This window comes from Pongo abelii, chromosome 16, assembly GCF_028885655.2.
Source record: "Pongo abelii isolate AG06213 chromosome 16, NHGRI_mPonAbe1-v2.0_pri, whole genome shotgun sequence".
NCBI lineage: Eukaryota > Metazoa > Chordata > Mammalia > Primates > Hominidae > Pongo > Pongo abelii.
In genome coordinates this window covers 100,691,646-100,763,734 of record NC_072001.2, presented here as the reverse complement: position 1 = coordinate 100,763,734, position 72,089 = coordinate 100,691,646, and the positions used below count along the sequence as shown (strand labels likewise).

At 37.1% G+C, this 72,089-nt stretch overlaps 1 long non-coding RNA gene across 1 annotated transcript; it reads right to left on the bottom strand.

Annotated features, from left to right (window-relative positions):
- Positions 1–15,779: 15,779 nt before the first annotated feature.
- LOC134760227 (uncharacterized) lies at positions 15,780–51,189 on the bottom strand. The gene is made up of 3 exons (XR_010137272.1): positions 42,853–51,189; positions 41,916–41,978; positions 15,780–15,952 (listed from the first exon to the last, which is right to left on the bottom strand). It is a non-coding gene; the product is annotated as an uncharacterized LOC134760227 (long non-coding RNA).
- Between the last annotated feature and the right edge of the window lie 20,900 nt (positions 51,190–72,089).

Genomic DNA, 72,089 nt, shown 5'->3' with positions numbered 1-72,089 from the left:
ATCTTGTATAATCATACAACAACATCGAGGAACCTTGAGGAAGGAAGTAAAATAAGCCGATCACAAAAGGACAAATACTGCATGATACCAGTTATTCAAAGTATATAACACAGTCAAACACATAGAAGTAGAGTGGAATGGTGGTCTTCAGGGGCTAGAGGGACGAGTGGGGAGTTGTATAGTCTCTTTTGATCTGTATATTTCCACTCTATGTATTTTTCCCTTGTAATTTACTTTTTGACAAACCTCATATATTTGTTTTTCTGTAAAATTTCTCACTTTCTGAATTTTGCTAATTTCGTCTTTGTTCTGTCATGCCTGTATTTCTTCCTAACAGGCTGTTGGATCAGAGGTGGATCAGATTCAGGTTCAATCATTTGGCGAAAATATCTCATAAGTGGTGCTATGTTTTTCCATCAGGAAACACTATCTAGCTGTGTGTTTGTGTGTGTGTGTGTTTGTGTGTGTGTGAGAGAGAGAGAGAGAGATGTTTGAGTTTACCCAGTTATTTAAAATTCCCTATCAGCTCTCACCTAGAGGCAAAATTACCTTCTTGGAGAATAAGAGCCTTTCAAATCTCATAGTTGATCTTTGTGTGGCCTTTTGCAACAAATTAAGTGCTTGGGCCAAATGGAGTCATCTCTTGTAAAACTAATCATGAAATTTCCCAGTCATGGGGAAAATAACCATGCCAGTGTATCAGCAGCCACTCTGAGTACTTTTTTGCTATTAATTGAAAATTATAAGTAAAAAAATAACAAACCAATAATAATGTGAAAAGGTACCATTTATTGAGCACTCAATATATTCTAGTGATTGTTCTAAGTTCTTTATATGTATTTACATTTATTTCCCTTAAAATTCTGATAAAGTTTTCCAGTAAGGGTTTCCTCGTCTTTTTACCAAAACTTAATGAGCAGCTACCATCAATGAGGCACTGAGCATGAGCTTGGCTCATAGAGGTTACACCACTCAAGATCAAATTTAGACCCTAAGGCATTGATTGAATAGCCTAAAGGTATACCCACACAGTGGAATATTGTGTAGCTATAACAAAAAATGGGAAATATCTTCATGTTTTATGTGGTTGATCTTCAGCATGCTTTTTTTTTTTTTTTTTTTTGAGATGGAGTCTCACTCTGTTGCCTAGGCTGGAGTGCAGTGGTGCAATCTCGGCTCACTGCAACCTCTGCTTCCCTTGTTCAAGTGATTCTCCTGCCTCAGCCTCTTGAATAGCTGGGATTACAGGCACACACCACCACGCTCGGCTAATTTTTGTATATTTAGTAGAGTTTCACCATGTTGGTCAGTTTGGTCTAGAACTCCTGACCTCGTGATCCGCCCGCCTCGGCCTCCCAAAGTGCTGGAATTACAAGCATGAGCCACTGCGCCTGGCCAGCACACTTTTTTAAATGAAAAAAAAGCAAATTGGAGAAAGTGTTTATGGTAGTTATATGGTATTTATGTCATAGACATTGTAGTATCTAAGGATTGTGCATGCGTGTGTGTGTATGTGTACACAAAGGAAGGATTAATTAAAACCAAAGAAAGGGAAAACATTTGTTAAAGCTGGAGGAGGGATGGAGTGAGGTGAAGGGAATAAGAAAGGTAGTTAGCCTTCTTTGATCACATTCCTTGTTTTCCAGATTTGTAAAAGAAGGAAATTACCTCTAGGGGCATTATCATGGAACAGAAGGAAAGGGAAGAAACTATGAAAAACCAGAGCTAATTATACAAATAGGACTCTCAGAAAATATAAACAATTATTATCACTTAGAAGAATATACATATTATCAATTATATCAATTTTATTTATATTAATTAATTTCATTTACATAGGTATATAAATAATTGTCAGTATTATCAGAAAGATATGAAATATGGTAAATCCACAGAAACACAGTCATCAATATGCCTTAGAAATTTAATATTTGATTATTGAGGTAAAATAAAACACTGAGTAAATAGGGCAAATGGCAAAAGGGCATAGCTGAATGGAAATTAGTGAGATCAAAGGTCATTCTGACGAATATCTACTAGAAGACAATGCAAAAGAACAAAGAGATACAAAAATGGTAGAGGAAAATGTAAGCGACATGGTAAACATACCAAGAAATCTCCATTTCCTTTAATAAGGAGCTCAAAAGGAATAGAGATGCAATTGGGTAGAGAAAGGTTGTACTTGAAACAATGAGAGAATATTCCAAGAAAAGATGGCCTTACACAGAAAGAGCTTCCCCAACTCCAGAAAGAAAGAACAAGAGGTAGAAGACACCCACCCAAATACCCCATAATGAAACTTCGAAACTTCAAATTTTATGATAGCATTAGCTGAGGAGGAACACAAACATATGCACACACACATACATACATATATACCTCTAATCACACATTCTCTCATACACAACAAATAATGCACAAAAGAAAATGAATGCATTATTTGTGTTTGCCTTTTCTTAATCACACATTCTCTAATCACACATTCTCTCATACACAACAAATAATGCACAAAAGAAAATGAATCCATTATTTGTGTTTGCCTTTTCTTACAAGACAAATAGAGAGCAAGTCTTGGTCACTGGTGTCTTACCACAGGGCTCAGCATATAACCTGTCATTCAGCAGGGGAGAAATCAATGTTTGTTGCAGGAAATAGGCATATAAACAGGAGGTTGAAGGTCTGAAGAGAGCTGCCATGATTTACAGTGAAGAGGGAAGATACTACACTTAGGATCAGAAAGCCTGAGTGTTGGGCTCAGTCTTCCCATCAAATAGCTGTGTGACTTTAGGCAAATTTCTAAAGCTTGTTAAGTTCCCCCATACACACACTTTTTTTTGCCTATCAAGATAAGAGTTAACTTTAGTGATCTCCAAAGCCTATTCTAGCTTTATTTTTCCATCTCCAATGACGCTCATCCACTCCAACTAATTTTTGACAATTTTACCCACTATTGAAGTTGCTTCGTATGGCTGGCATCATGCTTTCTTTTAATTTCAAGGAATTTTCCACTTCTTACTTTATGAGACAATCTATGTTGTTCCGGCTGACTCTTGTTAGATAAGTTTCAAGCTTTTTCCTCAAAATTCTGTGTTAACAAAATGTCTTTATCTCATGTAACATGAGGATTTCTCCATGGACAGAGAAAGGAGATTTCTGTAAACTGGATGCGGCTTCTGGTATCTGATGATTTCCGGGTGCTGGCCACAAGGCCTGGATTGTCATGGAGCAAGACCATTGCTTCAAATGCACTAACCTGTGCATTAGGGACCCCCACACCCAACTTTGGATGCATTTCCATCTAGTTATGATTCCAGGTTTAGCAGTCTAATGGCACACTATCTCCTAAGGGCCGTATTTCATGCTGATATGATACTGTAGGAATAGAGAAAATTATTGAATGATTGCTTACTGAGCACCTTCTATGTGCCAGACGCTTTCATTACGAACCCCCTCAGCAGCTCCGGGAGGTGTTATTTCTTCTTTACAGGTGCTGAAATTAAAGGTCAGAATACTAGTCATTTGGCCAACCAAAATTTCTACTCTATCCTGCCTCCTCAGAGTTACAGAATTGCAGCGTGTTCTCGTAATAATAATTCCCGGTAGTGGAGCCTTGGTTTTGCTCCAAAAATTAGGAGTAATGCATTTTGGAAAAAGCAAAGCTCTGAACTTTAATAAAACAACTTCCTCTTGTATGATTTCTTACATAGACTATAGCATATTTTGTTTTTTTTAAGACTTTTTTGACCAATATCAAGATGGCATTTAACATAACAAGATATAATTATGTATTGCTTTTTACAATCAAATCAGGCTAGCAACAAATTTCTCCCTAACATGTAGTCATGGAGGCAAGACTACAAGGGGTCCCTATAGAAAGACGTTGGCATAACTATGCCCTTATCTGTAGTTTTTACTTTCTGAATGATAGCTTAATTTTGGGACCCAACCTTCATTTACAAAAAAATATTTTAGGAGCTATTGAAATGTGTGCTCATAGACTTCTGCTTCAAATTTCTTAACCGTGGATCATGTTTCATTAACATGGTGGATTCTTAGTGCTTTTGTTTTAAAACTGAACATCTTGTCTTGACACTTTGATGAGCGGCACTATTTTGTGGCTGATTAATGTGTCCCAGGCATTTCTGCAGGCCGGAAGCAGGTTAGAGTTAGCGCTCAACATCCTCCAAGAAGGTGATCTTAAATTTTTGTCGATGTTGGTGAAATAGAAGTGCAAACAGGTCAGGTTAAATTTCTTAGCTGCAGAAAGACATTAAAAGAGGTTTTCAAAGTTACCTCACCTTTAATAAAATGAAGTCATCTTATATATTAATATATTAATATTACAGCTGGGTTTAAACTCTTGTAGACCAAGCTTTACTTAATAGTTAAATCAAATCGAATCTCAGATTTTATGAGTGATAAAATGACAATAAAATAGGTCTGGTCAGTAAAGATAATAACTTGATTCGGTACTTTGGATGTAAGTGTTTAAGGTTTCCATGATAAAACTGTAATTTTATACCCCAAAGCGTGTTAATAACATTAAGTGAGGTAATAGGCAAAGTGCATTGACAATGCAATACCCGCAGGACCACAGTGATAGAAATAATTTATAATGTATCAGCAATAAAATCTTTAATGTTATCTCAATTCAGGCCAGGCACCATATCTGGGGTTTCAGATGACACATGCCTCCTTTCCTCCCCCTGCTATGGGCACAAGTGTTAACCTAAAATAATTAAGAAAATGGTTTTCAGAGTGCAGAAACCTCTCACAATTATGGACGTAATGACTATCCTATTAACTATTTCCACCCTGATCCATTTATGTTTGATTGATAGAACTTATTCCAAAGTTAATAAGCATTTCTAAAAATAATCCTGAGAGACATTTTAATTCACTCTTGGTTTTCTGTATTTCAAACAGAACCAGTTCCTAATTTTTAAAATATGCCAAGGAATGTTTTTCAGACAAGAGCCAGTCATTTGTATGGCTGTCCAAGTCCTTTACTTTGTAAAATCTTTGTTCAATGGTTTTATAGTTCAGAAATGAATTCCACAAGTTTTATCTTTTTTGAATCATCCTAAAAGAATGCTTTCCTAATGATATAAAATTAAACAATTTTATTGGGTGACTTTACTTACTGTCACCGAAATCATCTATTGGCCTAGGTGCATTTCAGCTGATAACAAGTTGAATTGTAGCACACAGGAAGAAGGCCACATTTAAAGAGCTAATCCATAAAGCACCACCATTTCATAGGACAACAGTTTTCTAAATGGTTTAAAAATACACATATAAATATATGGAGGTGCTTGAGCTTCAGCTCCCGCAGTTTCATCCTGGTTTTTAAAGCCTGTTCCAAATATTCTTTCATTGACTCTAAAATTCATGGAAAAAGACAGATATTTTATACTTGGGCATTCAAACTAATTATAATAATGATAATAATCATCATAGCCTACATTTACTGAGTTTACTATGATTCCAGTGTTAAATTACATTTAAAATTAGTTTAATTTCATAACAACTCAATCATCTCATTTAGTATGAGAGGAAACTAAGAGAAGGAGAAACTTAAATTACTGCACCAACATCCCTGGGTGGTAGTTAGAAGAGGGCTACTAGTGGAATGAGACTGTCCAACTCTAGAGTTAATGTTCCTGAGCTACCCATCACACTACAAGGCTGTATCTAACAAAAGTTGTCCATAAGTTCTTTCTGTAGTTTTTTTTTCATATAAGGTTGTTATGCCTAGAGGTAAAAATAGCTTTCAAATATCCTATTTCTAGCAAGTAATTCATAGTATCTCTGAATATTACTTTGCCTGATGATTATCCACAAGGGATGTAAAATGCACAGAAATGATGTGGAAGGCCAGGGGAAGATCTCAAGAAACAAATTCTGTCATCCTGCTTGATTCCTTGTTCCTATAAAATCTTTTACTTCCAAAGGCCTTCAAGTCCACCCAAGTGTGGGCTTTGAACATGTCTTGGGTTGGTGGGGGCTCAGAAATACAAAGTCCATTGCTCAGATAGTTCAGCAGTAAGTTCAACCTTCTTAGCAATCGTCCTCTGACTTTAGCAGGTCCCACTCTCACCTCACCCCGTTGCCTACTTACCGGAGAGACTTCTACTCATATATCCACAGATGCTGAGTTTCTGCCTGGAGAGCTTTCCTGGAACTCCTTTTATACATGATAGCACTTACTCACTGTCATACAATTCCCTCTTCTCCAAAGAACTAAAGTTCAGCTTCTGGATCTGGGGGCCAATAACTTACTGCCTGTTGCAAGTGTCTCCAACTGTTGCTTGCATAGATATTTTTGCATGTTATCTAGAGAGGTGCTAATGATAATAATAACTTCTATTTCTGATTTGATTATATTCCTCATATTTTATCTGGATGAAGTTTTCTCTTTAGTCTATAGCTGGGCGTTTTTCTGGAAGGTGAAGGAATGAGAGAGGCCTGATGGACTCCAGTTCTATTAATGAGAGTTAGCTCAGTGGAGTCAAATGAACTTGGTTTTGGTGAGATGCATGGGCTCAATCTTTGATCCGCTGCTTACTTACTAAGGGACCTTGACAAACTCTGGATCTTAGTTATTGCATCCTTAAAACAGGGATAATACTACTTAGCTTTGAAGGCTGCTTTGATGTTGACATGTTTGGGTACTGACTATGGGTGAATTATAGCCATTGTGGAGATTCTGGTCCTTTTCCTACAGTTTTCCTGTTTCTCCTGGGCTGACCCTATCCATTGGCAATTGAGTTCCTAGGCACTGTTGTAGAATAAAACCCCTTCACCACAGAGATGGTGATTTTGAGCGCACCCTAGAATACCCCTGGGATTTGGAATCTAGAACAATAAGATGTAAAAGCTCATGTCATACAACTTTTTCATAAGCCTCATCTTAATGAAACTCTCAACATGAAAAACTACAATGAAGAAAACAAATAATTCAGTGCTATCCCCTCTTTTTAAAATGTTGTGGCCTGAACTGAAGCTCAAAGTGTTGGTTTGCAAAAACCCTGTGTTGACTATGCAGCGGCCATCCTGCATTGATTCAGGCTTCTAGGAAACTCGTAGGCAGGTTTAGAGAGGATGCTGTGTGGCTTCGGAACTGAAAAACCTCTTACCACACGTCAATTGGATCTGGTTGTTGTCAGTCTCTGTCTAATTTATCATGCCTGCAGATGTGTCTACTGAGAAAACTTCACCCATCAGCCTGGGAGTATTTGCTCCAGCGTCTGAGCCATCTGGAGAGAAGCAGGAAGTTTATCAGCAAACTCAGCATCACCATATTGTGGGTTTTAGAATAAAAACTGGTGAATGTTTTGCTAGGGTGGAGCTGAAACATCCCCTCTACAGGGTGTTTCTGTTCTACTCCATAGGCTTCATTCAGATTTTCTCAATTGGGCTTCATTTCAGATTTTCTCAATTGATAGGCTATGTGAATTCTCTGAAGAAAGCCCAGAGAACAGTGGATAAAAAGGGACAGATTTTTGCTTTTATGTTCTTGGGGAGCTGCTAAGTAAAACTGTGCAGATAGATTGTCACTGAACAACATGAATGTGTGTCCTTCACATAGACTCTATTGTGACTTGCCCTCTATGGAGCTGGGCAGTACACAATCTGCCCAAGCTTACATGATAATCCAATTAGCTCTAACCCAGCGTCTGGTACCTAACAGAGGTAGATGTGTTCAAAGAAATTTTGAGCGACACCTCACTTTCTAATTAGGGCTCACATACTGACTCCCTGATACCAATAGTTGCTTAAATTCTATTTGAATATTTCGAGTCCTCTGGAGATTTTTCATGTGCCAGCTCTGTTTTCTTATGCTCATATCTGTCCCATTTGGGTGGCTTCCTGCTTCTTCCAGGCCCACCTTACTGAAATCCCAGCCTTCCTTATTGTTGAGCCTGCTCCTAAAAAATCCCTTCATTTATCTAGTGGATCTCACAATGTGTGTTGCCAATAAACAAATTGTTTTATGTCAACATAAAGACAATAAATGTATGACTCAAGTAGCTATATGTTCAAGGAGAATATCTAGAATTTCTTGGATCTGAGAACACATTTCTAAACTGCAACAACCTGGGAGGCAACATGATTTAAGAGGGAGCGTGTTGCAGAATATAACCCTTTATTCAACTCTGACACCACCATGGCTGCTTGCAAGAATAGAATAATTTTCAGTTGAGGCTTTCTTTTATCTTTTAAAAAGACTTTAGTCTTTGTTCTAACTTGTATACCACAAATTCTGATCTGTTAAATTATGTCCTACATATTTAGAAACAGAATCTCTTGCAGTCCCTATCTATCCCACGTGCCTTCCAATTCCATAGGTGCATTTCATATTCTTACTGCTCCAGCAGTCTAAACTGACAGACGACACAACTCTTGATCTGTCTCTTCAGGTAGTTCAGACTAGCTAAGCAAAAATAATAATCTTATCTTCTCAAAGCTCCTAAATGCAAAAATAGTCTGGCTGTTTATTGCATCAGGCTTTTAGACCCAGGTATATCAGCGGAGTGGAGAAAGTGGATTATCACTTCCTTGGCTGGATATGGCAGCTTCAAAGGAAACAAAGAGTCATAGATTAAAGGGAATATGGCCATACCCAGCCTTTCCCAGGAAGGTTTAAAGCTTCCACACTTAGGGCCTTATCAGTCTGGAAGGGGGATCCAGAAGATAAACATTAAAAATAAATGTCCGAAAACTCCCGATTATCTTTTCTGCCTCCTTCTCCATGTCTTGTCAGCAATGTGTTAAGTGAATTGAAACTAGATCGTAGGGAGACAGTCACAACCTGGTTATCAGTGGCAGTAAATGGAAGATAATAGCCCCACTAGAGACTTATGAAATGGCTTGTCTTTGAGCTGCCAAAGTGTTTAGTCTCTCTTTTATTATATTCACAGCAGTAATCCGATATGTCCTGACTTCTGTCATCTGTATGTAATGCTTATCAACTCTCTGTCAGTGATTCACCCTCTTGTCAGGGACAATTATTCCTCAAAGTGCCGAGGTTATGACTGAAGTAATATTATGACTGGAAAGAAAATATGAAAGGTGTAGCACATCACAGCAAGCAGTCTGGGAGCTGACGTCAAAGTAAAGGAAAACATTGCCGATAAAAGGAGAACAGAAGCCGAAGTTTTGTTCTCTGTGCTTGGGGCATGGCTGGCATGGCTGAGGCCAAACGGGCAGAAGACCCCCGTTGCGAAGATGCTTTACTAGTTCTTGATGGTGGTACTGTGTACCTCTGCCCTCGCCGCTGTGTCACCATTCCCATTTCTGCGTACCTCTGCCCTCGCCGCTGTGTCACCATTCCCATTTCTGCGTACCTCTGCCCTCGCCGCTGTGTCACCATTCCCATTTCTGCGTACCTCTGCCCTCGTCGCTGTGTCACCATTCCCATTTCTGCGTACCTCTGCCCTCGTCGCTGTGTCACCATTCCCATTTCGCATCCCCATTTGTAAGGGCTTTGAACGAGGTTGCTAAAGTGCATGCTTGGTGAAGAAAGTTGAATGGAAATAGGGTAGCAGAGAAGCTCTGTTTTATAACAAAGGATGGAAGCCTGCTGCTCTGTGTAACACCCTTTGTGCTCGAAGATCTTTACTTACACTTGGGACATGTTTTTAAGGATCTCACATCATCCTTGAGAAGGCAGTGACGGTGCCCCAGGGAGAGCTGGCGATTAGAAGGAGCCAGATTAAGCCAGATGGTAGGGAGGGAGGATAGTGGAATGATCAGGAGAATTAGATGTTAAAATATTGAAGAATTAAAAGTTGTAAAGTCAGACAGGATTGGTTTTGAATGCCTTGGAAGCTTCTGATGCTTCATAGTTGTCTGATCATGAACAAGCTACCTCACGGCTCTGAGCCTAACACCGTCTTATAGAGGATAAAATAGCTCTCGATAATACCTGTCTCACAGTGTGGTTGGAGAATCAAGAGATAGTGTATATAAAGTGGTTGGGTTAATGCCCAACAGAATCCTTATGATAAATAGTAGCATGTGACTAGATATAAGATATTGTTTAATCTCCTGGAGGCTCATTTCCTCACGTGTAAATATTTCATGGTTCCCCTGACATAAGCCAGAGCACCTTGATGGGGGTGTGGTAATGAAGACCTACACTTTGGTTCATGCTCCATGTGGTGCCATAAGAAGCAGCTCCCCGATCATTTCCATGTATGGAGAGCAGTAATGCCATTGAGGACCCTGTTGATCGTATTACCAGAATTCCGTGTGTGAGGAGTCCTGGTTGGGACCAAGATGGTCACAATAATTTTTTTTTTTTAATTGGGGATACAGTTTCTGCTGAGCAATTGGTTTGTATTTTATTTAAAAATCTGGAGGATTGCCTATGTCATGCAATTGGATTACTGCTGAGGATTTCACAGGCAAATATGAGGCAAGTGCATAGAGGAGGTTGATGTTCAAAAGATTTAGAAACCAGCAACACGTGGGCCTACCTACTATTTAGAGTGTGCCCTGGCTTTAGAGTTGGAGCAGTCTCTTAGCCTTGCTGCTTAACTGGCCATGAATCCTAAATTGCCGATGAAGGTTGGTTGCCTAGAAAAGGAGCTCAGCAGCTTGAGTACTGAGTACTGACTGGAGCCACTTGAAGATTTAGGAAGCAAGCAATTTCTTTAATACAGAAATATTTCACTCTCTTAACAACTGTCTGGCTGTACTGGTGGATACCTGACAACTGCCAGCCGTACCTATAGGAAAAGCATAAACTCCATGGCACACATTTTTATATTGGTCTCTATGTTGTGTTCTTAACCTCATTTTTCTTTCCTTTAAAATTTATTCTCAGGTTTGTCAAAGATCAGATAGTTGTAGATATGCGGCGTTATTTCTGTGGGCTCTGTTCTGTTCCATTGATCTATGTCTCTGTTTTGGTACCAGTACCATGCTGTTTTGGTTACTGTAGCCTTGTAGTATAGTTTGAAGTCAGGTAACGTGATGCCTCCAGCTTTGTTCTTTTGGCTTAGGATTGACTTGGCGATGCGGGCTCTTTTTAAAAATTTATTTATAAATTATTATTGAAAGGTACATATGGCAACATGCAAATATTTAGAAAGTAGAGACCATCTAAAGAAAAAAGTAAAATAAATGATCTTTTAAAAATCTCTAGGCCGGGCATGGTGGCTCATGCCTTTTAATCCAGCACTTTGGGAGGCCAAGGTGGGCGGATCACCTGAGGTCGGGAGGTCGAGACCAGCCTGGCCAACATGGAGAAACCCTGTCTCTACTAAAAATACAAAAATTAGCCGGGTGTGGTGGCGCATGCCTGTAATCCCAGCTACTCGGGAGGCTGAGGCAGGAGAATCGCTTGAACCCAGGAGGCGGAGGTTGTGGTGAGCCGAGATTACACCATTGCACTCCAGCATGGGCAACAAGAGCAAAACTCCGTCTCAAAAAAAAAAAAAAAAAAAAAATTCTCCCTACCCTGACATCACCACCACCAACTTCTTTGGGCCTACATCCATGTGTATAAATCTTGACATGTCATTGATTTTAAGGAGAACACACTTTGAATTTTACCATTAGGCATGAAAATTGTGGTTTATTTCAGAGAGAAATTCTGTAGGATATTTTGGAGTATAAGTACTTAACATCAGTTCTTAATGTCAGTAATTAATTTAATAGTTTTTCTTTTATAAATTAGGAAAGAATGTGAAATGTCTCAAAATCACTTTTTGGCAAATATTAAGATTAGCACATAGGATTTCTTTTTTGAACTTATGGATTATTTAACTTGGATCCCTAATTTTAAACCATCATATTTATTTAATAATCCCCAATTAATCCTGGTGTAATAATTAAAATGACTAACCTATTTTAGAAGTTGTATATAGGGAGCTTCTGCTGTCTTTGATGACAGGGTTGTCTTAGCTCTGGAAAAAGACATGGAAGGCTTCCTTTTCTTATAGTTTGGACAAGTTCATGGGACATGAACATGATCTAATATCTAAGTACCTGAATATTTGAAGGTGCTAAAAACAAAATCCAAAGCTGAGCTTTACAGAAGTAGCTGTGACTTTTTCAATGTATTTTTATAGCTACCGGATTATTCGTTTTTTTTTTCTTTTTAGTAAAATTTTGGCATTTATTTTTTTCCACAAAGCTTTATATTATGTCCACATTTCCATATTTTTAAGGATAGAATTGCACATGAGTGGCTCTTACGATAAAATGTCCTCAGTAACTGGTATTGTTTTCCATTTCTTTCTCTGATTACTTTAAGTCCTCTCCCTTTTCCTACATTTTCTAGGCCAAAATATATCTTTTGGTTGATATTTTTAAAGAGGAAACAAACTATTTTTTTGTTTGTCATTTAAATATTTTGTTACAATTCATTATTTTTAAAATTATTGTATATTTTTTCTTGCTTTCCTTGAACATCTAGTTGCTCTTATTAAAGTGTTTTAAATCAAATGCTCTGTTTCTTTATTTTTTGTGCAACAATAAAAGCATTATTTATTATGTAAAATTTATTCTAAATATAGGTGGAGCTGCATATCTTTAAAAATCGGATTATTACCATTTATCACTATTTTCTGTTCTTATGATTTCCACTACGACCCAGAAATTATTTTTATTAAGGAATACCTTCTAATTTCTAAGTGGATGGGGCTTTCACTGAAACTTTTGATACCAGGTTCTAGTAATTTTATTGTGTCCAGTGAATGTGACTAGTGCACATTTTACTTTGGAAAATTTTTAAGATTTTGTTTTTGAACTGTAAGTGGCTTTTGTAACTAACCCCTTTGCTTCTGGGAAAGCAACAATAGAATTAACCGCAATAGCAGTAGAAATCCAAGCCATGCTTCCTATCACCTTTCTTATTGATGTTATTTTGGTCTATGTTGTGTTGGCTTTTAAATGGGGAAACCAGTTAACTTATCGTCCTAATGGGAACACTTTTGAGAGTGAAAGGGACTGTTAATAATTATTTCTGGACAACAAGCTACACTGGGTTATCCTGGATGAAATGGGAGATACATTCACCTGCCTCATAATATGCCTTAAATTATTTCTGAAATCATGCGGGACATTAACTCAATAACAAACCTTGCACATATTATTTGTTGTAAGATTTAAACATTGGGATAATATTTGTGGCCTAACATATGATCACTTGTAAAAAATCCATGAGTGATGGAAAAAATGTCCTTACTTTCCAATTGGGCCATTTGGGCACATTTTATATGTCACTGAAAACAATTTGAAATCCTTCAAATTGGAAAACATCCAATATTAATTAAATAATTAAGAACTTCCATAGCTTTTATAATGTTTGACTAGTCAAATGTGCAAAATGCCCAGTTCCATGTCTGGTCCATAATAGATACTGATGTTACTCTACATGAGACTTTGGTAATATATAGGGGTATGTGAGTGTATGTGTATGTATACACATTTATACTTTTTAATATATTTCCTACAGCAAAAATATACACCTAATGTACAACATAAAATATATCTAGTTATGGCCATTTTGTGTTGATATGATTTAGAATTTTAGGAGTGGCTGAGTCGTGCTTTTAAGATTATGGGATCTCCTTTCATTCTTTACATGGTCTTAAATTCCAATAAAATATGCTTTTGGAACTAATTAAAAGAAGATTTATATTTCAGCTGTAGCAAACCTGCATTCATTTCCTCAGAAAGTATTTAAGTGAGGTTTACAAGGTATAATTTTAAAATAGTATTGAGCTATTAAATATAAAATGTTGGCCTTTAAAAATATGAAATGAAAAGTAGCTGAACAAACATGGAGGATGAAATGGATAGCAGGAAACACGGCCTCCATGCTCCTTTTCCTTTTTAACAGCACTAACAATATATCTTGAGATTCAGACCTACTCCAAAACAAATTCTAGAAATTAGTAAAGTTTTTTTTCTTAGACCAGTACCTCTCTACCAACTGTTTATTGTTTGTAAATAAATATTAATTTCACTGAGGACTCAGAAAATTTTTTCCTTGAATTTTCCAGGTCGAATTGGAAAAATATTTTTAGGGGATTCAAATATTATAAAGACATATTAAAATCTTCCTGATCATCAAATAATTAAACATGAATATACGTGGACATATATTATATTGATTTATATACTTTATATATATTGAGGCCTACACACACATATGACACACATATGACGCAATGTGCCATCATTGCCTTTATAGCTGCGATACTGTAATTACTTAAAAGCACAGGTAGAAATACATTTTTCTTTATGGGATGTGGGGATCAATTTGGATAATCACTTGTGAAAAGTAAAGAATGGAAAAACTGACTGACTCTAATCATTAATAAAATATCTCAAGTGAGATTTCTTAGAATGCCTTTCAGGTCTGATTAGAACTTTGAAATATTGCTGTGCATATCTATGGGCATGATAATTCTTTCATTTTATTCTTTTATTTTATTTTACTTTAAGTTCTGGGATACATTTGCTGAACGTGGAGGTTTGTTACACAGGTATACATGTGCCATGGTGGTTTGCTGCACCTATCAGCCCATCATCTAAGTTTTAAGCCCCACATGTATTAGGTATTTGTCCTAATGCTCTCTTTCCCCTTTCCCCCATCCCGTGACAGGCCCTGGTGTGGGTGTGTGATGTTCCCCTCCCTGTGTCCATGTGTTCTCATTCATTGTTCACCTCCCACTTATGAATGAGAACATATGGGCATGAGAATTCTTGAGGAGACATAAACACTAAGGAGGGTGTCAGAAGAACAGCTCGAAGAGGGCAGGCAGTGCTGGCGGGTACCCAGCCACTATTTTATCCTGTCCCTTGGTACTCTCTGAACGCCAGAAAAAATGCAAGACTGATAACAACAATGGTGTCATAATCCCTTTCTCCCTGATGACCTCACTCCACAGGGCCCCATTTGTCAGTTTTCCTAGCTCTGAAGCTCTGCGTCAACAGCAACGCTAACCATGCAGACTCCCTTCTTCCTGCCTGTTGTCATAGCCAGAATTGGGGGACCCGCAGCTGCAGGTTGTTGGGGTTTCTATGGCAACTGACTAATCCACAAGTAAGAGACGATGGGGCACTTCAGAGACCAGAATTCCATTTTGAAAGATGTTTGTCACTCTTCTGTTCCGTGACGTGAATTAAATGTGCAATATCACTCACAATGGGTGAGAAATCATTACAGCCTGGTATAGTCTTGTACCCTTAGCAAGTGCGTGCATGTGGTGCTTTTGGATATCGACTACTATATATCCATCAGAGTTCTACCAAAGAAACAGAACCTGTGTGTGTGTGTGTGTGTGTGTCTGCACCCTTGTTTAGAAATTTTAGTGCAATGAATTGGTATATGCCATGTGATAGTGGGGGTAGACTAGGCACATCTGAAATCTGCAGGGCAGGCCAGGAGGCAGGCAGGAGCTGATGGCGCAGTCCGCAGACCACATTTCTTCTTCCTCAGGGCAACTCCAATTTTGCTTTTCAGTCTTTTGATTGATTGGATGAAGCCCACCCAGATTATTGTGGATGATTTCTTCTCAATCATCCAACCAATCTGTGACCAATCTGTGATTTAGTCAACAGACTGAGGTGTTAATCATAGCTACAAAATACCCACAAAGCAACAGCTATTTTAGTGTTTGATTGAATAATTGGATATTATTGCCTAGCCAAGATGACGTAAAACTAACCACAACACCAGCCATAAAATATTCTGAGGTTCATTTATTAGGATGTTTTTGGATTATTATCAACATGCACGACCATCATCAGCTCTGGATGATTATATATTAGGGACAGGAAGACTTGACTTTTTTTTTTTTTCTGAGTCATATTGCTTCTGAAGATGGACTGAAGGGTTACGCTGCTTCTCTGATGAGACCGCAGAAGTCTATGCATTCCAACCAGTCACCTTTGATTTTGGACAAGAATTGCTGCACCACCTTCCAGCCTGAAGAATGGGAAGCAAAAATGCTCTTTAAACTTTGTCACATCCAACAGCCCTGCACCCCAAGTACAGCAAGAACCGTGGTTGTCTGCGGTCACGTGGGACCTGGGTCACATGAACTTATATCAATATGCAAAAGGGAGTGAAAGTAGTTACTGGAGAGGCAGAAAATGTCCATTAGCTGCTGAACTAAAGTTGTTTGTGAGGAATGGATGAACAAAAAGCAGGAAGGGTTCATGGTACTTTACTTTTTGCTTTTCCTGTAACTGATTAAAGCTACCCTTCATGTACTTCATGGCTAACCCCAGGACTCTGGTGTCAGACAGCCTGAGTTAGCACACTGACACCTCCACTTAACCTGTGTCAGCATAGTGATCTGAAACATGGAAAGCATGAAAGCACAAACTGCAAGGGTAATTGTGAAACAGGCATGAGAAAATACGTGCAAAACTCTTCAAACAGTGTGAGACACATGACAGGTAAGTGCATACCCGATGCTAGCTGGTAAGGCACCGCGCACACGTGGCATGTGTTATGTCTTCAGAATACTCTTACAGGATTTTTGTAGTTGAAGGAACTGAGTATCAGAGAGGTTATTAGCTTCCACAAGGTCACAGAGGTGGTAAGTGGAAGCATTTAAATAGCAAATAATTTCAAAGCTGAAGATCTAAATCACTAGGCTATGCTATTTTCCTAACAGAAGAATTGAAATATCAGGAATAAACTGAAAATCAACAGAAATAAACAGGAAAACTCTCTAGTATACTAATTTTGAGCCCCTATTTTTCAGTCTTTGTTCATTATTATTATATACAATCTCTGTCTGTCTGTAACTGTGTGCACTAATAGACACAGGGTCACTCTCTGGGGAAAGAATCTGTGCCATTCATTATTGCATCCCCAGAGCTATCTATGTATCTGGCTCATATTAAAGGCTTATTTAAAAGATGATTGAATATGATATATATGGCATATGCTTTTTTTGTAGTAAACCAGAATATTAATAAAGATATCATAAATATACTCTTTATTAGATAGTCCATAGCTTGTTTTCATCCTGTTAACAGGGAGCCCTGTGAAGTCAGCTATCATGTGAAGAAGGGAAGATGGTGCCACATTTGTAATAGGAGAGAAACTGGGAGCAAACGCTCTGACAAGTGCAGATTTTCAAGCACACTTCTTAAAAAATGGAGTGATGAGATAAAAACTTGGGAGTGACAGCAGTTGACCGATGAATACCTAGATAGCTGAAATTCCACATAAACTCAGGAATGAAAGTGTAGGTTAAGAAAAACCAAACGTTCAGTCTCCTCAGCTATTTTGCTCTATTCAGGCTAGGCAATGGGGCTGCTGTTTACACTGTGACATCCTCAGTGGATGCAAGGCACATGTCAACTTTCATTTTACATCTGCGCTCTCTCTGAAAAGCATTAGAGTAAACTTGTGTTGAATGAGTGAAAATTCAGGAGAACCATCTCACACAGTGGGAACAACAAGTAGAATGTCCCCAGAAAGATGAAATGAAGAAGCTGTAGTAATGTGAAAGACTTTGAGCAAGGTTGACATGGTCTGGTGGTCCCTGGTCTTTGAAGGATGGGGGAACAGGAAACAGGTGGGATGGCAAAAGGAGGAAGAGAAGGGCACAAAGGAGAGACTAGGAAAACTGATATGGACTCAGAGCCAGATTCTGGAGATAACAGTTTCAGAGTCAACACAGATTATAGAGGAGGCACAGTCTCATAAGGCCTTCTTTTTGTTTTATCTTACTTTCTGCAGAGCCACTGTGGCAGCCACAATTACAGATGGGTGTCAGTGAGTATATACAAGGCTTCTCCTAAGACATCTGTGAACAAAGAGAGGCATAGGTGCAGATGTTGAAGTGAGGAGATTGAATTATTGTATCACAGGCTGCTGGATGGTAAATTGAGGTCCAAACTGAAATGTGATTTCTAGCTGTATGTTACAGGGATATCTGTTTAATGTTGTAGGGAATTATTGAAAAAAAATGGAGAAATCAAAACAACAGAGTTCACAAAACTTGAAAAATTAGAAAACATTTCAAAATAGATCCAGGGCCTTAAAAGTTCATGATCAACTAATCAGTGGGCTGAATGAAAAGTTAGGCAAAATTTAATGGGAATCAGTGTAATAACGAAAATTTGGGCCCAAAAAGTCAACAGCACAAACCCAAGAAGGAGATGCGGTGATTTTATGATACCCTATATAGCTGACCCTAAATTCATGCATAAGAAAGCAAAATAGTAATCTGGATGCAAAATTCCTGACTTGGACTTCAGCTCTTTTAAAGAAGTATAAAGTCTATCATAAGTAGTGAGAAAGCCACTTAGGCCTATGGACTGTGTTGATCATCTCTGGAATTTGGAATTAATTTCTGTACCAATAGCTTTTAGTCATGAAACACATTAATAGACTCTGGAGTCCAATATACAAGAACTTGAGTACTGACTCTTTATTTATTATGATTTTTCTTTCTCTTTGTTTCCTTCTCTGTAAAATAGGAATAAGACAACATCGCTCATGCTATCTTTGTGAATATTATAAATATGTTAAATCACCTAACACACAGTAAACCGCCAATTAATGTTAGCAAGGATGTGACTCAAGAGTAATATTGTTTTTTCAAATATTTACACATTGACATAAGATGAGAGCTTAGATTCGGGCTCCCAAAGAGGGATCCTAGTCTGCCTTGAGGTCAATGTTAACTCATTGGCTGTGATCACACTCCATGTGATTCCCTCTTCCTCATAATCACACTCTTACCCAAAGTTGTAGGAAGGAAGAGATAAAAAACAAAAACAAAAACCAGAAACCAGTCAGTTGATCTAGTTGATCTAGAATAGAAGTCAGCTATTCAATAGCATGTCACCAGATGTATGCCACTGAAACCAGAATCTCATGGCTAGAATCAATCATGACACTGGAACTGAAAGTGACTAGTGTCTATTGAGGGAAAGGGTGAAGATTAGGGACTTGGGTCCCTGGGATGGGATCCTGATTTGGATTCACCAGCTTTTGCCTCAGTCTTTTCTTGAGCTCTTGCTTTTTCTCTTCATGCATTGTGCTTGCATCTCTAGGGGCACAAGAGGTTATCTAAGCTCTAAAACTTTCATGGAAAATTTCTTTGGATCACTAAAAGGAAGAGCTGCTCAAGCATAAAATGAGCCACCTCATAAAGTAGTGAGTTCTCTGTTTCTAAATGTGTGTGAATAGAGGCTGGATAATTACTTCACTCAGGCATCAGAAAGGAATATGTATGGGCAATAATGGTTAAAGAATTTCCCAGGATGGAATTCTATGATTCTAGTACATCAGTGAGCATTATGCTTATCTACACTGATTCATGGCATTAGCACTTTAAAATCTGAATTGACAGAATATTATTTAAAATATATTTAATATTGACATATAATCTTTCTATATTTTAAAAATAGCCATAGAATTGTTTTCACTAGCTAAGCTATTGTATACTTTAACACATATTTTTATACCACCTCCGAGTAGACAAATCACTAGTAATCACAACTTTTATTTAAAGCCATTGTTTAATTTCTTGGTCTACCTTAATAAAATTTTAAAGCAAATCACAGACATCATGTCACTTCACCCCATCTATATCCATATGCCTCTGTTTAAAGAAAAAAATGTTGTTTTTCATGTAATCGTAATGCCATACTTATATCTTACAAAATGATCAATAATTCATAGATGTAACCTTGTACCCAGTCTATATTTAAATAACCTAGGTTTTCTTAAAATATAATTTGAGTTGATAATATATTAATGTACTGTAGTTTATTCAAACATTGCCCTATTGAAAGATATTTGGATTGTTTTCAATTTCTTGCTTTTAAAAATAATGCCACAGAGAATATTCTTGTGCCTAAGCAATTTTTTTGGCCAGGTAAAATTGGGATAGATTTCTAAGATTTGTGCTATTCAGTCAAAAAATTTGTTTGTCATTTTGCCAGATATGATCATTTTTTTCCAATGTGTCTACCATTTTGCATTGCCACCATCAACCCATGAGAGCACAGGTTGGCCCACTGCTCTTCCAACTGAGTCTTGTGTCAAAACTTTCACGAGATGTCCATTTAAATTTGTATTTTTCTTATTAAAATTGAGGTTGAGCAGTTTATCCACAACCTTGCTAAAATTGTTATCTTTTATTTATTTTTAAAATAATAGTCCTCCTAACAGGTGTGAAATAGCTCATTGTGGTTTTGAGTTGCATTTCCCTGATGATTAGTGATGTTGAGCACCTTTTCGTAGACCTGTTGGCCATTTGTCTGTCTTTTGTGGAGAAATATCTATTCAAGTCTTTTCTCAATTTTTAATTGAGTTGTAGGAGTTCCCTATATATTTTGGTTATTAACTTTTTATTGAATATGTGATTTGTGAATAATTTCTCACATTGCGTAGGTTGCCTTTTCACTGTAGAGCGTTTTCTTTGCATGTAGATGTGTTTTAACTTAATATAAGCCCCATTTGTCTATTGTTGCTTTTGTTTCTGGTGCCTCTGGTGTCATACCCATGAAATCATTGACAAGACCAATGTCATGAAGCTTTGCTCCTGTGTTTTCTTTGAGGAAATTTACAACTTCAGTTCTTACATTTAAATTTTAATCCATTTTGAGATCATTTTGGGGTATGGTGTAAGATAGGGGCACAACAGTTTGCTAGTTAGCGGATAGGAGCATAGCAACCAGTTAACATTCTTTGGCATGTGGATGTCCAGTTATCCCAACATTATTTGTTGAAGATACTCTTATTTCCCCATTGTGTATTCTCGACACCCTTGTTGAAGATGAGTTGACTATACATGTGTGGGTTTCTTTCTAGTTCATGCACTCTTGTATCCCCAAGCCTTCTTGTGTGATATTCCTTTTTGTTGTAATACCACAAGCACTTTCTGACAGGCTTTTGTCCGTTAGGAAGATTTCCACTCATTCTGCAGCATCCATTCAGATATTACTTCCTCCCAGAAGACTTCCTGACCCCCAATTTTAAGGAGACTGTTCTACGATAACATCTACTTCATATACTATGGCATTATGCTTTGTTCAAACTGCTTATTTAATTTCCATAAATACCATGGGGATAGTGATTATACCTGCATTGTTTGTTCTAGTGCCCAGAACATTATTCTATGCAGGATAAATGTTCCACCAACATGGGCAGAATGAAGATTTTCCATTACAATGCTATTTACAATAGTAAAAGATTGAAATTCATGTATATTTTCAAAGATAAGAACATGGTTATACATATTATGGCACATGGATATGATGAAGTCCTATGCAATAATTGAAAAAGCATGTTTTGACGCAGTTTAATGACAAGAGATTTTATGAAAAACATAGGTTAAAAGCAATTTGCAATATGTTCTCATTTTTATAAAGAAGATAGCTAATATTTTAGAGATTACATTTGCAAACATTTTGCTAAATCCTTTAATTATTCTGTTTAGTTATGCTAGGTATTCTAGGTAAGTGAAATGCATACTATTATTATCCTTATTATAGAGTTGGGGGTAACCCAGGTAGAGAGTGAAAAGTCAAAGTAGTTTTATACCTTTATTTTTTCTTCAACATGTATTTTAAGTTCTGGGGTACATGTGCAGGATGTGAAGGTTTGTTCCATAGCTAAACGTGTGCCATGGTGGTTTGCTGCACAGATCAACCCACTAACTACGTATTAAGCTCAGCATTCATTAGCCATTCTTCCTGAAGCTCTCTATCTCTTCGCCCACCCCGATGGGCCCCAGTGTGTGTTGTTTCCCCTTATGTGTCCACTTTTAAGTGGGAGCTGTATGTTATCATCATTCTAGTTAGCTGCTCCTTTAACCTTTGATCAAGGTTATCTATAATGATTTATATATCTTTCCTTACTGGTGGATTAAAAACCAGGTTTTTTCTGACTTTAAAATGCATACTTTAAAACTCTAGGAAGACACAGATAGATAGAACTATGAGTGTAGTGGGTGGGGCCAAGATGGCCGACTAGAAGCAGCAGTGGTAGGAGGTTCCTGTTGAAAAGAATCATAATAGCGTATGAATCCTGCACGGGTAACTGAGGTATCCAGGTTCTCTCATCAGAACTGAGTAGGTGGCTGGCATGACCCACAGAGAGGAAGGAAGAGCAATGTGGTGCGGGGGCTCATCTAACAGCCACATGGGACAGAGGAGCCCCCACCCCCACAACCAAAGGAGGTGGTGAGTGAGCATGCTACCCAGCTGGGAAACTGCTTTTCCCATGGAACTGTGCAACCTATGGATTCTAAGATCCCACTGGTGAACCCACCCCACCAGGACCTATGTTCCCAACCCTGGAGCCATGCAGATTCTCAACAGCCTCTCAGCTAGAACCTGGTTAATCCTCTGAGCTCCGGGAGGGAGAGGCAACCAACACCACAGCTGCAACTGCCTGCTGCCTAAGCCATTTGAGCTCCTTGTGGTAGGGGCAGCCACCAGCACTGGGGCTGATAGCTGCCTGACACGCTAAGTTCCCTGGGCATAGGAATGGTGGTGGCAGCCATCTTCATAGCTCCAGGCTGTGCTTTTTCCCTGCTGGTGCCAGGGAGGCTAGACACTTGGTCCCAAGAGGTGTCCCCCGCAGCCCAACACACCTGCTGTGGCAGACTGTGACTAGAGCACTTCTTTAGGCCTGACCCTGACCCATTCCTCCTCACTGTGTGGGGCCTCCCTGCAGGAACTCCAACAACTCCAGCCAGGGGCTCAGGGACAGAAGTCTAATCTCCCTGGGCCTGAGCTTCTAGGGGAAGGGGTGGCCATAGTCTCTGTGGACCAGCTGACTTAGCCTTTCCTCCTGCTAGTTCTTAGGAATCCAGCAGCCCAGATGAGTAGGTTTCCTCCCAGCTAAGCACACCCTCTCCACCAAGGGGCAGTCAAAGTGCTTCATTAAATGGTACTGTTCCCCATGCCACTCAGCTTGTTAAGACCCTCCAACAGGGATTGTCAGGCACTCTATATAGAAGCCATCCTATTGACATCAGATTGGTGCTCCTCAAGGTCAGAGATCCCAGAGGAATGAGCAGGCACCCATCTTTGCTGTTCTCTAGCCTCCTTAAGTGACATCTCCAGGTGCAGGAGTGAACCAGATGAGTAGGGCCTGACGTGAACCCCCAGCAAACTGCAGTAGCCCTACAGAAGAGGGACCTGACTATTTAAAGAAACACAAACAGAAAGCAACAACAACAGCATCAAAAACAATAAAAAGTACCCACAAAAACCCCATCCACAGTTCAGCAGCCTCAAAGATTGAAATTAGACAAACTCATGAAGATGAGAAAGAATTAACAAAAAGAAAGCACTGAAAACCCAACTGGCTAGAGTGCCTCTTCTCTTCCAAATGATCGCAACACCTCTCCAGCAAGGGTGCAGAACTGGACAGAGGATGAGAAGGACCAATTGACAGAAGTAGGCTTCAGAAGATGGATAATAAAAAACACCACTGAGCTAAAGGAGTATGTTCTAACCCAATGCAAAGAAGCTAAGAACCTTGATAAAAGGTTAGAGGAGCAGCTAACTAGAATAACCAGTTTAGAGAGGAACATAAATGACCTGATGCAGCTGAAAAACACAGCACGAGAACTTTGTGAAGCATACACAATTATCAATAGCTGTATCGACCAAGCAGAAGAAAGGATATCAGAAATTGAAGACCACCTTACTGGAATAAGGCATTCAGACAAGATTAGAGAAAAAAGAATGAAAAGGAATGAACAAAGCCTCTGAAAAATGTGGGACTACATAGAAAGACTGAATCTACAATTGATTAGAGTACCTGAAGGAGATGGGGAGAATGGAAAAGGCTGGAAAATACACTTTAGGATGTTATCCAGGAGAACTTCTCTAACCTGGCAAGACAGGCCAACATTCAAATTCAGGAAATAAAGAGAAAACCAGCAAGAAACTCCACGAGAAGATCAACCTGAAGACACATAATCATCAGATTCTCCAAGGTCAAAATGAAGGAAAAAATGTTAAAGGCAGACAGAGAGAAAGGTTGGGTTACCGACAAAAGGAAGCCCATCAGACAAACAGCAGACCACTCAACAGAAACCCTACAAGCCAGAAGAGAGTGGGGGCCAATATTCAACATTTTTAAAGAAAATAATTTTCCACCCAGAATTTCATATCCAGCCAAACTAAAATTTGTAAGTGAAGGAGAAATAAAATCCCTTCCAGACAACCAAATGCTGAGGGATTTCGTCACCACTAGGCCTGCCTTGCAAGAGCTCCTAAAGGAAGCACTAAATATGGAAAGGGAAAACCAGCACCAGTTACTGCAAAAACACACCAAAATATAAACACCAATAACACTATGAAGAAACTGCATCCACTAGTGTGCAAAATAACCAGATAGCATTATGATGACTGGATCAAATTCACACATAATGATATTAACCTTAAATATAAATGGGCTAAATATCCCAATTAAAAGATGGATACTGGCAAATTGGATAAAGAGTCAAGACCCACCGGTGTGCTGTATTCAGGAGGCCTATCTCATGTGGAAAGACACATATAGGCTCAAAATAAATGGATGGAGGAAAAGTTACCAAGCAAATGGAAAGAAAAAAAAAAGCAGGGGTTGCAATCCTAGTCTGACAAAACAGACTTTAAACCAACAAAGGTAAAAAAAAGACAAGGGCATTACATAATGGTAAAGGGATCAATTCAACAAGAAGAGCTAACTATCCTAAATATATATACACCCAATACAGGAGCATCCAGATTAAATAAAAAAGTTCTTAGAGACCTACAAAGAAACTTAGACTCTCACATGATGATAGTGGGAGACTTTAACAACCTACTGTCAATATTAGACAGATCAACGAGACAGAAAGTTAACAAGGATATTCAGGACTTGAACTCAGCTTTGGATCAAGTGGACCAAATAGATATCTACAGAACTCTCCACCCCAAATCAACAGAATATACACTCTTCTCAGTGCCACATGACACTTATTCTAAAATTGGCCTCATAATTGGAAGTAAAACACTCCTCAGTAAATGCAAAAGAACTGATATCATAACAAGCAGTCTCTCAGACCACAGTGCAATCAAGTTAGAACTCAGGATTAAGAAACTCACTCAAAATCAAACAATTACATGGAAACTGAACAACCTGCTCCTAAATGACACCTGGATAAATAATGAAATTAGGTCAGAAATCAAGAAGTTCTTTGAAACCAATGAGAACAAAGAGGCAATGTACTATTATCTCTGGGACACAGCTAAAGCAGTGTTAAGAGGGAAATTTATAGCACTAAATGCACACATTAGAGAGCAAGAAAGATCTCAAATCGACACCCTAACATCACAATTAAAAAATTTATAGAAGCAAGTGCAAACAAATCCAAAAGCTAGCAGAAGGCAAAAAATAACTAAGATCAGAGGAGAATTGAAGGCAATAGAAGCACAAAAAACCCTCCAAAAAATTTAATGAATCCAGAAGCTGTTTTTGTGAAAAAAGATTAATAAAATAGATAGGACTTTAGCTAGACTAATAAAGAAGAAAAGAAAGAAGCATCAAATATACACAATAAAAATGATAAAGGGGAAATCACCACTGACCCCACAGAAATACAAACTATCATCAGAGAATACTATAAACACTATGCAAATAAACTAGAAAATCTAGAAGAAATGGATAAATTTTGGACACATACACCCTCCAAATACTAACCCAGGAAGAAGTCTAATGCCTGAACAGACCAATAACAAGTTCTGGAATTGAGGCAGTAATTAATAGCCTACTCACCAAAAAAAGCCCAGGACCAGACAGATTCACAGCCAAAGTCTACCAGAGGTACAAAGAGGCACTGGTACCATTCCTTCTGAAACTATTCCAAACAATTGAAAAGGAGGGACTCCTCCCTAACTCATTTTATTAGGCCAGCATCATCCTGATACCAAAACCTGGCAGAGACATAACAACAGAAACTTCAGGCCAACATCTCTGATGAACATTGATATGAAAATTCTCAATAAAATACTGGCAAACTGAATCCAGCAGCACATCTAAAAACTTGTCCATCAGGATCAAGTTAATTTCATCCCTGGGATACAAGCCTGGTTCAGCATATGCAAATCAATAAACATAATCCATCCAATAAACAGAACCAATGACAAAAATCACATGATTGTCTCAATAGATACAGAAAAGGCCTTTGATAAAATTCAACATCTCTTCATGTTAAAAACTCTCAATAAACTAGGTAATGATGGAACGTATCTCAAAATAATAAGAGCTATTTATGACAAACCCACAGCCAATATTATATTGAATGGGCAAAAACTGGAAGCATTCCAAACTGGTACAAGACAAGAACCCCTTCTCTAGCCATGCCTATTCAACATAGTATTGGAAGTTCTGGCAAGGTGAATCAGGCAAGAGAAAGAAATAAAGGATATTCAAATAGGAAGAGAAGAAGTAAAATTGTCTGTGTTGCAGATGACATGATTCTATCTTTAGAAAACCCCACCATCTCAGTCCAAAGCTCCTTAAGCTAACAGGCAACTTCAGCAAAGTCTCAGGTTACAAAATCAATGTGTAAAAATCCAGAACTCATAAACATCATGCTTTATTTTACTGAGATAGAAAGAGCAGAGGTACAGGGAAGTCAAGAAATGAGGCACAAAGTTGTGATCAACATATAAGTGTATAGCAGTTCCTGTTTTCATAATTTTAAACACAAGGAAACATAACAAAAAGTCTACGGCATTTTAGAATTTACAAAGCACTTTCACTTGGATGGTCTTAAAATCGATGGAATCTAGATAATCAGGTTCAGTGTTCAAAGACCTAACAGAATCAGCAAGGTTCTGTCTAGGATGACTTGAACATTAAGCTATCCTTAAAAAAAAATCTGCAAGAATACACAGGAGAAAGTTTTTAAGACCTTGGATTAGGCAAAGGGGTTTTAGATATGACACCAAAAGCATGAGCCCTAAAATAAAAAATTGTTAAATAGGGCTTTTTTAAAAAAACCTTTTACTCTGTGAAAGACCGTGTTAAGAGAATAAAACAAGTATATTAAACAACATGTATATTAAAGTAATCTATTTTCAAATCACATATCTGACAAATGACTTGTATCCACAATATGTAAAAAAAAACAAAACCCTCAAAACCCAACATTTGAAACAATCATCCAATTTTTGGTCAAAGATTTTTTTTTTAAATGCTTCACCAAAGAAAATATACAAATGGGAGTGGGCGTGGTGGCTCATGCCTTTAATCCCAGTTCTTTGGGAAGTCGAGGCAGGTGGATTGCCTGAGCTCAGGAGTTCGAGACCAGCCTGGGCAACATGGTGAAACCCCGTCTCTACAAAAATACAAAAAATTAGCCAGGCATGGAGGCATGCACCTGTAGTCCCAGCTACTTGGGACGCTGAGGCAGGAGAATTGCTTGAACCCAGGAGGCGGAGGTTGCAGTGAGATGAGATTGCACCATTCACTCCAGCCTGGGTGACAGAGCGAGACTCCCATCTCTCTCTCTCTCTCGCTCTCTCTCTCTCTCTCTCTCTATATATATATATATATACTCTCTCTCTCTCTCTCTCTCTCTCTCTCTCTATATATATATATATATATATATATATATATATATACACACAAATGGAAAATAACCTCAGTGTCATTAGTCGTTAGGACAAAGAGAAAATTAAAACCACAATGCAATGCAACACACATGTATTTAAATAGCTGAAACCAATAGAACTAACAGTCATAAGTCTGGCGATGATGCAGAGCAACTGGAACTCTCACACATTGCTGGTGGGAATGTAAAATGGTACAGCCACTTTGAAAGCAGTTTGGCTGTTTCTTCTAAAGTTAAACATACACTTACCATATGATCCAACAATCCCACTCCTGTTTATACAAGAGAAATAAAAACTTAGGTTTACCAAAACACCTGTAAGCAAAGTGCTTTATTCATAACTGCTAAAAATTGAAAACAACCAAATTGTCCCTCAGTTAGTGAAACAGTTGCACATACAGTCAGTGCAACATTGCTCAGCAATGAAAAGCAACTACTGATATGTATGACAACATGAACAATCTCAAATGCATTATGCTAAGTGCAAGAAACCCCACTCAAAGACTATGCACTGTATGATTTCATACACCCCCACCCCGAGAAAAGTTTGCTGTAAATTAAATAAAGAATAAAAAAATGTCAAACATATATCACAACCATTCCTATACATACACAATAGACAGGCAGAGAGGCAAATCATGAGTGAACTCCCATTCACAATTGCTATAAAGAGAATAATAAAATATCTAGGAATACAGTTAACAATGGATGTGAAGGACCTCTTCAAGGAAAACTACAAACCACTGCTCAAGGAAATAAGAGAGGGCACAAACAAATGGTAAAACATTTCATCCTCATGGATAGGAAGAATAAATATTGTGAAAACGGCCATACTGCCCAAAGTAATTTATAGATTCAATGCCATTCCAATCAAACTACCAGTGACATTCTTCACAGTATTAGAAAAAATAAAACTACTTTAAATTTCATATGGAACCAATGTAGAGCCCATATAGCGAAGGCAATCCTAGGCAAAAAGAACAAAGCTGGAGGCATCACGCTACCTGACTTCAAAGTATACTACAAGCCTTCAGCAACCAAAACAGCATGGTATTGGTACCAAAACAGACACACAGATGAATGGAACAGAATAGAGAACTCAGAAATAAGATGGCACATCTACAATTATCTGCTCTTCAACAAACCTGACAAAAACAAGCAATGAAGAAAGGATTTCCTATTTAATAAATGGTGCTGGGAAAACTGGCCAGCCATATGCAGAAACTGAAACTGGACCCCTTCCTTACACCTTATATAAAAATTAACTCAAGATGGATTAACGACTTAAATGTAAAACCCCAAACCATAAGGACCCTAGAGGAAAACCTAGGCAATACCATTCAGGGCATAGCCATGGGAAAAGACTTCATGACAAAACGGCCAAAATCAATTGCAACAAAAGCCAAAATTGACAAATGAGATCTAATTATAATAAAGAGCTTCTGTACAGCAAAAGAAACTAGCATCAGAGCGAACAGGCAACCTACAGAATGGGAGAAAATTTTTGCAATCTACTCATCTGACAAAGGTCTAATATCCAGAGTCTACAAGGAACTTAAACAAATTTACAAGAAAAACACAACCCCATCAAAAAGTGGCTAAGGATATAAACAGATACTTCTGAAAATAAGACATTTATGTGGCCAACAAACATATTAAAAAAAGCTCCACATCACTGATCATTACAGAAATGCAAATCAAAACCAAAATGAGATACCATCTAACACCAGTCAGAATGGCAATTACTAAAAAGTCAAGAAACAATAGATGCTGGAGATGTGGAGAAATAGGAATGCTTTTATACTGTTGGTGGGAATGTAAATTAGTTCAACCATTGTGAAAGACAGTATGGAAATTCCTCAAGGATCTAGAAGTAGAAATACCATTTGACCCAGCAATCCAATTACTGGCTATATACCCAAAGGAATATAAATCATTCTACTATAAAGAAACATGCACATGTAAGTTTATTGCAGCACTATTTGCAATAGCAAAGAGATGGAACCAACCCAAATGCCCATTAATGATAGACTGGATAAAGAAAATGTGCTACATATACACCATGGAATACTATGCAGCCATAAAAAGGAACTAGATCATGCCCTTTGCAGGGACATGGATGAAGCTGGAAGCCATCATCCTCAGCAAACTAACAAAGGAAAAGAAAACAAAACACTGCATGTTCTCACTCATAAGTGGGAGCTGAGCAATGAGAACACATGGACACAGGGAGGGAAGCAAGACACACCGGGGCCTGTTGGGGTGTGGGGGGGAAAGGGGAGGGACCCTAGAGGACAAGTCAATAGGTGCAGCAAACCACCATGGCACACATATACCTATGTAACAAACCTGCACATTCTGCACATGTATCCTGGAACTTAAAGTAAAATAATTTTAAAAAAAGAACTGTGAGTGTATACACACCTGTGTGCATGCAGACACAAACACACACACACACACACACACACACAGTGTCAAATACAATGTTTTTCTATTTATACCACAGGGGGTGGGAGCATAGCAACCAGTTAACAGTTCCTACATCTAGATAAGAGAAATATCAGTGACTACAACTTTGATTTTCTCTCCCTCTTACTTTTCCCATAGAAAGCATACATTATTTAAAAAGGAATTAAAATAGTACTTTCAAAGAGAAATCTTTCTGTTATGAATCCTCTAATCCACATGACTTCTCTAGCTCATTTGCAGACCTACAAAGGAGGCCCTTGGGATACAAAGGTAAGACTCCCATTTCCCGGTGCATTTCATTTGTTTGTGGACACATCTATTATCTGATGGTAAGCATGTGGCTTACAAGCATCCAAATCATCTGCACAATACAGACCTTGTCCCTGTATATAATACTGGGCAAGCTGTTGCTCTGTGGACAGCATTTGAGTCTCATTCATATGGCCAGAGCCAAATATTTGTTTCTAAAAATGGGAAATGAGGTCTTTTTCATTTGAGTTTTTTCATTCATTTACAATAATTTCATCAAATATTTTTGAATACTTTCTACACACCAAAAACCATCCAAACATCTGGGGGATCTGTAGATGAAAGACAGATTTCTGCCTTGGGGAGAGGGAACTCACAATAGGGTTGGGAAGAAAGTCATAAAAGCAGAGATGAAAACAGTGTAATGATTGGTTGGAGGAGATACGAGTAGGAGGATGGAGTGTACAGGAGCGGGGTTCTCATCTCAGACATTGGTATAAGCTTTGGGGACTTGCTAGTGACTGAGGTCCCCATCTTGTATGTAACATCAGCACTTTCAGAGTGCCTTCAATGAGATTCATATTTCATTTCAGGTGATCTTCTCAACATATACCTCAGTTAACATTGTGCGGATGGCCGCCTTCTCCTCTCCTGGAAATATGCAAATTGACAACACATTTGTAGGTCTCACTGGTTTGTATCAGAGTTGGCGTAGAGGTCAGTTTTTACCTGTTGCTCTTTCTTGCTCATGGCCCTTTGGACCTTTTGCAGGCTTAATTGTGTCCAGCTGGGTCTACTTTGCCTTTTCCCCAAATAGGACAAAGGAATACTTACCCTGGCCTATTTTCAAAGGTTTTACCTTTTCCCTTTGGATTTGTGGGTCAGCAAACCACACCTTCCTTGACTCAGCTCCCAAATTACCTTAGTCGCCGATAGCATCGAAAGGGTGACCTCCACCCTGCCCTGGCTTCTTTGGTGCCTTTAAATCACACTTGGAGTCATTTAAAACAGAATCAGCAAGCTGTGGTCAATTCCTGACACCAGCTGGAATTCAAACCTTTCATTCCTTGCTGGACCAAGGTGTGATTTATAATTGAAAGAGTTCTTTGTCTTCCACTTTCAAACATTTAAAAAAAATACTCTTGAACTAACTCTCTCTCTCTTCCCTGCATCTATTGACTTCAAAGTCTAGGGTTTCACCCCACACCAAATAGTTCTATTGTCACCTCAAAACCTCAGTTTCTTCACTTGTAATATAAATAACCATTTATATTTGAGGGAAGAAACAGAGACAATGATGTATAATTTTAAGAGTAACAGACACTAAAAATAAAAATAAACGTAAAAGGATGAAGAGTACTGATGGGTGGTTAGTTTCAGGTCTAAAGGTCAGGGAAGGATACTCTGAGGAGGTGACATTTGGCAAGACACCAAAGAGAGTGAGGGAGTCAGAAAGGAAAATATCTAGAGAAAGAGTGTTCCAGGCACAGAGGATAGCAAGCGTATGTGACTTGACTACGCAAAGCTTGCTTGGTGTGCTCAAGGGACAGCAAGCCAAGAAGTGTGGCTCAAAGGCAGGAGTGAAGGGGAGAAGTAACCAGATCACATGTCACAGAGGCGTACAGCCAAGAGGATGGTTTTGGGTTGGAGATTAAAAGCCATTAAAATATTTTTAGCAGAAGTTGGGGGTAACGTAATTTTATTGTTTTCTTTTTCTTTCTTTTTTTTTTTTTTTTTTGAGATAGGGTCTCGCTCTGTCACTCAGGATGAAGTGCAGTGGCATGATCTGGGCTCACTGCAATCTCCTCCTCCCTGGGCTCAAGGAATCCTCCCACTGGAGCTCCCTGCGTAGCTGGGACTACAGGCGTGGCACCACCAAGCCCAGCTAATTTTTAGTGTTTTTTGGTAGAGACGGGGTTTCACCGTGTTGCTCAGGATGGTCTCCAACTCGTGGGCTCAAGCGATCTGCCCACTCGGATTGATATGGGCTGGGATGGGGTCCTTGTCGTGACAACCTGAAGCAGTTTAATTCAGAATAGGGGTACAAGAGGAAGAAATAATCAAAAACTATTAGGCTTTTGTCCTGAGCAATGGAGTGAATGGGGTTGCCATTTACTGTAATAGGTAAAACTAAAGGAAGGTTCACAGGGGAGTGCAAATCCAGAGGTTGGTTTCAGATACCTTAAATGTGATAGGATTAACAGATGCCCAATTGGAGATTTTGAGAAGGGAAATATATATGCAAGTCCAGCTTAGGGGGGTGATGGTGGAGATCGAAATTTGGATTTTAGTGTATATACCAAATGCTGTGAGGCCATCTGGTAAGACGGGCTCAGAACTTGAAACTCGCCATAGTGGGTTATTGATAACTGGGATATGTGTTTCAAATGAAGTGGTGGAAACAAGCCCAGCGGGATTATGTTCGACCCCAGAGGAAATCTGGGTAGAAACAGGAAGTATGGACAACTAAACTGAGAAATATTGAGATAAAAGAGGAGTCAGAAAATGATGCCCATTCACAAGGCAAAAGTTTGCTATATTAAAAAATAGGTGATACGAAAATACAACGTAACATTGTAACAATAAGTAGAAATGTCTGATAGCATTTGTCAGACATTCTGATCACAGGTAGATAAAAATATACAACGAAAAGACTCCAGAAGAAAATACTTCCCAAGTATCAATGGTGGTTTTTAAAAGTTTTATAGTAGCATTATAGATGATCTAAAAAAATCTTTATTCTTTTTTGTATATATCTTATCATGCATATATACTGCTTTCAATTTTTACTACTTTTTACTAAAATTCATGAATCCATTTCCCTTTTTATATTTAAATTATTGCAGTTAAATTTAATTTGGTCAATAGGTGTAGTCCTCCCTGAAAATATATTCCAGGATTCTCCCCAGATATTCTCATTATGATGGGTTCGGGAAGTGTTCAGTTCAGAATTTATTCAATATTTATATCCTGTATCTGAGCAAACTTTTCTTTTCTGTGCTCACCTCACTCCTTTCATAGGCATTTTACCCCGTACTTTATTGTGGAATAAATTTTACAAGTGGTAAAACTTGATAGGACTTTAGATATTTATTTGTTTAAAATAATTCTTGTATATTCGTTCTTCCACTTTTATTTTTGAGTACATTCTCTTATGGTTATTTCAGAGAAGTTCTATAAATTGTGAGGTTTCTATGTCTGAAAGAAACTTTATTATCCCCTTAAATCTCCAATGATAGTTTGGCTGGTTTGACTGAGTATAGCATGCTAGGTTTGAAATACACTTTCTCAGAACTTTGATGTCACTTTGCTGGGTTTCTTTACTCCATACTGCTAAGGAGAAATCTGGTGTCAGTCTGACCTCCCTTTCCTTCTAGATAATCTTTCTTTTTCTTCTGGCATCTAAGATTACCTCTTTCAGTATTAGTTTTATAAAACTTGATTTTATTGTTGTCTCAATGTGAGTTTTTGGTTAGCTTACGATTACATTTTGGCCACTCAGTACCATGTACTCATTCAACTTGAGCATAGATGATATTTATTTGTTCATGTATATATTTATTATGTAGCATTTCTGGGATATTTATTCCTACTGTTTTTTTTTCAATTTTTTCCCCTCTTCTACTCTCTTGTCACTCAATATACAGTTTTACACTCAATAAGCAGTTTTACATAGACATTAGAAAATTTGGTTCTGTCTTAAATATTTAGACCTCGTTTTACACATTTGTTTCTCTTTAAATTTTTGTGCTGTGTTCTACCAATGTCTCCCAATTTGACCTTCTAGCTCTTCAATTTGCCCTTCATTTTATCTAATTTGCTATTCTGTACATGTAATGTGCTTATTTATACATGTACAACAGTTATTACAGGACTAACTTTTCCTCCCCAAATCTCTATTTTGTTCTTTTCACTACTACTGGTACTTGTTTCCTCACATATATTCTTTTATTTTTTTTAATGACAATCATAATACCCCCTGTAGCTCCTATTTTAAGATTTTCTTTTTTTTATATTTGCTCTATTACCTTTATCATCCTGGGTATAAGTTATTCTTAATTTTGGATTTTCTATTTCTCTTTCATGCAAATCACCTCTCTCAAATATTTGGTAAATCTTGATTCTATACTCAGCTTCTGTGATTGACTTCTGCATATTTCCTGGTCTATGGCAAACACCCATTCTGGGGAAACCTTAGCTTATAGCTATGGCTGGTCAACTGTATTCTCCAGGTGACAGCTCATGGCTTTATTTTCATCATGACTGCCTGTTTTTTGTTTTTTTTTTTTTCAAATTTGTGTATTATTAGTGTGTTTTCCTATCCAGTTTATTATTAGCAAATTTCATATATCTAGTTTATATCTTTTTTACTAATGTTATGAATCAACTCTTAGTATTTTAAAACCTTAAAGAGCTGGATATACTCTTGGCAGAAGGTGGTCTCATCACTGGTTGATTGCTTCCAGCATTTGTTTAGGTACTTCTGGAATTTTGGTGGTCTTTATCTCATGATGTCAAGATGGATGCCTCAATCTAGTCTTCCCTTCTGCCCACCAGTATCCTTCACAGGAAACAACAGAGTGAGGACATAACAGGACTCTTCTTCCCGGAAACTTCTTCTCAGACTTCCACTCACAGGTCACTGGCCAGAAATGATGACATATGGGTTCCTTAATTTAAGAGAAACAGAAAAATGAGCATCATCTGCTAAAAGAGAATGGGGCTATACTGACTGGCTGAGGACAATCATGCCCGAGCCACTAGGTCTGGGCAAATTGGGCACTTCCAAAGTGCATTGTGAAAGTGTTCTTAAGAAAAAGATGGGGTATGTGGATTCTGGATAAGCAAAGTATCTGCCACACTGAAATCCTTATCTAGTTTCCTAAAATCCTAGGTTAGAAAATTCAAATGGCTTCACTTGTGTGATTATTATCTCTGCTATATGCTTCAGAAGAAAATAAAAGTATGTTCATAACGTTCATTTTAAATCTATCAGCATGACTATAAGTTTCTTCACATTCATAACGTTCATTTTAAATCTATCAGCATGACTGTAAGTTTCTTAACTTCATATAATGTTCATTTTTATTTGGCAGAGAAAAAGGAAAAAAAAACTTTGATTATGTGGAGAGTGATTGTCATAATAAGGGTTCTATAAATGGAGAAATTCTACTCTACCCTTAAGCCTGCCTCCCTTTCCAAAAACAATGGAAAACAAAACAACATTTATTTCTAAACATTGGGATATACAGTGTTGGTAAGGGTGTGCTGAAACAGATACACTCACAAATTGATGGTGTTGGTGCAATTATAAAAAGCTTTTAAGAAATCAGCTTGGAATTATAAATTAAAAGCTTTGATTGAAGGTGTTTCTGTATTTTGATGCAATCGTGTCCTTATTGGGAATTTATGATTAGAACATTTGAAATCCAGACAAAGTTTTATGCATAAAGATAAAATTATAAAAATGAGGCATCTACAAATTGGAATAATACAAGGTTTCTAAATTATACATATAGAAAATTTTAAAGACATAGATTGTTTTCATAACTAGTAAGTGAAAAATCCAAATGCAAAATTATTCATAAAGTATCACCTCATTATGTAAAAGATAATTTGGAGAGACTAAATCCACAATTCTAAATCATTTCTCTCTAGTAATTTCTGTTGGTTTACCTGTATTTTTCTGCCGGTTCTAACATTTCTACCTTAAAGAGAGATGGCTTTGACAAACTGTAAAAGCCAAATAATAATAGCAACCCCAATATCTGTGGCTCTCCTTTGTGAACCATATTACATACTGTAAAATCCTCCCACATTTATTTGGTTCGCCCAACACTGTGAGTATGAAAAGACAAGCATACTTTCTCCATATTCAGTTAAAGAATGTGAGGTTCTTGAGTTAATTTTTGTATACAGTGTAAGGAAGGAACCCAGTTTCAAATTTCTACATATGGCTAGCCAGTTTTCCCAGCACCATTTATTAAATAGGTAATACTTTCCCCATTGCTTGTTTTTGTCAGGTTTGTCAAAGATCAGATGGTTGTAGATGTGTGGCGTTATTTCTGAGGCCTCTGTTCTGTTCCATTGCTCTATATATCTGTTTGGGTACCAGTACCATGCTGTTTTGGTTACTGTAGCCTTGTAGTATAGTTTGAAGTAAGGTAGTGTGATGCCTCTAGCTTTGCTCTTTTTGCTTAGGATTGTCTTGGCTGTTTGGGCTCTTTTTTGATTCCTTATGAACTTTAAAGTAGTTTTTTCCAATTCTGTGAAGAAAGTCAGTGGTATGGGCAAATGGGCAGTGGATAGGCAAAGACTTCATGACTAAAACACCAAAAGCAATGGCAACAAAAGCCAAAATAGACAAATGGGATCTAATTAAACTAAAGAGCTTCTGCACAGCAAAAGAAACTATCATCAGAGTGAACAACCTACAGAACAGGAGAAAATTTTTGCAATCTACCCTTCTGACAAAGGGCTAATATCCAGAATCTACAAAGAACTTAAACAAATTTAGAAGAAAAAAACAAACAACCACATCAAAAAGTGGGCAAAGTATATGAACAGACACTTCTCAAAAGAAGACATTTATGCAGCCAACATACATATGACAAAATTCTCATCATCACTGGTCATCAGAGAAATGCAAATCAAAACCACAATGAGATATCATCTCATGCCAGTTAGAATGGAAATCATTAAAAAGTCAGAAAACAACAGATGCTGGAGATGTGGAGAAATAGGAACGCTTTTACACTGTTGGTGAGAGTGTAAATTAGTTCAACCATTGTGGAAGACAGTGTGGCGATTACTCAAGGATCTAGAACTAGAAATACCATTTGACTCAGTGATCCCATTACTGGGTATATACGCAAAGGATTATAAATCATGCTACCATAAAGACACATGCACACGTATGTTTATTATGGCACTATTCACAATAGCAGAGACTTGGAACCAACCCAAATGTCAATCAATGATAGACTGGGTTAAGAAAATGTGGCACTTATGCACCATGGAATACTATGCAGCCATAAAAAAGGATGAGTTCATGTCCTTTGCGGGGACATGGATGAAGCTGGAAACCATCATTCTAAGCAAACTATCACAAGGACAGAAAAACCAAGCACCACATGTTCTCACTCATGGGTGGGAGTTGAACAATGAGAACACATGGACATAGGGTGGGGAATATCACACACTGGGGCCTGTTTGGGGCTGGGGGCTGGGGGAGGGATAGCATTAGGAGAAATACCTAATGTAAATGATGGGTTGATGGGTGCAGCAAACCAACATGGCGCATGTATACCTATTACAAACCTGCATGTTATGCACATGTACCCTAGAACTTAAAGTATAAAACAAGAAAAAAAAATGTTAGGTTCAATTGTTCCAGTCATGGTGAGTGACTTCCCCAAGGTTATCTAGCTTTTAAGTGGTGGGACCTCAATGCTTGATTCTTGGTTTCTAGTTCAATGTTTATTCCACTCATCAAGATGTTTCTTTCCTTTGTATGCAGTGCCTAATTTCTATCTTGAAGAACTCATTGTAGATTACTTGGATTTTGTAGATAATCTGAATTCCACTTCTGGGCTCCAAGTAAACACTCCTGAATAATTCCAGGAGTCCTTCCAGTAACAGCTGAGAAAGATAAGATTTTCTGTGACAAAATAGCACAGATAATATGGAGCGGGTCCACAGTACCAGGTTTACAATAAATACAGAGGAACACTCCTGGTCGGTGCCCACCCTGAAACCGATTGTGGAGTCATTTGGCAATTTGGAGAAAAGTAAACTATTGCAGGTCAGGAACACTTTCTTTCTGTCACCATGACCTTAACATCTGTGTGCTCTATTCTCTCTAAATTGGGCAAAAATTCTCTTCATCTGGCATTCTGGGATGGCATGAGAATTAATCATACTTTTTACTTAAAATTTCTTCTTCAAAACAAAAACACCTGTGCATGCAATTAAATATAAGGTTATGAAAGCAATTGTTTTCACTTAGTCTTTGTGATTTAATGACTACCTTATTAGCACATGTCATCTGGGACTACTAGCCCTGTGTAATACATTAATTCAAGAAAATATAACTATAATAACTATTGTTATATGGCCATTAAATTATAGAAAAATGCCCCACAGAATCATGATTTGAAAAAAGCCCTTGCTATATTTCATAAAATGAGGAAAAGCTAGAAATACAAATAACCAGCAATCATTCTGAATTTCGTTAATTTTCACTATTTTAACTTGAAAATATTTTTAAAAAATAAATGTCTCATCCCCACTTCTTTTGAGTCACTGAGAAGGTTAGTCTGTCTTTCACAGCAGGGCTATTAGTAAAAATTCTCAGTGATCTGGCACTTCCAGCATATTTTTCAATCCCAAAACTAATGTAAATTTCATATATCTAGCAACTTTCTCATGTCCTTGCCCAGGCGCCCACATGGGATCCCCCTAAGCACCCTTCATGCACCAACATAAACGTTGATTTCTCCCTGGAAATTTCCCTGATCTTCCCTTGCACATACGACCTAGTACTTAATAAACAGTTCATTTAGTGCAATTATCTCATAGCATTATAGTTAATTGCACACACAACTGGTTTTCCTACTGATCATGAATTCTTTGGTAGCATGGACACTATTTGGGAGCCCTTATTGCTAGGAATCTTAAAAGAACTTAAAAATTATTATTGAATAAAAATGAATTCAAAGACCCAGTATCTCATACTCTGGTGGGCTCTTCAAAGGGTTTTCTCTCATGAAACATGAGAATATATTAAATACAAATATTTCAAAATATAGACATGAATATGAGCAGAGTTTTTCTCTATATTCAAAGGACACAAAATGGAAATTGATTCAGGTTGTTCGTTCCAAGTTAAAATGAACCTCTTTATATTTTAAGAGCAAGCAATATAATTTTTGTTCTTCAAAAAATCTAAAGACAACTTAGTCTTTATGAGCTAGTGACTACTTTAGAAAACCTCAATAATGCATAATGTACATATAGTTTCATCTGCCTATGGAGAGGATTATGACCTAATAGTGGTTCTTAGTGTTGGTTGCAGATTGGAATCACCTGGGAGCTATATACATCACTGATGTCTGGGTCCCACCCAATTGGTCAGAGGTGTAATAGGCGTGGATGGTTGTGGCTAATAGCTCCCCAGGTGAGACTAATGTGCAGGGGAGGTTGAAAACTCTTGCCTTATAATAAAATAGCATCCAGATGTCATACGAGCCACACCTGGACCCAAAATGGACCCTGCTGATAAATTAGCTTATAGCATCTTGTGAATACCTACATCTTCTCAAACATTATGGAAGTGAAGCTGAGAAGTATATCATCTGCCTCCGAATAAAAATCCCCAACATAAGATAAAACCTTCTCTTACTCCAAGTGTTGAATCGTTGGAATACCAACAGATCCAGAGCACAGACCTAGAGCTGCAGCATGGGAATACCCAGGCACATATTACAGACTTAGGACAGGCTGTGATCGACTACCCTGTTACGTCAGTCCTGGGGGTAGTACTTTCTGTATTCATATGGGTGGACTGTAGACAATTGTCTGGAAACTCCAAAATTCGTAATTTTCCATCTAGGAGTTGAAAAAGAAATTCATGTGAGAAATAGGTTCCTTTCTGGCTAGGGCCAAAATATCCAGTAGATACTGCAATGAGGAGAAAGCGGGGATATATCCAATGACAATTTTAAGTAGCAGCGCATGATTTCTATTTTGCTGTGGTATGCATTTGTTTCATTTCACATCCCCACATCCACACCCACACACATATACCAATAACCAATAAATCACAATTAAGCAACTTTGGGAACAAAGAATTAGAATCAGAACACAATGAACTTTTCCCACAAAATCCAGATATGTGTTTTGCTTCTATTTGCAACAAGCTGTGATTCCCATGTGAAAGGTATCAGTGTATTTCCTCTTCCTGCCAATCATGCCAGGAAAACTTCTGGTATGTTGGGTTATGACCTTTCATCCTGGACATGAGCCAAAAGCCACCAGTAATTTGACTGCTGTAATTATTTAGGCTGTTTCTAATAAGCCTAAAAATGTGATGTTAACATTTTTCACATGTTTGTAGGCTTCTGGCTTTCATGCTATCCTCAGCATGCCATTATAAGCTTTTGTTTGGTTATATTGGAAGAAAATATAATTTTTCAATAGCTGAATTTTGATCATTGTTTACTTCTAGAAAATATCTTGCCTACAGGGCCATAAGATATTATTTCTTTAAAATGTTGGCATTTTTCTCATGTTAGGCCAAACTTTTAACAATAATAAAAATCCATGCAACATAAATTTACTGAGCGTGTACTATGTGCTAGACATTGTACTAGGTTCTGTGAATGAAAAGATAAATAAGACCAAGTTCAGATCCTTAAGTAGATGAACTGGTAAAAATTAAATTAACATTTAATGCAATTAGCAGAGGCACAGAGTTTAAGTTCCAGCTCTATGGATTGTGAGTATGTCACTTTTAAATATATTATTATTGTATAGACTGGGAAACTGAGGCACAAGTTCACACAGCTGCTATGCAGCAGAATTGAGAGCTAGACCTAGGGATTTTGGCTACACACACTGTATGGAAACCATTATGTCATCATGGTTCTAGAGTCTAAGTTGATTCGTTGTTTGGTTTAAACAGAGAAGAAGGTTAAATACCATCTTGAGGAAGGGGAAATATATATATTATATATAATATATAATATTAATATTTGGATACTTTACATACTTACTTATATATTTATTAATGCATATTTTATAATATATATTTGTGTATATATATAAATATTTATAATTTAAAAAATATAATTCAGTAGCATGGAAAGAATCACATGACCTTAATCTGAGCCAATGAGTCCCTCTTGTCTCTTTAGAGAAGCTTATCTTCAGGGTCAAATTCAAATACTAAAGATCCTGGAAGACTTCATGCTTCTGAATGCATTTTGTAGAGCCAGGTCTCCATCATAAACATACTCTAGAATGGGTCATCCTGCCTGACTTGGAGACATGGGTAGTCTGGTAGTCATACAGGTAAATATCCTTAGCCTGTAATAAGCAGCACTAAACAAAGTCAATCATTAGGAGTTGGACTCTGCAGTTGAAGGAGTTGGACTCCATTAGTTTGAAGAATATTTATTGAGTGGAAACTGAAAAAAGATGCCAACTAGGTTGTACAAATAAGCAAGGACTCCTGTTTTATTTTTTTATTTTTTTTTATCTGCCTCCTTAGTAGAGGTACAAATGGAGGAACAGGTAATGCAGGTAAAGTTGGATGTGCTGTGCAAAGGGAGGCTCAGGGGCCAAGTAAAGACTCTGGCAGGGAAATTATGCTAAAAGTTGATGTTCTCCTTCAGTTAAGAAAATATGGACATCCAATTGCAACACAAAGTTGAAAAAGGCTGCCATAATTACCATTCTCTTTATGTCTTTTTATAAAATCCTTTAAAAGAAAAGAAATGACTAATTAAGACACGTAGATAGTTTAAACACTAGTGCTATTCTCTGGCTCATCCACTTTCTAGCCATGTTATTTTGAGCGTGCAAGTTACTTACCTGTGACTCATTTTTCCCTTCTATGAAATGAAATGAATGGTTGTTGTCTAACTTGCAGAGATACTATGGGATAAAACAGAAAAAAAAAGCTTTTATGTATAGAGACTAGCAAACATTGAAAGCTCAATAATTTATATTTCTTACTGTATTCTTAATATGATCACAAAGAAATGTGGTTTTTTGAGGACACAAATACAAAAACAGAACAAATGCAAGCTATTGACTTTCTCTATGGACAGGCCAAGAGAAGCTAGCGGATTTCTGTGAGATGATTTCAAAGCTACACGCAAAAAAAGGGGGCTTATGAACAAAATTGCCTGTCTTATAAGGTGGCCCTTCTAATCATCCTTGGCCCCTACCCTGTGCCCCACGACCCCTACTTATTTCCTCTATTGAAATCTCATAGGTACAATTTTTGTGAGATTGGGTCACTAAAAAAATGAGTCTAAGTTCAAAAAGACACTTTGGGTCTAAAACAAAAATATAAATTAGCAGAAGGCTCAGACTGTTGCTCCCAGCAACTAATGCAAGGACTGAAAATGCACTTGCCTTAATATTTCAAGTTACTCTTAAAGAGGGTACCAGATGCAATTAAGTTTCCTTGCCTCTTGAGTTTGAATATTTCAAATTTATCTGCAAAAGTGAGTGAGATGACCTAATTGTACCTCTGCTTTTCACTTGAATTTATCTTTTTGAGTGACAGGAGGTTGCTTCTTAGGCAGATGCCTTCCTTTTAATAATTCAGTAATTAGATGCAATGCTGTCAGCTGTGAAATTTCTAACAGCTTTTCAATGACAACATATTGGAGGATTTTGTGGTCCTCCAAGGTCTTCCTCAGTTGTCTTTAACAGGAAGGACAGAGATACAAGACAGCATCCTCACTCAGGTGTGTGCAAACCCAGGTGTGGAGGTGGCTGAGCATTTACATCCAAATACCTTCATTTCCTCATTTTCAGATCACATTAGCTGTAAAGGGTCAGGTATGGCCTGAGGAAGTGGAAAAGAGTAAAAATAAAATGTCTCATCATCTGTGCACTCTGATTTTGCAGAGAAGTTAGCCTATGGTTCATTCAGTGAGCATCACCTTGCTGAAGAAAAGGGAAAGATATTTTAGGACGCCATTGTGTAAATTCTGCCTACACAAAGGTAGGGCTTTGTTTTAAATCTCAAAAATTATTTTTGCAAGTAATCTAATTTTTTTTTCAAGAAGAAACCTACCAAAGAAACAAAAAAAGGTGAAAGGTGCTAACAGCAGCATACTAATTACCAAATACAACCCAGCCATTTTGCATTAGCAGACTTAGTCACATTATGTTTTATGTCTTTGTTCATTGGCAAGGACTTCCAGTAGCTTAATAATTCACTCTCAGACCTGCTTTATCAAGAAGACACTGTGTTTTAGAAACTATAAAAGATCATTTAGAGCAGTAACAAATTACTGCTTTTAATAAAATGCTTTTTTCACTCAATAGGATACCATAAAAAAATAGTCTACAGAGAAGTAGTCTATAGAAAAGGAACATTTTTAGCTTTGAGAAAATAATACTGGGAAAATGATAATGTAGTCATGAATCATGGTACAAAAGAGGATAAAGAGGCTCATTCTCTGACGTCTCTCTCTGTGGCTGCCCCATCAACCTGTCGGATCATTCCTTTAGAGTCTCCTTTTACAAGCTCCTCTTTCTCCAAGCTCAATCCTTAAAGCTGGGTTCTACAAAGACCAATATCTTTGCCATTTGCTCTTTACACAGCATTCCCTGGTGTGGCCCAATCCATTGGTTTCCAAAACTGGACACACGTCAGATTTCCTCAGGCGGCTTTCTAACCATGCAGGTTCTTGGCCACCTTACCTGACATGCTGAATATAAACCATGAGGGGGTGGGCCAAGGAATCTGTGTTTTTACAAGTTTTTCCAGGTGATGAAAGATCTGAGAATCTAGGTTGAAATTCACTTGCATCACTGAAGCTGCTAGTAGCTATAAAGATCTGTGTTTTTAGCTCTCATTTCCCTTTAGTAGCAGGCATGGCTGTATAACTGCCTGATAAATGTCTGTGTCTGTAGGTCACTCATATTCTTCACATGCAATGTGCCCGATTTGGCTTCTCCCATAGTATTCATTTGGGTGACCCTTGTATCCACCCGTGCAACTCTTGTCTCTCCCTCGTCCTCTCTATAGAGTTATCAAAAGCCCTAAGACATGCCCTCTTTACTCCATTTTACTCTCCCTGTCCTAGTTTAGGATTTTCTTACTTAATTTTTCCTGTACTAGAGTGGCAACGACCAAGTCAAGAACTGCTGATGGGTGGGATGTGAGGAGACAGTGAACACAGGGAGCCAAGAAAGGCTCTAAGAATTTTGCCTTAAGCAGCTGGGGATACTGGCACCCTTTATGGATATGACTAAGCCTGGGACGGAAAAGTGTCCTACAGAAGAATAAAAATTCAAATATTGGGCATATTAACTTTGAGATGCCTATGACATATCCCAGTTGAGATGTCAAGTAGGCAATTTTATATATACATATACATATACATATACATATACACATACATATACATATACGACTTCAGATCTCTTGGGAGGTGCTTAGGAGATATAAACTTGGGTGTCTCCTGCAAACAGATGACATTTAAAGCAGTGAGAAGGGAAGAGACTATCAGAAGAGAAGAGGGAGACGGCCAAACTTTTGAGAATGGCAAGCACTTTTCCAGGCTTTTACGGCCCAGTCTAATCCATCACCTATGTTCCAGCCACATCAAATCATTCTTTATGCCCCCAGATAAATACAGGCAGTGGGGAGCCAGACGTACTATCCCAGACTGATTCTTCCTGTATCTGCCCATTGCAACTTCTACTCTATTGCAAAGAGCCCTAAGCCCCAAATAGGAGGTGAATTACCTCGTCACCATATCTGAACATGGGATTGCTCTTCTTTGAAAGGACTCAGAAAAACATCTTAGCCTTAGACTTGTGCCTCTAAATGACTCCAAGTTCCTCCCAGCCCCAGCAAGCTTTCTCATTCTGTTTGTTGCAACGTTCTTTAGGTTTCGATGGCTTACAGTAAACCTCTGTAGTCAGTCCCCAGAGCTTCTCTAGGGATATGTTGAAAGATGTTCTTTGGAATTTAGAAATCGTTTATTAATTCAACAAAGCTAGGCTTTTAATATCACGAACTTAAAAAAAAAGTTAGTTTGAAATTCTAGCTGAGCAATGCCTTCTTTGTCCTAGATGGCATTTGACATCCTCCCGAAACAATTAATGCCATTGATCCAGTGAGTGAGAAACATCAGTGCAAAATGATTGGCAATGAAGGAAAAATACATTGTTTTCAATTTCATCCCACACCCCCCCATCTACTTTCTCTCTCTTCCAGACCTTTGCACCTTTGAAAAGCATATTTGTTTTCATGAAAGTGCTCTCCACTCCTCTTCCCAGGAAGTGGGTTGTCGGTTTTCTGTGTGGAGCTGCCCCCGGGAAGAAAGCCTTGCTCACCCTCTGAGATATTGTTGAGCCTCATCTAGGTTGAGCAGACACCCATCTTTAATGCAGGGCAGAAATAAATTACCTGAAATGAACAACGAGTGTTTGTCACGCAGAGGCAGCAAAAGTAGCATGGCCAGAGAAATCCTTCCCACCTGGATTGCAGGCGTACTTACTTTGGAACCCATTGTGTGTGAGTTTGTATTTGTCCACAATGCCTTTACCCATAAGAATTTCAGTCGTCAGATCTATTCCTGTTGGCTATAACCTGAAAAGGGAAGTGAGAATTGAGAATAAAAAGGCGGGGGATGGGGGTGGGCAGAAGCAGAGAAGATGGCTGAGGTGAAGCCAGATATTTTTGTTTTTATTTTTTTCAAAGAAGCCTTAGGCAAAATGACACTGAGGGGGTGAAATTTAAATTTTAACACCATTGTGTCTTAAGAAGGGAGCTGAAACACACATATTTATTATGGGCCAAAACAAAGTACTTTGTCATAAGGTTATCATGAGTAAAATTGAGACCATGTAACCTTGCATGTTGAGTTGGTTAAATACTCAAGCTAGTTCTTAATTCTGAGACAACAGTCACACACACACATACACACACACATACGCACCCCCACATGCAACAGGCCCAAAGTGGAGAGAATGAAACTCAGAAAACTTGTTGTACATACTTACATACTATGGGACAAACAAAATTTATAAGTATTAAAAATACTAAAAGTTTAGATCCTCAAACTATTTCAAGAAATTAATGAAGATAAAGTCATATTATTTGTTCTAAATATATTTATTCAAACAATTATAAAATATAACAGGTAGTATGTCGTACACTGGCCAGATGTTTTGTTTTAGTTATATTTTCTCTGCATTCATAAATCTATATAGTCAGTCTCAGAGCTATGGCATGTGCAAAAGACAAAGTTTAACAGAACAACCTAATTAAAAGAAACTCCTTATTTTACTCACAGGGGATCAGAATATGAAGTACTTAGAAACATTAAAAAAAAAAATCTCCTTTTTCTGGCTGTTCATGTTTCTTTGATCCCAGAGTTACTCTAGCACGTCTTTTCTCAAGTCATTCCTTACCAAATTATCTCCTTAACTCCCCACCTTCTTCCTCTCCACATGATTCCTCTTTCTCTCTATTCTTCCCCTTGAAACTGTCATTACTTTATGGCTTGTAGTGCTAGGTCATTTCCTTGACATTCTTCAGTCCCTTTCTTCTTTGACTTTCTTGGTCTCTAAGTTCTGCGTCATAAAAATTCAAAGAACAGAACCTTGACAATAACGTTCTGTACTTATCAACCTGAACATATCCTTAATCAGACCACAGTGCTTGGAGCACAATGGGCCCTTAAAAATGGGGACAAGAGGGAAGAAGAAAGGAAGGCTGGAGCAAGCAAAAAGGAGAGCCAGGTTTCTTTGTCAAGTTTTAAAAGTAACGCTGTATGGAAATTTTACAAAAGAAATTTTAAACACCATGGATTTCTGCCTTTTGAGTTATCATTTGCATTAACATAACATTAACAGGGCAACAATGTTTTTACATTTATCATGTGGTTAAGCAACTTGTTAAACACATTTGATTACCGGAAACAGGGAATATGGTAGAAGATCAAAGAAATGCCAGAAATTTTTATTTTATGTGGGACATTTGGAATTTAGTTGAGCCTGACAGAGTCCTGCTGGCTAACACCAAGGAGAGACTATTGCTGGCCCCATGCAAGTGGCTGGAATAATGGAAGTGAAGAAGGAAATCTCCACATGGTTGACACTTTGAAGTTGGTCATAGATAGGAAGTTAGAACAAACTCCAATGGGTGAGGAGTCATGAGGATACCAGGAGAAGGTAACTTAAGACTGAATGAACAAAGAGAATTTGTGGTCACACGAAAATAAGGAGCAGAACTTCAGTAACAGTCTGAGATAACAAGAAGGTTGGTCCCCCAGTGCTCAGTCTTATGTCCCCAGTGCCATTTGACTTTTTTTTTTTTTTTTGAAACCAAGTCTTGCTCCGTCGCCCAGGCTGAAGGGCAGTGGCATGATCTCGGCTCACTGCAACCTCCGCCCCCCAGGTTCAAGCGATTCTTCTGACTCAGCCTCCCGAGTAGCTGGGACTACAGGCATGTGTTACCACGTCCGGCTAATTTTTATATTTTTAGCAGAGATGGGGTTTCACCATATTGGCCAGGCTTGTCTCAAACTCTTGACCTCGTGATCTGCCCACTTCACCCTCCCAAAGCCATTTGACTTTTATTTCAGGTATAAACATATGTTTATACATCATAATAAATAAATAATATAAGTTATTTATTTCACATATGTTTATACCGAAATAAAAGTCAAATACATTTCCTGAAAAGAACAGTGGGTCCTTGTCACCCAGAAGAGGCAGAAGTGGTATGGCAAGAGAAATTCCTATTGCCTGGGTTAATTAATTGTTGCATTACTTCTAATGCAACAAATGAAGTACTTCTTCCTTCTCTAAATATTCAGATAGACTTTATATTGCCTATTTGCTCTTCATTCCGAGCATTTCTTAGATTAGAGTAAGGGTGCTGATGGGTATTACGATCTTACGATCTTACAAATCAAGTTTAAGATTATGGGCACTGTGGAGTTCACATGTAAATGAGAGTTGCTTAACATGCATCAGTGACAGTGAAACATAGAGGTGTTGCCTAGATTTGAAAATATTTCCGCAAATTATATACTGTTTTGTCATGAGCGCTTACTAAATATCTGCAAACGTTTGTGTGTGTTCTTTTATACACTTTGCCAAGTGTATGTATGACATGTTAGCCATTACTGAGTTGACAGACACTCCCAAATCTGTACATAAATGCAATCTCCAACCTTTTCCTGTATAGGTTTATTTCCAATATATGGGTCCCATCCCATTGTAACACTAATAGAGAACTTCCCGTCTGGAGGAAAGCAGAGAATGAATGACATGCAACATTGGACCCTAAACAGAACCAATGATAAACCTGTGAGCTCACAAGCACACTTCTGGAGAACCTGGCTACCAGAGAAGTGTTACTTCCAAGCTGTAAAATCACTCAGCACTAAGTCAGATAACCCAGACTTGATTTCCTTACTTCACTTCATTCCTTTGCTCGCACTGTTCCCGGGAATTGAAACGTTCTTTCATGCTCTCTTTACCGCATTAACTCCTGCTCATTCTTAGACCCCTTTCACATAAAATTCTCGTATGTGTTCTTCCTTGTGTCAATAACCTCATATTGAATATTTGATTCTTCCAGTGTGTAGTAGCTAGTCCCTCTGTCACTCCAAACAAGTACATGTCGTCTTCTCCAGAACTTGTGAGTATGTTACGTTACATGGCTAAGGGAATTCAGGTAGCAGATGGAAGCAAGGTTGCCAATCAGCTGATGTTAAAATGAGAAGATTATCCTGGATTTTCTGGGTGAGTCCAATTTATCAGAGGGTCCTTAAATGGTGAAAGGGGAGGCAGAGGAGTTGGAACCAGAGAAATGCATCATAAGAAAGATTTTCGCAGAACTGCTAGATTTGAATATGGAGGAAGGGGCCACAGCCAAAGAATGGAGGCAAGCTTTAGAGTCTGGAAAAGGTAAAGTAACAGATTAGGTTTAGAGTCTCCAGAAAGGAACGCAGACCTCTATCACCTTGGTTTTAACCTGTGAGACTCAGGTTTGACTTCTGACATCCAGAACTCTAAGATGATAAATTTGTATTGCTTTAAGCCACTAAATTTGTGGTAATTTGTTACAGCAGCAAAGGGAAACTAGTACACTGTCTATGGATAAAGACCATTTCAAAAGGTTTGCTTGTATGTTTCTTCCACTAGGCTGGGAGCTTCCTAAGGTCAGAAACTAGGTATCATTCAGTCCTATACCCTTAAAGACCTATTATAATATGTAATTAATTCCTGAGTAACAAGAGACATAGACAAGGGAGAGGAAAGTCAAAATTCTAACTGTATATTTAAATCTGTGATCCACAAATACTCTCCTTCCAGGCTAAACTACCTGAGAGTATCATCTGTGGTTTGTGTGGCTGTCAAAAGGGTAAACAGCAATCTTCTCAATAGTGGTTTGGCTCCTCTGTTCCTCATGAGCCCAAATCACCAAGAAGATAAGGCTCAAACTAGCTGCATAGCTAGAAGGATTTGAGAAAATACAATTACGGGATATGACCAAAGCCATACTCTAGGATAAAGCATAGCAACAAATGCTTTTATTCTTCATAAAGAGAAATAATATCAAATATTGCGAAAATATTAAGGAGAAAAACAAAAAATAGGAGGACAGTAAAGAGAAAGAAAATATAATCAAAACCAAATATAGATATATGTCACTGATCAATAAATAAAAGTTTTTAACCTATAAAGCCAATCAAAGAGACAAGACTTAAAGCATAGATAAGCAAAATTAATTGAGAGAAAGGCTGTAATACTGAGTCTTTGGGGAATTGAAAAGCTAAGTAAAGAAGGGATTAAGAAGGTATTGAACAATCAGAAAAGATCAATGAGCATAAAACAAATTTAAAAAATATTTTCAAATTTTATAAAATATAGGTTCTAGGACCATGAATTATTTTAGACTTTCATGGAATATATAATTTTCATAGCGTTTAAGTTGTCTGTACCAAATATGGAGAAATTAAAAAACCATTTCCTGAAGCTGGCACAATCTTGTTCTGAAAACCTGAGGGATGACATGAAAAGACAACTATGTATTATTATATCTTATAAGAGTAAACTACAAAAATTCTAGGAAAAATACTAATTCTCCTACAATTACTACTACCATTGTTACATTACTTATTGTGTTCTTGTTATCTGACAGACAATGGGTTAAGAATGCTTTATCTCAGATAATCTTTACATCCACCTGTTAGTAGATGTCATTATTATTCCCATTTTACAGGAGACAGCTAAATGTTAACAATATTAAATAAATGATTCAAGGTTACAAACAAACAAGGAAAGAGCAAGATGTTAATATAGATTTTTCAAACACCAGAGCCATTCAATAATAATAATAATATTTTAAAGTAATCATTCTTGAAAATAAACAGTAGTGATCCCAGGAATATTTAAGAGGCTTCATATGGGTAAACACATACATACCTAAAGACCAAACAAAAGCTATGAGAACCTCAACAGAAGCCAAAATCCATAGACTTTATCACCAACTTATAATAACGAATAAGTAAAACAAAAGAAAGCAAAAAGCTATACACAGATAAATGAAACTCCTATTCAAAACCTACTACTTTAAGAAAAACATAACCTTCTTAACATAAATGCATAGAAATACCAGCCAATGTAACATACTAAATGGATGAAATTTTTAAAAATTTCCATCAGTCAGAAACATAACTATAATACATACTACATGTTAATTACTGAATGTTTTCATAACTTCTAGTCAATATGCTAATATATTAGGTAGAAATGTTTACGAGGTATAGTAGAAAGAGACAAAAAACGCCCTCATGATTTGAAAATAATTTGATAACGTACCTAACGATTCTTTGGAAAGCAACGGAAACACTAAGAGCTAACAGCATTTTGTAAAGCAACAGGATAATTGGTAAGTACAGAAAAATCAGTATCTTTTGTGTAAGTTCTCAATACAAATCCAAAGAATTAGGAAAAAAAATGTAAGATTGCACAGGAGTCTGAAACACATAAGATACTTAGAGCGAACCTAAGCTGAAATATATGCAAACACGATAAAATCATAGAACCTTACAAAGAGAGACAAAAGAAGCTTTAATAAATGATATGTATGTATATAAACACACATGCATATATATGTATATAAATACACATGCATATACATATATACTAATGTTCCTGTATTTCAAATTAGTTTATAGGTTTAATTCAGTTTCTGATAGAGTGTTCTAAAACTTGTAAAATCATTTTAATCTAGAAGAATAAATAGATGAAAATAAGTAAGACATTTGAAAAAGTACAGTAATAGAAGCATACTTACTTTACAATATATTAAAATATAAAACCACAATAATTAAAATGAGAAGTTATCAGGGAATATATATTTTGAATTATTTTTAAAAAGGGTTTATGATTCTAAAGTAGAGGTATTTCTGTCTGCTTGTGTGTGTACGTGTGTGTGTTTCAACCTGCAATATAATAGTGAAAGCATTTCAAATACGTGGAAAAGTGACCTATTATTCTAAGATTCATCTTACAAACATCAAATACTATTTCCAAAGTAAATTAAATATTTGTATTGCAGTGATACATGGAGTAATTTTTCCACTAACCTGAGGCTTAAGAGAAATTGTGTTATTTAGTCTCAGGATAGAGAAGTAATTGCTAATTTATAAAACAAGTGGAAAAAGTACAGATAGATATTAATATATACAATTTTATTATTTTACCTAACCCTAAGAAGAAAATGATACAAATGACAAAATGGGAAACATATTCACAATAAACCAAAAACAATAATATTATTTACATTTAGAGAGTTACTAAAACCCAGTGCACAAAATTGTCAACATTCTAACTGAATATCCAAAAGATATTACAGAAACTTTGCATATGAAGGGCTGTAAGTGTTCAATAAACAATTGTTTAATGAATATATTTTCAACTCAACAGTACATTAAAGAGGAAACAGGTTAAAAAAAGAGTGCAATAACTTTTTTATTTCCTAACAAAAGGGCAATGATACATAAAATTATTTAATAATACTTGTCCAGATATGGTTGTCTTATCTGTAGGTGGAAGTGTAAATTATCAAAAATATCTTCAAAGCAATTTTGAAAACTATTGTAAAAAGGTCAAGAGCCAAGAATATACATGCATTTTGATTTAGTAATTCTATTTTTATAAATTTACCTTCCTGAAATAAGCAGCATGCTTACAAACTGTATACGCAGGATGCGTATTATATAGTGTTATCCTTATAAGAGCAAAAAATGTTAGCAATTTACATGTATAAACGTATAATGGGTTTTATGCAACAAATAAATGAAAGTTTTAAGGAATATTTTCTGACACAGAAATGTTACTCAATATAATTTTAAGTTAAAAAAGTAGCATGATCCTGATTTGGCATATATTATATATATGCAATGAAAAAGATACAAGGAAGTATGCTATATAATTAATAGTAATTATCTCTGGTTAATAAGAGAAGAAAATTTTACTTTTTTAAAAAAATTTAATGCAATCTTTTTCATCAGCTTTGTATGAAAAAACACACACATATATTTCTAAACAAACCACTGAAAACTCTATTACTAATATTAATTGCTAAAATAATGAATCAAAAATTAGAAATTTAATTTTGGCACATATTTTAATAAGAATCATTCACTTTCTCTATTTCCCTCCCAATTCCTCAAATAGAATTAAATAGGATAGTAAAGAAATATACAAACTAAAATTTGTACTATCAATTTGTGAGTTCTAGCAGACTTTTCACTCTTACTTCTAGATCCCTGCAACTGATGCAACCTTTACTTTAAGAGAATAGGAAGACATCAGGTTCATAAAGAAACCTTGGATCTCAAACATACCTAAAAAGCAGCTTAAAGTCCTTGGAGTAAACAGTACAGCTGAGAAATGTTACACCAGTTGGGTGTCAATCCCTAAAACCTGTTCTAGAGAAAATCGTGGAGGTAAAAATAAAGGAGGAAGAGTATAGGGCAGGATGGTAGCTTTACAAATGAGTATAACACCTGAATGGAAAAAAAAATTAAAAAGACCTTCTTGATAGTTGGAATTATTTGTTTAAAATGTTACTGTGTAAGAAAGAACAAGTCATTCTGAGATTTGAGCATTGTGTTCCGTTCTTTTTCAGATGGTGCCCAGTTTAACTCAGTTGAGGTCTTAGACGCTGAAAGTATTTGAATTTAGAAGGAATGGAGAAAACAATTCAACATTTACAAATCCTCACACCCATTAGAAAATATGGCACATGTTTCTCTCATTTAGTCTAGTACCCTTTTTTTTTTCTCATTGCATCTCAAATTTCCCAGTTGGTCTTGGATTCCTATAATGATAGTATGCATACAGGGAAAACGTAGAAAATCAGTAATTTAGGCAGGAAGTGGAATTTTCAGTTTGTGTTTGCTAGCTTCTCCCTCATTTAAGTAATTTATTAATGTTTAATGATATAACTGTGACTCTGAAGTTCAGAGGTCACAGAGAAATTCTACTGAAGAAAAAGAACTTTGGAATATTTTTCTTTGTCACTCCCTTGAAGAGTGTTTCAAAGATTAGGGGCCTATGTACTTTGCTTTTCTCCACGTTATAATAAAGATTATTTCGTTTTTGCAGATGTTTAAAGACATGAAGCCAAAGACAAATTTTTCAACCAGAACCCTCAAGAAATGTCACTTCTGTGTCTTGCCAAGAGAGATCCAGCATTTTTTCTACATCAACATCTGCTGGAAACATTTTAAAGAGAGGCATTTTAAATAATGACGTTTATAGCTTCTTGTCTTTAATAAGTCTGAAAAAGAAGAAAAATGAATTTGTGATACATTCCTTCCCAAAGCAACTTTTATTCACTGATATACATCATATTAGGTGATCTAAAAGTGAAAACATTAACATTATGTTGGCGGGAAATGGTTAAGAACATTTCTCTGAACTGTCTGTATCAATCATACCTGAGAGTTAGTCATAAATCACAGGTTCCTTAAACTCCAGAAACTCCATCAGTTCATTGTTTCGCCTACTTGTTTGTGGCAATTATATTACGTTTATATTTACATAATAATTGGATTTTCTATTAAATTAAACGAAAAACCTCTCAAAAAAGAGAGTCAGGGAACCATAAGTTAGCTATACAACCTGAACAATGCAAACTCATTTGTAGTTAGAATGGAAACTTCATCTTGTACAAACTAACATGGATGTTTGGGGATAATTCTCCGTAGGAAATGCAAGATATATTGCCAGGCTCTTTAAGTTTCCATGGAAAAGACACACACAGATTGCCTTTGGTAATAGGTGTTTATTGCAAAGATACACAAAGATGTAATTTAGCAAGAAATGTTATCTCGTAGTTACTTTGGGTTTCACTGTTTTAAAGAATCAAGTGTACTGCAGGCATCATGAAGAAGTGAGAAAATGGCTTGGCACCTTTCAGATTACAAACTAAGCTCAAATGATATGTCTTTTTTTTTCCTTTACCCAGCATTTTAACTTCCCCAAACAACTGATTTGATTGACAGCTTTGCCACCATCCAAAACCTATTGTCATGAATTTCACCCAAGTCGGCTCAGGGTACTTATGCACTAGTACTTAAGTAAAAGGTTGTTTCTCTTGACACATGGAGTTCAAGCAATTAATGACCAATTCAATGAAGTACTGGTTTTGGTCCTTTTAGAGATTAGCAATGGCCATGGCTGAAACAATTTTCCTGGAGTTCTTCTGCAGCATGTTCAATAAATTAGATAAAATGGAAAAAAGTGCATAAGGCAAGGATTCAGTATGTATGCCTTCAAATGAAGACAGGTTATCACCTGAAAATAGCTTTGGAGATTGACAGTATACTGAAAAACATGATTAGTAATTACTACTTTTAGGATGGTGGAGTAAGATCCTCCATCAAAACATAAGTTTCCTAAACTCTGACATCAGCCTCCAAACCACATACACCCATCCAATGAAATAGGTAAAAATCTATCTGGCTAATAGGTGTTAAATGCAGCCTTTGATGAATAAGTATCTTATATGAACCAGGGACAACACGTAACTAGTGAGGTGACAAGATGCAGACATGGGTTAAAATTTGAGCAGGAACAGCAGAAATTTAATGCTATAATGGAAATAGACTAAAGAATTAATTCACCAAACTTACTAAACAAATAAATAAACAACCACATACACAGCCAAAACTACCCTTAGTTGTGTGTTGGTGAGGGGAATTAGAATAGGGACTTGCTAGAATATATTATTTTTAAAATTTCAGTTTTCAACAGCAACAACAAAAATGTCATCTACAAAGAGATAGGAAAATGTTAGACAGAAGAAAGGAAGTGGGCAATGGAAATATTGCTTTGGAAGAGGCCCAGATGGTGAATTAACAAACACCGCCAAGCAATTATTACAGATATGTTCAAAGACTAAAGAAATACCATATTTCAATAATTAATGGATTATTATGATGACAATGTCTTATCAAATGTATTATATATCAATACAGATAGAAAAATATTGAAAGGAATCAAATAGAAATTCTATATTAGAAGTAAAAAAAACAAAATTAAAAGTTTACTAGCAGGGTTCAACAGTAGATACAAGGAAGCATGAGAAAGAATGTGTAGATTTGAAGATAGATTCAACAGAGATCATGCAATCTGAAGAGTAGAGAAAAAATAATAACATGCAGGCAGCCTCAGAAAAATGTGGGATAACAATAAATACATTAACATACATATAATGGAGTTACCAGAAGTATAGGCAAGAGAGAAAAGGATGAATAAATATTCAAAGAAATAATGGATGAAAACTTCCAAAATTTGATGAAGACATTATCTAAACATCCAAGGTCAATTAATGAACTAGAAGGAGGTTAAATGCAGAGATATATCCACACCCAGACACATCATAGTCAACACGTTAAAACCCAGAGATAAACATAATATTTTGAAATTGGTAAGAGGAAAAGTACTCAAGTACCAGGAGATTCCACTAAAATTAATAGCTGACTTTGCAACAGAAACAATGGAGGTCAGAAAGCAGTGGGGTGACATACTTAAAGGGATAAAAGTAAAAATAACTGTCAGCCAAATATACATACATTGAAATTATTTTTTAAAAATGAAGGTTCAGGCCAAGCGCAGTGGCTCATACCTGTAATCCTAGCACTTTGGGAGGCAAAGGCTGGCAGATCACCTGAAGTCAGGAGTTCGAAACCAGCTGGGACAACATTGAGAAACCCCATCTCTACTAAAAATAGAAAAATTAGCCAGGTGTGGTGGCACATGCCTGTAATCCCAGCTACTCAGGAGGTTGAGGCAGGAGAATTGCTTGAACCCAGGAGGCAGATGATGCAGTGAGCCAAGATGGCACCACTGCACTCCAGCCTGGGTGACAGAGCGAGACCTCCTCTCAAAAAAACAAAAAAAAAAAAAAACAAAAAGAAAAAAAAGTAAGAAGGTGCAGTGAATACCTTGTGAGCTAAATAAAACCTCGGATAATTGTTTCTGTAAGAACTGCTTTTCAAAAATACCAAAGGAAATTAATCAAACTGAAAGCAAGTTAAACCAGTCAGTAATCAAATCCACAGAGAGGAAAAAAAAAAAAACACTCAAAAAGGCAATTAGGTAGGCAACTACAAAAAATGAGATAATTGCCAATTTGTTTTTTTCTTCTCTTAACCATTTGAAAAAGCAATTGTTAAAAATATGTAAATAATTATATTATTGAGCCTATAATATGTAGAAATGTAATATATTTGAAAATAAGAACATAGAGGAGGTAAGTAGAAATAAAGCTATATAGGAATGAGAAAATGATACCACAACTCAAATACCTAGGAAGAAATAAAGAGAACCAGAAAGAGCAAATAAGGAGATTAATATAGCAAAGTCTATAATATATAATTTATCTCCTTTCTTCTCTTAGCTTCCTTAAAAAACTTAAAGTATTATAAAGCAATGATTTTATCAGTGTATTTTGGGGCTTGTAGCATATAAAGATATAATTTATTTAACAATAACAGCACAACAACTCAGGGTGGGAATTGAGCTATATAGAAGTAAATTTTGATATTTCACTGGAACTAAGTGACTGATAAGTTGAGGGAATATCATAGTCCTTCAGGAAACCACTAAGGAAATACCTAAAAATATAATTAATATTATTAAAATATTTAAATATTCATTAGAAAATATTCATTTAATATGAGAAGACCAAAACAAGTAATCAAGGCAGAAAAAAGACATGAGGCATATAGAAAACAAAAAGCAAAATGACAGAAGTACATACAATCATGTCAATAACATTAAATGTAAATAGATTAAGTACTCCAATCAAGAGGAAAAGATTGTTAGATTTGAGCTACAAGAGACATATTTTAGATTGTAAGATGTAAACAACCTGAAACAACTTGCAGACTATAACCACAAAAGAACTGAGATGGTTATGCTAATATTATAAAGGAGAAACATTGAAACATAAAATGTTACTAGAGATTAAGAGGAACATCTTATAATAATAAAAGGGCCAATCCATCAGAAATATATAACAAGTATAAACATATACTCTCCTAATAAAATAATCAACTAAACATATAATATAGTATGTGGAGACTTCAATACTACACATTCGACAATGAATTGAACAACTAAATAAAAAATCAACAAAGAAATAGAAGCTTGAACAACACTATAAATCAACAAAACCTCACAGAAAACTGTACAACCCTGCACCCAGCAAGAGTAATATACACATTCTTCTCAAGTGCAAATGAAACATTCTCCAGGGCCAACTATATGTTAGGCCATAAAATAAACCTCAACATTTTTTAAAATTTAAAATTAATACAAAAGTATGTCCTTAGTCCACAACAGAATGAAAGTAGAAATAAATAACAAAAGAATACTTGGAAAATTCACAAATATATGAAAATTAAAGAACATGCTGCAAAATAAACTAGCAAGACAGAGAAAAAAGATCATTAAAAATTTATATAAATACTTCAATATGAATGGGACTGAAAGCAACACATACCAAAACATACAGCATGCAGCTAAAACTGTGTTAATAGGGAAATTTATAGCTGTAAATGCTATAATAAAAAAGTAGAAAGGTCTCAAATAAGTAACTTAATTTTCATATAAAGAAAATAGAAGATGAAGAATAAACTAAATATGTAGCAAACATAACAAAGGAAATACTAAACAGAGAAAAAAATAAAATAAAGAATAGAATAAAAGAAAATCAATGTAAGCAAATATTAATTCTTTCAAAAGATCAACAAAATTGACAAAACCTTAAGTAGTCTAACTAAAAAAACAAAGAAGCATCAAATTATGAAAGTCATAGACATGAGAATGGACATTGCTGCCAATCTTGCAAAAATAAAAGTGCTTATAAGGGCTGGGTGCAGTGGCACATGCCTATATTCCAACCTACTTGGGAGGCTGAGGCAGGAATTGCTCAATGAATTCTTGAACTCCCAGGAGTTCTCTCAGAGAATTGCTTCAGTTAAACACCTGAACTCCCAGGAGTTGGAGTCCAGCCTGAGCAACATAGTGAGACTCCATTTTCAAAAATAAATAAAATAAAATAATCAATAAATTAGATGTATTATGTGCTGTTAATTATTATAATGGAATAGTATGAACAATTATATGCTAACAAGATAACGTAGGTGAAATAAGATATCTGGATTAATGTACCAAAATACCCATATTCTCCTAAATTCGCTGAACCTACGGAAGGAGCACAGTCTTCTCTATTACGTGGTAGTGTTTCCCTTAGCAAGAAGATAATGAAGAGGCCTCTTCTATGCAAAATAGCATGTATCAACCTTTGTATCAGTGCAAAATGAGAAAAGCACTGTATTTCTGTTTTGGTAAGGAGCTGCAGTCTTAGCCAAAATATATTGCAAAAATTGGGGGAGTATGTATGAAAATAGAATTTGAGGTCCATGAGGGTGTAAGATAAAATGGAATTAGAGAAAGTTATCAATTTGGGAGTACTCTCCCCAAATACAGTATTCAACACCATTGAAAGAAGCAAGTGAAATGGTGCAAACATGCCGCTAGCATGGCTCCTAAAGGCAGAGAGAAAGTGATGACTTAAATTAAGCAAAGTTGGCATACCAGAATTACTATGGCAGGTGCTGGAAAACAGGGATTTAAAAGTCAGAGAAATGAGCATGCTGGAGGAGATATACAATGAAAAGTAGAAACACCCATCAAATGACTGTTCCATAGAAGGGCTTGATTATTTTTAAAAATCATTTAGGAGTAAACTAGCATAAGCGGCACTAGTATCACTAAGAAGCTCAAAGGTGTCTCCCATCTGTAGGCCAGAAACTGTTGATGAGAAAGTTCAATAGAGAACAAGACTCAGTGATAGCAGTGGACATGAAGAAATGACAAAAGAAAAGAAAGCAGGTGGCATCGTGCAATCATCAGAAGCTGATAAACTTTGGGTGTTTGTCCCACCCAGATCTCATGTTGAAATGTAATCCCCAATGTGGGAGATGGAACCTGATGAGAAGTGTTTGGGTCATGTAGGCAGATCCCTCATGTCTTGGTACAATAGTGAGTTCTTGCAAGATCTGGTTGCTTAAAAGTGTGTGGCACCTCCCCCTTTCCCTTGTTGCTTCCTCTCCCCATGTGATGTGCTGGCTTCCCTTCACCTTCTGTCACAATTGTAAGTTTCCTGAGACCCTCACCAGAAGCAGATGCCAGCACGATGCTTCCTGTACAGCCTGCAGCATCATGAGCCAATTAAGCCTCTCTTCATTATAAATTACCCAGTCTCAGGTATTTATTTATAGCAATGAAAGAATGGTCTAACAAAGAAGCCAGTTGAATGTAATTATTATAATTATCAGTATGGTCAAGTGGAAACCAATGGTCTTGACCTGTAGAGAGCCATAGGTAACAAAACTTAGTTTCCACAGGGTCAAAACACTTGGATAGCAAAGGAGGATCCTTCTCAATCTGTAAAATCAAAATAAACTAAGGAAGCATAATTTGTAGATAAAGGCAGCCGCTTCAATAAGTCACAATATCTTATCCAGTTTCTGCACGTTTTGGGGTCCAGACTTACTGGCTTAAGTAGTGCCTAGGTCCCCCAGGAATTAAGACTCTGCAACAGTGTGTGTATATGCAAACTTTCCCATTCCTTTCCTAAATAAACACATGATTATTTACTCAGGTAACAATAGGCTGGGCAGAGAAGAACATGGAAACATTTTGAATACTTTTGAAGTTGGGTCCTAGTTGATATTGATTTATAGAGACTTGAAGTACCATATGAGCTTACGGTTGGAGTGGTTGCATATGGGCATATAGAGTAGCTATAGTGGCAAAGACTGATACTAAGCGTGGACCCAACAGTATGAACTTGTACTTACCAAATCTGATCTAGCTACTTCCCCTGCTAGATATCAACTCTGCCAAAGACACCAAGGCTAAGTTCCTGACACAGAACCATCCCTAAAGGAGACCAACCACCAACTTAATTATAAATTATCTACATCGGACATACCTCCCCCTGGAAGGATGTTGTTAATTTTATGTGCTAACTTGACTGGGCCATGTGGTGCCCAGATATTTGGTCAAACATTATTCTGGGTGTAACTGTGCGGGTGTTTTTGGATAAGATTAACATATGAATAAGCAGACTGAATATATCAGATTGCCCTTTCTAAGGTTAGTTGCCCTTATCCAGTCACTTAAAGGTCTGAATAGAACAAAAAGGCTGATCTACTTATAAATAAGAAAATTCTCCTGCCTGAGTATTTTAAGGTGAGATAGTTGTCTTTTCCAGCCTTTGGACTTGGACTGAAACTTTAGTTTTTCTTGAGTCTCAAGTCTGCTGTCCTTCAGACTGGAATCTATACCATAGGCTTCCCAGCTTGCTGACTAGAGATCTTGGGACTTCTCAGCTTTCATAATTTCATGAGTTAATGTCTTAAAATAAATTTGTCTGTCTATCTATCTATCTATCTATCTATCCATCTATCTATCTACCTGAAACCAGCCCAATTTTCCCATAGAACTGGTGTTTATAGGTTTTTTAAATAAACATAGGATTTAACCCTCGCAGTCTTAAGCCTTGAAACTTACACTTTTCTTATCTGGGTTCCTTTCTCAGGAAACCAATCATCAGGCCTCCCAGAGAGTATCAGGGAACTGAAACTTAACAGATCACCATCTTATCAGACAATGAGATGCCAGACCCCTTTTCTGTCATGATTGCCTAACTCACCATCTGCTTCCTGTTGACCAGTGCCTCTTTCTTACCCCTCACAAATTCCTGTTTTCCTGTGTGTAATTACATTCCTTCCCCTCTATATAAACTCCTAATTTTAATCAGTTGGGGAGATGGATTTGAGACTTATCTCCCATTACCTGCCTGACATCACCAACATTAAAGCCTTTCTTCCCTGGCAATACTCATCTCAGTGATTGGCTTTCTATGCTGTGAGCAAACGGATCTTAGATAAACCCCTGGCATTTGGCAATCTGTCTGTCTATCTATCTATCTGTCTATCTATCTATCTATCTATCTATCTATCTATCTATCTATCTATCATCTATTCATCTTATTGATTCTGTTTCTCTGAAGAGCACTGATTAATACAGATTTTAATACTAAGAAACCAGGTGCTGCTGCAACCAATATCTAAGCACCTGGAAATTGTTAATGGGTAGAAGCTGGAGAGTTTTCAGTACATCCTGGAAATATGGATGTTAAAGGAGATTCTAGTAGGGTCTCAGATGAAAATTAGGAGCATATTATTAGGAATGAGAGGAAGATGATTCTTATTATAAAGCAGCAAAGAACTTGATGGAAATGCATTCTAGTATTTAATGGTAGGTAGTAATTGTGAGTGATGAGAGTTGTTATTTAGCTGATAAAATTTTTAAGCAAAGTGTTGAAAAGGTGGTTGCTTTCTTTTGATTCTTTATAGTAAAATGCAAAGGAAGAGATAAAGAAGGAATTGTTAAGCAAAAAGGAACCAGAACTTGAAAACTGAAAATTCTCATCCCATCCATAATGCAATAAACGAGAAAGCATGTTCTGAAGAGAACACCAACGGTGTGACTACTAGACTGTCATTCAATAAAGAACCATGGAATTATATGAGCACAGACACTGCCAGTTGGAACTAAAAGGGATAAAGATGGGATAATTGGACAGAATGAGAAGATAAAGCTATTTGGCTGCACACATGCACTATTTTCCAGGAAGAGGAAGAATGCCCCATTTATTGCACTATGGATGGGCTCTGAATTATCCAGGCAATTCAGAGATCAGGGATACTTCCTTGGTTTCAGAAGGCCAAGAAGCTTCTGCATAAAGCATTGGGGGTTAGGAGCATGCTGTAGAATCATTGGAATGGGACTTCCACGAGCTTTGGGGACAGGAATTGACTTATAGTGTGGGTGTGATGCTTCTATCTCAGTGGTCCTGGAGAAAAGACTATTAAACTAAAGAAGAGTGTTCTTTAGCCTTAAGATCAAATGGAACAATTTGACTTGTCTGGTTTTGTACTTGTTTTAGATCCCTCAAAATTCATGTGTGAAAACCCTAAACCTCAGTGCGAGTATATTTGGAGATAGGGTTTTGAGGATGTAATTGACGTTAAATGAGATAATAGTCGTGGAGTCTTAATCTGAAATAATTAGTGTTCTTATAAGAAGAGAATGGAAAAGGCTAAACCTATGGCTGATTGGAGTACCTGAAAGAGATGGGGCGAATGGAACCAAGTTGGAAAACATACTTCAGGATATCATCCAGGAGAACTTCCCCAACTTAACAAGATAGGCCAATATTCATATTCCAGAATCCAGAGAACCCTAATAAGATACTCCATGAGAAGATCAACTCCAAGACACATAATCATTAGGTTGTCCTAGGTCAAAATGAAGGAAAAATTGTTCAGGGTAGCAAGACAGAAAGGCCAGATCTTCTATAAAGGGAAGCCCATAAGACTAACAGCAGACCTCTCAGTGGAAACTCTACAAGCCAGAAAGATTGGGGGCCAATATTCAACATTCTTAAAGAAAAGAATTTCCAACCAAGAATTTCATATCCAGCCAAACTAAGCTTCATAAATGAAGGAGAAATAAAATCCTTTTCAGACAAGCGAATGATGAGGCAATTCATTACCACTAGGCCTGCCTTGCAAGAGCTCCTGAAGGTAGCACTAAATATAAAAAGGAATAAGCATTACCAGGCACTGCAAAAAAAAACACTGAAGTACAAAGACCAATGACATTATGAAGCAACTACATCAACAAGTCTGCCAAATAACCAGCTAGCATCATGATGATAGGATCAAATTCACACATAACAATATTAACCTTAAATGTAAATAGGCTAAATGCCCCTATTGAAAGGCACAGGATAGCAAACTGGATAGAATCAAGACACATTGGTGTGCTGTATTCAAGAGACCCATCTGGTATGCAAAGACACACATAGGCTCAAAATAAAGGGATGGAGGAAAATTTACCAAGCAAATGGAAAGCATAAAAAAACAGGGGTTGCAATCCTAGTTTCTGACAAAACAGACTTTAAACCAAAAAAAAAGTTTAAAAAGTCAAAGGGCATTACATAATGGTAAAGGGCTCAATTCAATAAGAAGAATTAATTCTAAATACATATGCACCCAAGACAGGAGCATTCAGATTCATAAAACAATTTCTTAGAGACCTATAATGAGTCTTAGACTCCCATACAATAATAGTGAGGGACTTTAATACCCCAGTGTCAACATTAGATCATTGAGACAGAAAATTAACTAGGAAATTCAGGACTTGAACTCAGGTCTGGATCAAGTGGACCTGATAGATATCTACAGAACTCTCCACCCAAAACAACAGAATATACATTCTTCTTGGTGCCACATGACACTTGCTCTACAACTGATCATATAATTGGGAGTAAAATCCTAGCAGAAAGTCTAGGTAATACCATTCAGGACATAGGCATAAGTAATGATTTCATAACGAAACATCAAATACAATTGCAACAAAAGAAAAAATTGACAAATCAGATCTAATTAAAATAAAGAGCTTCTGCATAGCAAAAGAAACTATCATCAGAGTGAACAGACAACCTACAGAATCGGAGAAAAATTTTGCAATCTATCCATCTAACAGAGATCTAATATTCAAAGTCTACAAGGAACTTAAACAAATTTACAAGAAAAAGACAAACAACCCCACTAAAAAGTGGGTGAAGGACGTGAACAGACATTTCTCAGAAGAAGTCAGTTATGCAGCCAAAAACCATATATAAGAAAGCTCAACATCACTAATCAGTAGGGAAATGCAGATCAAAACCACAATGAGATACCATTTCATGCCAGTCAGAATGGCGATTATTAAAAAGTCAAGAAACAACAGATACTGGTGAGGTTGTGGAGAAATTAGAACACTTTTACACTATTGATGGGAATGTAAATTAGTTCAACCATCGTGGAAGACAGTGTGGCAATTCCTGAAAGACCTAAAACCAGAAATACCATTTGATCTAGCAATCCCATTACTGGGTATATACCCAAAGGAATATAAATTATTCTATTATAAAGAAATATGCACACATATGTTCACTGTAACACTATTCACAATAGCAATGATATGGAACCAATCCAAATTTCCATCAATGATAGACTGGATAAAGAAAATGTGCTACATATACACCATGGAATTGTATGCAGCCACAAAAAGGAACAAGATCATGTCCTTTGTAGGGACATGGATGGAGCTGGAGGCCATTATCCTCAGCAAACTGATGAAGGAACAGAAAACCAAACACTCTATGTTCTCATTTATAAGTAGAAGCTGAACAATGAAAACACATGGACACAGAGAGGGGAACAACACACCCTGGGGCCTGTTGGGGAAGTGGGGCGGGGAGAGCATCAGGATTAATAGCTAATGCATGTGGGGCTTAATACCTAGGTGATGGGTTGATAGGTGCAGCAAACCACCATGGCATACGTTTACCTATGTGACAATCCTGCACATCCTGCACATGTATCCTGGACTTAAAATTAAGTTATATTTTTTTAAAAAAAGAAAGAGAGAGGTAAAGAGAGATATATTCTTCTGTATCCATAGAAACATACTTCACATATGAGCACACAGTAGGAGGCAGCCATCTGCATGCCAGGAAGAGAATCCTCACTAGAACCTAACCTTGCTGGCACCTGGATTTGGGACTTCTAGCCTCTAGGACTATGAGAAAATAACTTTGTTTTGTTTAAGTCACTCAGTCTATCCTATTTTGTTATGGCAGCCAGAGAAGACTAAGACAAGAGAGCAGGGATAGATACATATTCTAGTTATTAGTTTATTTTTCTAACCACAGAGCCACATCACCACTGCCTGAGGGCTCATAAAATGTTTGATATGTCATTATAAAATCGAATACAACAATGTGTAAGACCAAGGGAATCATTTGCAGTAGAAGAGTTGCAGGAGTGAGACATGACCCGGTATCCACTGCTCACATCACATTTCACACCCCACAGATGCTGCTTGCCTGACAGAGGAATGGAACAACTTGCTGAAGGAGTAGCAGAAACACTGACTTGGAGGTGATGACTTGCAAGAAAAGAGAATCATCCTCCAAGATGTCAGGTGCAGTATAAATCAATGATCTTCAAAGGGTACCTTTCTGTAATGGGAGAAGACATTTGTCTGGGAATTAAAGGGTGGAAGCAGGACTGTCTCCTAGCTATTCGGTTAGGAAACTTTTCCTTCATATCCCCATAATTATTGGCTCTGTGAGTTTAGATATCTTGGTTTCCAAAGGGATATGATTTCACTAAGGAATGCAGCAGGAATCTCACTAAATTATAAGTCATGATTACTGCTTGTGAATTTGGGGGATCTTTGCGGCAAGGGGACAACAGACAACAAGAGGAATCACCATCCTAGAATAGCAGCTGACCCTGAAGATCAGAAGCTAGGGCTGTCAAGACACAATGATGAATATGTCTGACAAGGAGGAGACCCACTTGAATGCTTCTCGGTGCTCCCTTGTCCAGTTTTGTTGGTAAGTGGACAGGCCAGCAGCCCCAAGCTGAGAAGAAATAACACAATACACAGAGCTCAAACCCTCAAGGAGTGAATCTGTGTCATGTCACCAGGTAAGCTATGAAAGCCAACAGTCTATAAGGAATCTAGGTTTAAGAAGATCTGTGAATTGCCAGGAGACCAACTTCAGTGTTGGACCCTAAAGTCTGTTCTTCAAATCTTCCTTTTATAAGTACCCCTTAGCAACAGAGTCTCACCAGCATCCTGAAAGAGCTGCTTCCAGAACTTACATGAAGAAGCAAATACAAACAATGTCAGTGCTGTACTGTAGTGGATTATATAATACACCACTTACTTCTCCCTTGTTTTTCCAGGTGCTGAAGTATTTATCTCAGGCCACTCTTAGCTGCCAGTCCTCCTTACGAATTACCTAAAGCTAAGACAATTTTTTCATCCAAGGTCACACTCCCTTGTTGGGGAAGCCCACATCCAATTACTGGTCAGTGTGGGAGTGTAAAAGCTGGTTCTTTCCCTTCAATGTGGTACAATGTGAGGGGCCATCTTTGCTTCAGCTCTTCATATAAGTTGGCTGAGACTTTCATGGAGATGACGTTGTAACCCAGTTTGTGTCCAATCCTGCTGCTCTTTTTTCTATCTACAGGTGTTCATTTTAAGAACACTCCCTAAAACTTCATGTTCACTAATCCCCTTCTCAAAGTCTGCTTGCCAAAGAACCCGACCAACAACATTCTTAGCACAATGACTTGTACAGACTATGCTTATTAAAAGAACTATTAAACTTTTAATTAAAAAACTTGGGGGAAATTTTATATATATATATATGTATGTATTAATGTGTGTGTGCACTCTCTCTCTTTGTCTCACACACACACACACACACCTGGCTTTGCATCATGTAAAATAACAAATTCATTTTCATGATATTGATTCTTCCTACCCATGAGCATGGAATGTTCTTCCATTTGTTTGTATCCTCTTTTATTTCCTTGAGCAGTGGTTTGTAGTTCTCCTTGAAGAGGTCTTTCACATCCCTTGTAAGTTGGATTCCTAGGTATTTTATTCTCTTTGAAGCAATTGTGAATGGGAGTTCACTCATGATTTGGCTCTCTGTTTGTCCGTTATTGATGTATAAGAATGCTTGTGATTTTCCAGAATTACATTACAGGAAACTAAAAAAAAATAACAAATTCAATTTTAGGCAGAACATAGCTATTCTAATACATGTAAAATATTTGCATGTGCTTTTGGAAGTTTAGTTCCCAGGTCAATTTATATAATTTTTATGTTAGGGCCTAACTCAAATTAAAAAATTTGTAGAATAAATTATATTCCATTTCCCAGATGCTTGAAAATACAATGTTTTAAAACACAGCCCTTACCCTTTTAGAAGAATCTCAGAGTTTGGTAAAAACCTCAGATTTAATGACCATGTGAAAATAGAGTGGCAGGATTTTTATTCTATCATCATATTGGAGAATTTCTCATCAGAGTGATTGGTGGTACACTTTGGCAGAGTGAGTTTTCTTTCTTTCTTCCTTTCTTTCTTTCTCCTTCCTTCCTTCCTTCCTCTTTCTTTCTTTTCTTTTCCTTTCTTTCTTTCTTTCTCTCTCTCTCTCGCTCTCCTTCCTTCCTTCCTTCTTTCCTTCCTTCCTTCCTTCTTCTTTCTTTCTTTTTCTTTCTCTCTCTTTCTTTCTTTCTTTCTTTCTTTCTTTCTTTCTCTCTTTCTCTCTTTCTTTCTTTCTTTCTCTCTTGAGACAGAATCTCACTCTGTTGTCCAGTCTGGAGTGTGGTGGTGCTATCTCGACTCACTGCAACCTCCGCCTCTTGGGTTCAAGCAACTCTTCCTCCTCAGCCTCCCGAGTAGCTGGGATTATAGGCCTCTGTATAGGCGTATAACCATGCCTGGTTAATTTTTGTGTTTTTAGTACAGACGGGGTTTCACCATGTTGGACAGGCTGATCTCGAACTCCCAACCACAAATGACCCTCCTGCCTTGGCCTCCCAAAATGCTTTACAGGTGTGAGCCACCACGCCTGTCCAAGAGTGAATATTTTTAAAAATGAAAATTATGTCACTCTTCTGAACCCACACTTCCCATGGCTTCCCATCACACCTGGAATAAAATCAAAGCTCCTATTCCAAGGCCACATACAACCTGACACTTGCTTCCACTGAAGGTCCACATGTTTCTTCTTTTGCCTTGACTTAGTGCGTTCAACCTCTCTGGCCCTCTGCCATTTGCAGGGACTCACCATGCTCATTCTTTTTTTGATGTTGTGCTTGGTCTTCCCCCTTCTTGGAGTAGGTCCTGCAAAGATACTCCCATTGTTCTCCGACTTCATGAAGTTCTTGGCTCAGGCAGAGCTGTGAGGACACAGCTATGCGTGAAACGACAGCTCTGCCTGAAACAGCCCCCTACCTCCGCTATCTCAGGAGCTCCTGGAACTGCTTTCTCATGCTGCAGTGCACTTACCACCATCTGGAATTACATTGCACATGCACTTATCTATGTAGTTACTTATTTTCTCTTTCTTCCACTAGAATGTAAGCTCTTTGAGGACAGGGATTATTTTCTGTTTTATGAGGACAGGGATTATTTTCTGCTTTTTTTTTTTTTTGCTTCCTCCTCAGATCTAGAGGAATACCTGATACAATATAGGCACCCCTAATAAATATTCAGTGAATGGATTGCATTGATTTTCCTGTTGAGTTTGTTGCATATGAATGGAGAGTTCAAGAGTTTAACAATTCTTTTTCTGATTTGGTGAGCTCCACTTTTATCAAATGGCATGAAAACCTGAGATCAGTGGGATTGAAAATTTAGAAAATATCTCTTGGGAATTGATGTAGTATCTAGTATCTCCTCTTGGGTTAAGAAAGGTGGTCCCAGAGGAAAGGTTCTGGTAGAGAAACAAGAGGTTTCATAAAAGGAGTAGTGTTTTATTTACTATGAAATCAAATCTATATCACTACTGTTTTTATTCCAGGCATGTAGAAAACAAACAAGCAAAACTCCTAAAATAATTCTACAAAAAGACCCTCAAAGGGCGTTTTATTAGATTAAATAAGTATTCATACATGTGTATGCATAATCTCTCTATATATAGATACACATGTACCTCTCTCTCTATATATATATATAAATTATTGAATATAATTAAAGACATGTTATTACAGTTCTTAGTTCCCACAGTGGGATAAAATACATTTGTTTGGTCCAAGTCTAGTCCCTGCCATTTCCCCATTGCTTGAGCAAATTATTTAATTTCAGAGAGACTGAGTTGGCTCATCTTTGAAATAGTGATCAAGCCTAATTCACTGGAGTAGTGCAAAGACTAAATGTTGTAGTCAATGTTAAGTGCCTGGCACCATGCATTGGATTGAATGCTTACAATGTATGCATTCCATAAAAGATAATTCTTCATTTTTCTTGACGAACCTTCTGAGTTTAGGTTACTCTTTATTTAAATCCTCCTCAGCTTTATAAAACACATCATCATTGAATTTGAATCTTCCAGAGTCGTGTTTCTAACTCACATTTTTCTCATAAGCAGTACAAATTTACCTGAGATGTGACAGATACATAAATTTGGTAAGTTAGCCCTTCCAAACAAAATAAATAAATGAAAGGAAATGGAATAAACTCAAAATCCTCATGCATCTATTTGTGGCTGAAGTGTTTTATTAGATTTTATAACAAAGTTTAAAAACAATATCAAGTAGGAGTGTGTGTGTGCTTCTTAGGTAGGTAACCGGATGAGCCCATGTTACAATATGTTGAATTTTGTCTATATGGGAATGCCTTTAGGATGCTGTCATGATGCCAAAACTTAAGGTGGACAGAGAATGAGAGGAAGGCTCTGACATGCAGAGCAAGAACTGTGATCTGCTAACCAGGGTCCAGATGCTGGCCAGGAAAGAATTTCATTTCACAGTCTGCAGGGAAAAAAGGGAAATCTAGAAATTCCTTAAATTGAATATTGTTCCTACCACACTGTTTCATTCAGATTCACTTACTAAAAGCCTCAAATGTGTTTAGCATAATACTGTCATTAGTACAGGCAAGATTACAGTGAGTTGTCATTTCCACCTTCCTGGATCAAGTGGCATGAAAGAATTCTCAGGTCTTTCCTAGGCATAAAACACCTCTGCAGAGGAAAGAGAAAATTCACCCAGGGTTTCAGCATGCTGGAGCATGTGGAATGCAAGTCTTGAAGCTTTCCAGCCATGGCATTTAAAAATAAAAATATGAATTGAGACAATGCCCAAACTTTCTTATCGCGGACAACAGTCTTCTTCAGAAGACCTACTAGGCTGAGAAAATGGCTTTCTTTGAAGGAGTAGACTATTTGTAATTCCCTGGGATCTATCTCTCATAATTTTAAGAGGTTTTTTATAAGTCATGTTTTTCTCTGATTTCCCTATGACTCTATACATCTCTATGTCTCTATTTTCTTGTACAACCTCAGCAAAAAAATAAAAAAAGAAAGAAAAAATGTGCTGTAAGCATTGAGCAAGTTGTTAAAATGTGCGTTAGAAAATCACTAACGGAATAGATCCAACCCTGCTTCACTCCCTGATCTTAGATAACTGTAGCTTTAATCCCAAAGATGCACCTTCTCCCTGGAAAAGTGCAATTTGATCTCAAGAGTAATTCTTGCTTGAGAGATTGAGAATGCTGAATCCACCAAAGCATCTGCAAAGTGTGCCTGTTCTCCTCTAGGTATTGAAAGAAGTACCATGAAGAGAAATTTACTAGGGCCTAAAGAGCAAGATTTCAGTCGGTATCACCTGCCGAGATGTCAAGACCCTGTCTTCTTTGCCCCTCCCCTCTGTGTGTGTGTTCATGGATATGTTTATCTATTGGATAATTCTCTGGGATTTCATGTTGAGCAAATGCCTCTCTGGGAAGAAATTCCTATGTATTTAATACAAGTTGGAATGAATCTTTCATATATAACCAAAAACATATTTAGAAAACACAGTATTTAAAATTGTATTTCACAGGTTTTATGGCCTATACAAAGCCTAACACCCAGAGACAACCTCAACATCATTATTTTGGTTTAGAAATATGGAAAGTCATACTTTAAATACTTGCTTACCTGAAGACATGTCAATATATACAGAATAAAAATGAGTTAGAACTTTGTAAATATTGTTTTAATATTAGTCCACGTTTTGTGAACCCCTTTTAGAAAACCCCTTTCCTTAAAGAAATAGTCACTCATTTAAAATATTTTGTACCAAATAGATTGCCATATAATCATTGAGCCACCTAACTTTTTTTTAGTTTACAATAAGCTATATATAATCACTGTCATATATTAAAATAAAACAAACAATTTGACTATAAGGAAACAAAAACTTTTCTTAGAAATTCTACAGTATAAATTTTGGATAGGTTATTGTAAACTTCAGGCTGTGGGTAGGTTATCTTTTACTTGGTGGAAGGGATGTAGAAGAAACAAATAAAAATATTTCCTTTTTTTCTTTTTTTGTTCTTCCTTTGAATTGAGAAGAAACCATGTTCAGAAGAAAGACAGTTTCTTTCAAAAGAATTTGTACAGATATATATAAAAATATGTTTACCTTTTCAAGTAGATGGTCTTTAATGGTGGATCCTAGATTCAATAATAGAGCCAATATGGCTTATACACAAATATTTTCTATAAAGAAGTCTAAAGATAAAATCAAAGGAGAAAGGTCAACATGGAAGTTACCAAAATTTTTAAAAAATTATGGCCAAATCTCTCCAAATGTATTGATATTCTTCAGACCTATAATTATAGAAAGCATTACATACTTAGTTCCAGAAATTCTTCATTTCCATTATTGCTGGATAAGCCATCTAAAAAGCACTTGAAGTTGATGATGTGTTTACACTCTTGAAAAAACATCCTCTCCAAATAGGGGGAAAGGTTAGAAATGATTTGTACT